The 72,089-nt window shown below is 36.3% G+C and overlaps 2 long non-coding RNA genes across 5 annotated transcripts in view; both read left to right on the plus strand.

Moving 5' to 3' along the window:
- The first annotated feature begins 13,606 nt into the window (after positions 1–13,606).
- Positions 13,607–38,026, plus strand: LOC131401147 (uncharacterized). 3 transcript variants are annotated; one of them, XR_009217577.1, is made up of 5 exons: positions 13,607–13,764; positions 14,837–14,896; positions 22,281–22,448; positions 36,319–36,411; positions 37,230–38,026. It is a non-coding gene; the product is annotated as an uncharacterized LOC131401147 (long non-coding RNA). The 3 variants fall into 3 exon arrangements; XR_009217576.1 differs by lacking the exon at positions 14,837–14,896 and having other exon boundaries at positions 13,609–13,764; positions 37,230–38,024; XR_009217575.1 differs by lacking the exons at positions 14,837–14,896; positions 22,281–22,448 and having other exon boundaries at positions 13,615–13,764; positions 37,230–38,021.
- Positions 38,027–54,167: 16,141 nt separating this feature from the next.
- The window catches only part of LOC131401148 (uncharacterized), a 24,073-nt gene continuing 6,151 nt past the window's right edge, over positions 54,168–72,089 (plus strand). Inside the window, exons 1-2 of one of the 2 annotated variants that reach the window (XR_009217578.1) lie at positions 54,168–54,319; positions 64,195–64,230. This is a non-coding gene — a long non-coding RNA (uncharacterized LOC131401148). Of the gene's footprint in view, positions 54,320–56,729; positions 56,833–64,194; positions 64,231–72,089 lie in introns of those variants that run through there. The other variant, XR_009217579.1, reaches the window with a different exon arrangement.

Here is a 72,089-nt window from a genome sequence, read left to right on the forward strand (position 1 = left end):
AAGAAAAGTACCTGACACGTCCATATTCCATGTTTTTGCCTAATCTCAACCTCCCAAATCCTTGGCTGAGGGAGGTGAGAGGTAGCTGCTGCTCTGATCAAGCACTGAACAACTTCCTCTCTGCAAAGTCCTTGGGGCTACATTTACTAATGGAATATTTTCCACCACAAATACTCTGATCAGCTGTGCACCATTTTGGAAGTTCTTGGGGCAAATCCCAAGTAGAAATCTCTATTCAAAAACTGCAAAGATCCATTTAACTCATTTTCTCTTGTTTTGCTTCTTGGAAAAACATCTGAATAGAGATTCATTTCTGAGTGTGCCAGCAATCACCTCTGAATTCTAGGATGCCAGCCATTGAACTGGTCCACACACATACACACAAACACACACACACACACACACACACACACATGAACACACATACTTCTGAACTGCAGTGGCTCAAACGTGCAGCGCTTGCTGTGGGACTAAAACCTTAGAGCTTCTCCCTCAACACTTCTCTCTCCTTGCTCCCTACCTCCCCTTCTACTCCTAACACTCGCTTCAGCACTAGTTCCTATCATTCTACTCTGCTACTTGGACCCTGCTACTCCCCACACTCACCTATTCCTGATGTTCACTCATGCCTCTTTTCCTCCCTATCTTTTCTCATCCTTTACTTTCCCCATTGCACAGTCCCAAATCTCTAGCCCTATGTGGGAGCTGACCTGAATAGCAATTTTTCTCTTTATCGGAAAAAGTTCAGTCTAAGAAGAAAGATAAACACATTCCAAACTCAGTCTCCTTTCCTTCCATCTTCCCACTTCCTCATTTCTTCTCCAGGTCTCATTTAGAAGTGGCATTGTTTGCTAAAATCAGGGTTGTGCCATTAGAGACTAAGGAAAAATCAAAGGTCTTTTGATGAAAATTATGACCCACCTACTCAAGCCAAGTGAAAAAATAGCTGGAGAAATAGAAGTCAAGGCTGGTAGAACAAACATTCAGACATGCATCTCAACCTTTTTTGGTTAATGAGTAATGAGTAAATTAGGAGGTAAGCCTGGAGGGAAGTGTGAAGTAAATTGGGATTCAATAGGAATTGTAATCACATTATGTGCCTGTGGACAATATACTGAAACTCTCTTGGAGCTTATTTTGTCTTTTGTAAAATGAGGTGCACCATTTTTACACTTTGTATGACAGGCATAAAGGATAAGCAATGCAAAGGAAGTTTCAAACAGAAAATATCTCCTGCTCCCCATCTAGAATACCTCGCCTTACTGCTCAGTTCTCAGCCTTAATATTGAGGTATCTGGGCCTCTATCTGTGGCTTTCAACTGACTATCACACTTTTTGTAGTTTCAGAACCAGTTGTTCTTCCAGGGGCCAGTCCATTAAATCCCTAGGGAATCAAACCATGGGAAGAGTTATATAGGGCAGAGTCCCTCACCCAGGTTGCCACTGGGAAGTCCCTTTCCCTCCTCATACTGGGCACTTGGGACCTTGACAAGGGAATGAATTTTGTTGGAGCCAGTGTGACAAACATACAAGTAAACCAATGAGGAGACTAGTAAAATTAGCTCTTATGTGTAAAGACAAAAAGGGAGTATCCTGAACCTGGAAATAGAACTGTTCTCCATCCCAGGAAAGCCAACAGGAATATAAGGTACCTAAGAAACAGAACAGAGATCAAAATTCACTGCGTTGTAGTAGAAAACATGGGTCAAGGAATCAGGAGACATTTCCAGTCCTACGACTTGCTGTGTGACTTTGGGCAAATCACTTCCATATTATGGAACTCAGTTTGCCAGATGAAAATTGAGAGAGCTGGACACATAATCTCTAAGAGCCTTCAGAACTGAAATAGCTGTCTAAGTGGGAAAATGGCCCACAATCCATTTATCAATAGCCAGGAAATGGGTCAGGTTTTAGATGTCAGATGAGGAAGTTGGGATGGGGGCGGACAGGGTGCCCGAGAGGGATGCATCTCCCTGGAAAGGAGAGATACAAGGATTCAGCTTCACTTGCTTTCTAATTTTTCTGAAGGCTTACTTCTCCTTTCCTAACCAGTGACACCAACATCTTGTCTTTCGTCTGGTCTTATGGGTGGACACCTGGCTATCCCCTGGGGATGCAAGGTCTAGGCTGATACTTCTCAAAATGGCCTCTAAATAATTGAGCTACCCATGGATCTGTCACAGAAAATTCAGTGGATCTTGCTGCTGTAATCAGACCAGAGCAAATATCCAAAGGAGAAAGCCTGCATAAGAGAGAGTATTGGTTGAGCTTGGCTGCAGTGAGCCTACTACTCACCGCACTTGGGGCTTCCAGCACAGCACCTCTCTTGGCTCTTGGCAATGCTAGCACATCTTCTGCCAGCTTGCCATGGTACCATCCTAGAAAATCTGAGAAAAATAATTCTTGGAGCCATTTAATTACTTCCTGGAAAAATGATTGGCATAACTCCTAGAGTGCCAGGAAAGCAATGCTATGTGCAACTTAGTTTAAAATTCTTGTCTCGTAACCACATACACTATACTTTAAATACACACATATATACACATTACATACATATTTACACACAGCAGATAGAGACACACACAGAGGGGAAAACTGTGTATGTGTGTGTATATATACATACACATGTATATACTGTGGCTTTTCTAGACAGCCCATTCTGACTGAAAAAGTATACGTTTGCCTAGCCTTATCCTTACTCTCTCAAGAGATTTTTCTCCTCTAACTTCAAATCATTGGATGAATTTTCCGGGAGAAGGAGGCCTATGGAGATCTGGGGAGACTGCTCCTCTCTTAGAAGGTTCAGGCTTGAATGCCTCACCTCTTTTGATGCTTTGCCCTCATCTGAAGGAAAGAGACAAAGGCTGAAGAGAAAGAATGGTAATAAATTGGAGAAATTCCAGGATGGGGAGTGGGGAGAGGTGGAGAAGGAACTAAAGGGAGTTCTTATTTCTCCACAAGGCATCTGTTCCCTATTTTTTGAGGAGGGCAGTGGTGAGAAGAGCCTCTGGAGCTACACTCACCAGTATTGGCTTCATATTCTCCATTGAAATGGTGAGTGAGGAAGCTGATCACCAGAGCTCTACAAGGTAAAGACAACACCTTATGCTACCCTACCATCCTCTTGACTTCTCTCTGCAGGAGCCCTTGGAGTGGGGACAGTTTCTTGGGTTTAAGGATTGACTTGTTTGATCCTGGGTAGAAATTTGTTCTTTCATAAGACAGGCAAGTCTTGCAGAATGGTGATTTTCCTAAAAATTTCTTAGCCAAGCCCCAGGAGAGAGCAAAAGGAGAGCAAGGCAAGTGACAGAAGCAGTAGGAAAAGCCACACATCTCCCCTCTGTGGGGAGAGGGTGCCTAGGGATGGAGAGCACCGCTGAGTTGCAGCCTTCTTTCCCCTAGGCAGCTGAGCCACCTGCTGAGTGAATTTGGAGAGGAGGGGCTGCTACTCCATGTCCCAGAACTACTGCCCCTTGGACCAGGCTCAACTACATAAGTCCCCTCTTTCAGTCCCAAACCCCCACCTCTCTGTGTTTCCTGCACAAATAGACCTATCCACAGGCTCTGGGAACTCACCACTCCCTTCAACCCGACTGGAGGCATCCTTCTCAGTGAAATTCCTCTCCCTCCCCTCTCATAGCCTCCTCACATCAGCCAGACCTCTCAGTTGTCCACTGTGTGGTGAGGAGAGGTGACCCCAGATTCCACAGCCCTCTGTCCCCCTACCCCAAACACACATACTCACAAGGCAATCCCTACCTGGCTTCCCGTCAACACTACCATCTTGATGCTCCTGCTGGGCGGGCTATCCAGGCACCAGGTGAATGTTGATAGAAAACTAGGACATGGCTGAGGTGGATATGGGCCACATGTCTGCAGAGCAAAAGGGGCCAAAGGCCAAAGATCTCTCAGAGATCTTTGCAGCTGTCACCACCACTAATTTCCTCAAGTGTCACTTCTTTGCTTTCACCTCCTGTATCCAATCCCTCTCCCTTGCTTGCAGTGGCAAGGGATCAAGGAGGTATTGATTGGTCTCCTCCTGCAAGGGTAGCCCTCTTCTCTGACTGATGGCAAAGTAGAGAGGAAAAAACTTTTTATCCAGTGAAAGCTGACTCCTCTGACTCTGAGCCAATCCAAAGTTAAGTTGAGCTGTTCCCAGGATGAAGGCCAGGAAGGAATGCTGGGCATCGGTAACAAAAAATGAACTATCAGTACTCCATCTTCCTCATCCCAAACTTAAATACAGAATGTCCCAGCTGAAGAGCATTTAGGGATCAGAATTCAAGTCCTTTATTTTATTTATTTATTTATTTATTTATTTATTTATTTATTTATTTATTCATTCTTTCTTTCTCTTCTTCTTTTTTTATTGTGGTAACATTGGTTTATAACATTATATAAATTTCAGGTGTACATCATTATATTTAGATTTCTGTGTGGATTACATCATGTTCACCACCCAAAGACTAATTACAACCCATCGCCATAAACATGTGCCTAATCACCCCTTTCGCCCTCCTCCATCCCCATTCCCCTCTGGTAAGCACCAATCCAATCTCTCTATGTGTTTGTTTGTTGTTGTTTTTATCTTCTATTTATGAGTGAGATCATACAGTATTTGACTTTCTCCCTGACTTATTTCACTTAGCATAATACCCTCAAGGTCCATCCATGTTGTCCCAAATGGCCAGATTTCATCCTTTTTTATGGCTGAGTAGTATTCCATTGTGTGTATATATATACCACATCTTCTTTATCCATTGGTCCTTTGATGGGCACCTAGATTGCTTCCAAGTCTTGGCTATTGTGAATAATGCTACAGTGAACATAGGGGTGCATATATCTTGAAGCATTCATGTTTTCATGTTCTTTGGATAAACACCCAGCAGTGGAATAGCTTGATCGTATGGTAGTTTTATTCTTAATTTTTTGAGAAGTCTCCATACTGTTTTCCATAGTGGCTACTACACTCCCACCAGCAGTGTAGAAGAGTCTCTTTCTCTCCACATCCTCTCCAACACTTGTTATTTCTTGTCTTCTTAATTATAGCCATTCTGATGGGCGTGACATGATAGTTTTGATTTGCATTTCCTTAATAATTAGTGATGCTGAGTATCTTTTCATGTGCCTGTTGTCTGTATATCTTCTTTGCAAAAATGTCTGTTCACATCTTTTGCCCATTTTTTAATTGGATTGTTAGTGTTTTTGTTGTTGAGATGTATGTGTTCTTTATATATTTTGGGTATTAACCCCTTATCAGATATATGGCTTTCAAATATCTCCTCCCAATTGTTAGGTTGTCTTTTCGTTTTGTTGATGGTTTCTTTTGCTGTGCAGAAGCTTTTTAGTTTGATTTAGGCCCATTTGTTTATTTTTTCTATTATTTCCCTTGCCCAGTCGGACATCGTTCTTGAAAATATGCTGCTAAGACCAATGTAAAAGACCATGCTGCCTATGTTTCCTTCTAAATTTTTTATGGTTTCAGGTCTTACATTCAAGTTTTTAATCCATTTTGAGTTAATTTTTGTGTATGATATAAGATAATGGTCTACTTTCATTCTTTTGCGTGTGGCTGTCCAGTTTTCCCAACACCATTTATTGAAGAGACTTTCCTTTCTCCGTTGTATGTTCTTAGCTCCCTTGTCGAAAATTAGCTGTCCATAGGTGTGTGAGTTTATTTCTGGGCTTTCAATACTGTCCCATTGATCTGTGTGCCTGTTTTTGTGCCAGTGCCATGCTGTTTTGATTACTATAGCTTTCTAGTAAATTTTGAAATCAGGGAGTGTGATACCTCCAGCTTTGTTCTTCAAGTCCTTTACTTTATAGTTAAGGAAACTGAGGCTCAAAGACATACTATCATTTGCTGGGCAGGATATTCAGGATAGGGTACTTGGGAATAGGCATGTGGGAAGTCAGGGTCAGAGCTGGAGCTAAAACCCAGGTTTCCAGTTTCCCTATCCAGTATGGTCCTCACTGCCCCTGCCAGGCTCCACTTTCTTTAAGTGGAAAATTTGTAGAGAATTGGAAAGAGATTAGGCTGGGTGGGTGCCAGTCAGCCAAGAAAGAGATGAAAGAGCAACCAAGTGCCTTTTTAGGGTAATCTTTTGGGTAAGTGGACAGGTCTTTTGAGGTTTAGTGTTCAGGTTCACTGTTGCGTCAATTTTTAAATAAAAATTTCATCATATGGAGCATGCATTTTCTAGTTGCCCACAATCTCTACAACTCCCTACTGTTTTTTGTCTGGTGACTTAACTCATATATGTTACTTCTCTGGCCCCGAGGAGATATTTGATTGGACAACTAGGGTTATTTGAGGGCAGGGACTAGGCCAAATTCAGATCTCTTTATCTCCAAATGGGAAATAGTAAGAAGAAGTCATTGGGAATTCCCATCCACATACCTCAAGGTATCTTTTTGTGACTGCCTTTCACAACTTTTAAAGACTACCCTTGATCTTCAGTAAAAATTGATTTCATTTGGATATAAATATGTGTATGTGTGGAGAGAGGCTGCCAGGAAAGAGAATGGAGGAGACGGGGAGCAATTTGCTCATTAAGAATCAAATCACCAGATGAGAGCATAAATTATTATGGAGAAAATGCATATCAAATAGAAATTAAGAAAATTATAGATGTCCTAATTTTACATTTAAAGTGGAGATATGAAAAATTCAATGAGGTGCTCTCACAATTTTCATTTTTAACCAGAGAAAAGTTATTTTCTACAAATCTAACTTACAAAAAGCAGCCAATGACTTGGTTCATAAATATTCTGATGACTTAAATACTGTAGAAACTTCATCTGAAATAGTTTTAAGTAGCATGCAAAATTAAAACAACACAAACTGTCAACAACTGACTCAAAAAGAAATAGAAAATCTGAATAGACCTTTAAAAGTGAAGAGATAGAATTAGTAATCAAAGAAAAGTCAATAAGGAGAAGCCCAGGCCCAGATGGCTTCACTAGTCAATTCTACCAAATGTTTAAAGAAGAAGTAACAGTCCTTCATAAACTCTTCCAAAAAATAGAAGAGGAGGGAACAATTTCCAACTCATTCTCTGAGACCAGAATTACCCTGATACCAAAACCAGACAAAGACATTATGAGAAATGAAAACTACAGACCAATAGCTCTTATGAATATAGACACAAAAATCTTCAACAAAATACTATGAAACTGAACGTGGAAACATATGAAAAGGATTAAACATCATGACCAAGTGGGATTTATTGCAGGAGTGCTAGGTTGGTTCAACATATGAAAATCAATCACCCTATTAATAGAATAGAGCACAAAAACCACATGATCATCTTAACAGATGTAGAAAAAACCTTTAACAAAATCCAAACCCTTTCATGAAAAAAAGAAAACACTCAACAAAGGAGAAATAGAAGGGACCTTACTCAAACTGAAAAACAGCATCTTTGGTAGGCTGACTAATGGCCCCTGTCCTAATCTTGAGAACCTGCGAACATGTTACCTTACATGGTAGAAGAGACTTCACAGATATTATTAAGATCTTGAGAAGGGGGAGATTATGCTGGATTATTTGGTTGAGCCCAATGTAATCACAAGGTTCCTTATAAGAAGGAGGCAGGGGATCAGAGTTAAAGAGAGAAGATGAGAGGTGGGAAGCAGAGGTGAGAGATTAGAGATGATGCTACATGGATTTGAAGATGGAGGAAGGGGCTCATAAGCCAAGGGATGTTTGCAGCCTCTAGAAGCAAGAAAATGCAAGGAAACAGATTCTCTTCTAGAGCCTCCAGAAGGAGCACAGGCCCACTGAAACCCGGATTTTAACTAAGTGAAACTGTTTTCAGATTTCTGACCTCAGAAGCGTTAAGAGAATAAATTTGTGTTATTTTTAGTCACTAACTTTGCAGTAATTTGTTATAGTGGCAATAGGAAGCTAATAAAGCACCTATGAAAATGCTTTCTTCCTGAGATTAGGATCAAGCCAAGGATGCTTGCTCCTACCACTTCTATTCAGCCTCGTAGTGGAGGTTCTGTCCAGGGCAATTAGGCAAGAAAAAGAAATAGAAGTCGCTCAGATTAAGAGAGAAGTAAAACTATATCTACTTTCAAATGACATAATCCCGTATACAGAAAATCCTAAGGAATCCGTAAAAAACTACTAGAACCATAATTATTAAACAATTTTAATAAGGTTGCACAATACAAAACCAATACACAAAAACCAGTTGTATTTTTATACACTTGCAATGAAAAATCTGAAAATGAAACTAAGAAAATACTTCCATTTAAAATAGCATCAAAAACACTTAGGAATAAATTTAACAAAAAAGCACAAAATTTGTACATAGAAAAGTACAAAATGTCATTGAAAAACATTTAAGAAGAACTAAGTAAATGAGAAAACATCCATTCTGTGTTCATGGATTGAAAGACTTAATATTGTTAAGATGTCAACACTCCCTCAAATTTTCTACACATTCAACACAATTCCTATCAAAATCCCAGCTTCATTATTTCAAAAATTGTCAAGTTGATCCTAAAATTCATACAGAACTATCAAGGGACTGGAATAGCTAAAACAATCCAGAAGAAAGGAGTAAAGTTGTAGCACTCACACTTCTTGATTCCAAGACTTACTTCAAAGTTACAATAATTAAGACTCGTGGTACTGGCAAAATATTAGACATATAAATCAATGGGATAGAATTGAGAGTTCAGAAATAAACTCTAGGGCCGGCCCCGTGGCTTAGTGGTTAAGTGCGCACGCTCTGCTGCTGGCGGCCTGGGTTCGGATCCCGGGCGCGCACCGACGCACTGCTTCTCGGGCCATGCTGAGGCCGCGTCCCACATACAGCAACTAGAAGGATGTGCAGCGATGACGTACAACTATCTACTGGGGCTTTGGGGGAAAAAATAAATAAATAAAATTAAAAAAATAAAAATAAAATAAAAAAAGAAAGAAACTCTACATTTATGGTCAACTAATTTTTGAAAAAGAAAGATTAGTCTTTTAAACATATGGTGCTAAGACAACCGAATATTCACATACAAAAGAAAAAAGTTAGATCCCTATTTCCCACAATATACAAAAATTAACTCAAACTAGATCAAAGATCTAAGTGTAGGTGCTAAAATTATAAAACTCTTAGAAGAAAACTTAGGTGAAATCTTCATGCCCTTAGGTTAGGTGATGGTTTCTTAGATATGACATCAAAAGCCCAAGGAACAAAAGAAAAAACAGATAAATTATACTTAATCAAAATCAAAAGATTTTGTGCTTTAAAAGACACATGAAGAAATTGAAAAAAACCATAGAATAGGAGAAAATATTTTTAAACCATATATCTGATAATGGACATGTATCCAGAATATATACAAAACTCTTACAACTCAACAGTAAAAGACCAATAACCAATTGAAAAATGGGCAAAGGATTTGAATAGACGTTTCTCCAAAGAAGATATACAAAACACCAATAAGCACATAAAAAGATGCTCTACATTATTAGCCATCAGAGAAATGCAAATCAAAAGCGCACTGAGATGCTACTTCACCTGCTAGGCTGGCTATAATTAAAATGACAAATGTTGGTGAGGATGTGGAGAAACTGGAGCCCTGATACATTGCTGGTGGGAATGTAAAATGGTGCAGGGCCTTGGAAAACAGTTTGGCAATTCTTCAAAGGGTTCAACATAGAGTTACCATATTACCCAGCAATTCCACTCCTAAGTATATTCCCAAAAGAACTGAAAATATATGTCCACACAAAAACTTGTACGTGAATGTTCATAGCAGCATTATTCATAACAGCCAAAAAGTGGAAACAACTCAAACACGAATATTGGATAAACAATGTATTGTATATACATACAATGGGATATTATTTAATCATAAAAAGGAATGCAGTACTGATACATGCTATAACATGCATGAACCTTGAAAATATTATGCTAAGTAAAAGAAGCCAGTCACAAAAGGCCACCTATTGTATGATTTAATTTATATGAAATATTCAAAAGACGTAGATCCATACAGAAAAAATAAATCAGTATTTGCCAGGGACTTGTCTGGGGGAAGAGGGAATGAGTGATAATGGGTATGGGGTTTCTTCGTGGAGTGATGAAAATGTTCTGAAATTAGATAGTGATGAGATTACATAAATCTGTGAGTATACTAACAACCACTGAATCATACTCTTTGAAATGGTGAATATTATGGTTTGTGGATTATATTACAATAAAAAAAGAGAGGACAGGTCAACTTTACACATAGTGTAAGCAGTTTGATTACATATGTCTTATGATATAGCTTTCATTCTAATATATTGCCATCATTGATTAGCAGTACATTCATAGATCTCTTTTTGTTGTTGTTGTTGTTCTTCCCATTCTCTACAACACTTAGTACAGTGCCTTGCAAAATGTATGAGTTTATAAATCTTTTTAGGTGTTGAAATGTATGTATTAAATACTTTTTCATTTCCTTGAGTCCCTTAATAAAAAATATTACCCAACCTTTATGTTTTATTTTTCCCCACTAGTTTGTAAATTCCCTGAGGCTAAGAATCATGGTGGATTCATCCCCATATTCCCTTCCTACACCGAAACCTCACTTTTAGTCCCACCTTGTACCTAGTACAGTGCCTGATACAAAGATACTGCTTATAATTCTTTTAGAACTCCTCTTATTTTCCCCTCCCCAACTTGAATCTAATCTCCTTCAGGACCAATACTGGGTTTCATTCATATTTGTACTCTCTGCCACCCCCTTGTGTAGCCCTATTCTTTACATGTAAGTTCTTGATGAATGAATAACTTCTATATCTGATCTCCCTTTTGCCACATGAAATTGTACTTTCTCCCCTCATGTTTCAAATGAATATGTTCTAGTTTAACTCTGCATGCATCTATTATTTTGACTGTCATTTATAGGTCCGTTACTCATTTGTCTTAGATTATGAATGCAAAAGTAACAGAAACTCTTGTCCCAGAGGTCATTTCCCGTGCAATTATCTTTGTAAATTCTGCAACTGAGAGCCCTTTGTAAGTAAGAACCTGCTAAATATGGCCAGATGATGGTGAAATCCCAACTCTTCTTTTGCCTATTTGGATTTTATACCCTTGCAAAAGATAGTTTTCTTACGTTTGGAATAAGTACTTATGCAAGAGGAAAACTGGGCTCTCATAGAAAATGGAACAGGTACTGACTGGACCAGTAGTCCAGGAAGCCAAGAGGATCAGCCTTGAAGAGTAAATATTGTAGTCTGACCACCAGACTCTGTTTCTGGTGTTTTCTGGAAGCACTTGGGGGGTTGGGGTTAGAATTAAGGCGGGTACACTAGGGGAAATGTGAGTGGGTGAAGGCAAGGGTATAAAGTTTCAACCTTTGTGGTGAATTAACAGAGCTTTTCTTCCCCTAGGTCTCTCGGTCCAGCACCTTTAAATTTGAAACACCACTAAATAAAACCAGTGCATCAGGGCTTATTTTTTTTTTTTTCCTAAAATTGACTAGCAGCTTCACAACCTATTGTTCGACTAACAATTCCTGCTGATTATTTACATGTATTTCTTTAAAATCCAAATAGTCATTTGTTCCTGACAGAAAAAGTCCTGAGAATCATCAGAGCAAAACTGCAATAGGTTTCACTCATTTTTCTCCACCTTTCTACTTACCATTAAATCACTGCAGAGAGATTTTGTGTACCTAGCTCAAAATAAATACATTTTGTAGTACAACTGGCACCAACTAGGCGCCTGGAGAAACTCAAAGGTGGGTTTGGAAGCAATTAACTATTTTTCCAAGTTGTTTCTTTCCCTTGAGATGTAACCACCAACCATCCTTAAATTGACTAAGCCTCACCACAAGAGCTATGCCCAGGACGTTTGCCTTATTTTTAATACAAAGATCTCTCCAGGAGGAGCTTAGGCCTCATTATGTGGAAGCATGGTCTCCAACTGAGCCTGTGCAAGCAAATACTCGCCTCTCCCTCTTGAATATTCATTACCCAACTGAAATAAAAGTTCCTGCTTCCCTTTGTTTGGGGATACCATGACTTTGGAAATGATTCCTTATGGCCTCCTATTTGCTGCAAATACACTTTGTGAGACAACTTCCACTGGTGTAGAGTCTTATTTAACTGACCAGGAAGCAAGCCCACTTGGTTCGGTAACACAACCAAGAGAATTGCCACTTGATGGGAAAAAATGATTGAAGTCACAGATCCCCTGCAATACTCAGAATTGATCCTTCATTTACTCTAGGTTGTCTGCCTGACTCCTTCCTCTCTTAGGATGAGTTCTTTCTTTCGAGTTCAGCAGTTCCTTTTGCAATTGACTTCTGGTGTCTGCCCTACCACTAAGAAGTGCTCAAACACGTCTAAACCTCAGGAAATGACACACTTTAAGCTTAAACTAAGACCTCTTCACCTCACTACACTCATTGCTGACAACACAGATTGGCTCCATGCAGTGTTTCACACAGGAATTGCCATACATCAAGGCCCAGATGTTTACACAATTCTCTACCATTACCCTCTATTTAAGTGTGACTATCAAAATAAAGAAAGAAAAAGTAATGATGCAAATGAATACAATAAGAGGTGTTCTATGCTGAGTTTTGTAGAAAGCTAGAGATAACATTAGACCGTAGAGAGAAACTATACCTTTGGAAAGGGATTAGGACCTCTAATTTGTCTTCTACTTACTGTGCAGCATGAACCTTCTCCCACTAACCGTCCACACCATTCACAAATAGTGCTGCACAAACAAGTTTCGGCCTCGTTTTTCATTTTGTTTTTGTTTCTTTTTAATGTTTTGGGGGCTGGCATCCAGCTAGCGTATTTTCCCTCATGGACAGGAACCAAAAAAGATATTCGTTTTGATAAATATAGAAGCTTCTTATGAGTCAGGACTTGAGCTGAGTCTAAAAGAAGAGGAAGGACTTGTAGGCTGAAGAATAGCATCCCAACTCCTTTATGAAGATGCTTTCTGTTACCAGATTAAACAAGGAAGCAGCCTGTTTTGAAATCCAGTTTTGTCATTGATTCACTGTATGAATTTAGGTCCAAACCCTTCCTATCTCTGTCTTCAGTTTTCCCATCTTTTCAATTAGTTGGTTTAAGTAGACCGTCCTCTATAGGGGCGGGGCGGGGGTGGGGGGGCTCACCGGAGTGAAAATAATTTCTTGTCCACTCTAACACTTACTAGCTGTTGCAGCTTTTGGGAAATTGGTTCATCTCTCTGGGTCTTAGTTTCCTCATTGATAAAATAGGGAAAATCAGTCCTCAGCTTACCTTATAATTTTGTGATAAATTGGTAAAATAACATAAAGACAGGTTTGTCTATTATAAAATGCTGTACATTTGTGAGGAGAACGAGAGACATCTACAAATGTGGACAGAAGAAAGGTGTCGGGGCAGAAGTAAAAGAAATATTGGATAGAAAAAGAGAAAAGAAATGAAGGGAAAGAAAAGGAGGAAGAACGAGGGAATTTCAACAGAGAGAACGGCTGTGAGAGGAAATGCAACCGGTCAGGAAAACTGGGGGAGGGGCCGCAGGGCGGCTGGGTCACGTTGCCGGCGGAGCCATTTGAGTAGTGCACGGCGGCTGGGCGCGGGGCCTATTTGGCTGTGACGCCCACCAGGCTTTTATCGCCCAGGGCTCATCTAAGAGCTAAGATGGCGGCGTTTGCACAGGAGGCAAGTGCTAGCGGCATACGAAGTGTGGAAAGGCTGCCAAAGGACGAAACTACTAAAGAAAGTCCAGAAACTCGCCAATTTTTTGTGTTGTGGTGAGTGCAGCACCTCACATCGGCTAGAAAAGTGGCCGTTAGCAAGGCTACGCACTTCGGGATCGCGTGGCCAGCCTGAGTGGGGGGAGGAGCCGGCCTGTATTTCATTTTTCTGTCTCGCCTCTCTTCAAAATATCGGAAAATAGTTTCTCTCTCCTTAGTCACCTTACCACCACTGATGAGGCTAGGTGGTTGCGGAAACTGGCTCCTAGGAGGGATTCTGGGTCGTTTTCCTTTTTACATGGGTTTTTATTGACACCGTGCTGCCCAAAAAGGAAAGATTCTGTCTCCCCAGAGCGCTTTCAGGACCAGCCTTACCTGTTAGGCCTACTCTTCCTTATTTACTTCCTGCTGCCTTTCGCGTGCAAACTTTGTAGTTTTGATAAACTAATCAGTTTGTAACATTCATTATGGGCTAGATTAAAATTTTTTTTTCTATGCCCTTTATGATAACCTTTCTATACCCCAAATGAGGACTTGTGGGCATATAATAATTAATATTTGTTCCGGAAGCATCTCAGAGGTAGAGGTGTGTGTTTGTGTATGTATGTATACAGGTAATCATTGGGAAAATTGCTACATTATTTTGTGAATTCTCAGCTTGATTACTCAATGAGTAAAAAAAGAGCTAGATTTCCCATGTTAAATCTCTTGGTGAAAAATTTATGTTAAGCGTAACGTGTTTACTATATGGAGAAGACAGTAAAAAATTACATCTAATCTATTGTTAAATGCTTATATGGTTAAAAGAAATTTCAGTTAAGAAGTGGCCATATCTCACTCATAAGTTGCTGGAGAGTATGAATTGCTGCAACCTTTTGAAAAAGTAATCTGGCATGATTTAGGGAAATAAAAAATACAGATATCACTTGACTAAATACTGGAAACTAGTAGTATGACTTTTTAGAATCCATCCTACAGAAATAAAAGTACCAGTATATAACGGCACATGTACAAAGATGCCTTTCCAGCTTTGTTTTTGTGATAAGTAACTGGAAACAACCTCTATATCCATGAATAGGAGAATGTTTGAATAAATTGTGGGACATTTATATTATGAAATATTTTGCAGCTGTGGAAACATTTACCTCGTTTGATCTAGAGAATGCTATAATGGATTGTTATGAGAAAAGTAAGTTGCAGAGTACTCTATCTAGTATGATCCTATGTTTTTGGTGGTGGGGGGGTGAGGAAAGCATGTAAGATTAACTGTCTTTTCTTTGTCTTTTTTGGGGGGCTTTCTATATATGTTATGAAATGCTTAAGACGTATACAGGCGTATAACGAATAATACAATGAACCTCTGTTCTCACCAACGAATCAAAAAATAAATAAATAAAACATTACCATTATAGTTGAAGTTCTTGTGTATGCGTCCCTGATTGCATCTCTCTCTTTCCTCATCCCCAGAGGTAACTATTTATTTTAAACAGTGGTTATTTTTCCCAGACATTTCTTAAACTTTTGTGACATATGAACTTCTTCTGACATATGTTATTTTTTATAAATCTTGAAGAGTAATTTAAAAAAGAAAAGTCAATAAAAAATGAATTTTTAAGTGCCTGTTATCTGGATTACAGTAGTGGCGGCCAATTGAAATTTCTTCTAAATTGAGGGCAAAATCTAATTTTTAAAAAAACCAAAGCCAGGAAATAAGTGTTGGCAAGAAAGTAGAGAAATTGGAACCCTCATATGTTGCTGTTGGGCTATAAAATGGTACAGCCGCTGTGGAAAATATTTTGGCGATTTCTCCATAAGTTAAACATAGAATTACGATACTTCCTTGTCAATACTTGTTATTTCCTGGTTTTGGTTTTTTAAAAAATTACAACCATCCTAGTGTGTTTGAAGTGGTATGTCACTGTGGTTTGGATGTGCATTTCCCTAATGACTAATGATTTGGGGCGTCTTTTCATGTACTTGTTGGCCATTTGTATATTTTCTTTGCAGAAATATCTATTCAAGTCCTTTGCCCATTTTTTAATTGTGGTGTTTGTCTTTTTGTTGTTGAGTTGTAAGAATTCTTTATATATTCTGTATAGTAGACTGTTACATGTGATTTGCAGAATTTTTTCCCATTCTGTAGGTGTTTTTTACACTTTCTTGATAATGTCCTTTGGTGTACAAATTTTTTAAACTTGAAGTCCAAGTTATCTATTTTTTATTTTGTTGTTTGTGCTTTTGGTGTCAAATCTAAGAATTCTTTGCCAAATCCAAGGTCATGATTTTTTTCTATGTATTCTTCTAAGTGTTCTATGGTTTAAACTCTTATATTTATGTTATTGATCCATTTTGAGTTAATTTTTGTATGTGATGTGAAGTCCAACTTCATTCTTTTACATGTGCATAGCCAGTTGTTCCAGTGCCGTATGTTGAAGAGACTGTTCATTCCCCCATTGAGTGGTCTTGGCACCATTGTCGAGATCAGTTGGCTATAGATGTATGAGTTTATTTATGGTCTTTCAAGTTTATTCCATTTGTCTCTTTGTCTTATCCTTATGTCAGTACCACATTGTTTTGATTACTGTAGATTGTAGTAAGTTTTAAAATTGGGAAGTGTCAGTGCTCCAACTTTGTTCTTCTCTTTCAAGATTGTTTTGGCTATTTAGGGCCCCTTGCAATTCCATATGAATTTTAGGATCAGCCTGTCCATTTCTTTTAAAGTCATATAGAAAAAAATAAGAGGAGTTACAAACCAAAAATACAGTAACACTGGCTTTTATATTTATCTGCGTAGTTACCTTTACCCATGTTCTTCATATACTTTTGAGTTACTATTATCCTTCCATTTTAGCCTGAAGAACTCCCTGTGGCAGTTCTTGTAGGGCAGGTCTATTAGCAATGAACTCCCTCAGCTTTTGTTTATCTGGGAATGTCTTAATCTCTCCTTTCGATTCTCTTGACAGATTTATTGAAATATAATTCACATACCATACAAGTCACTCATTTAAAGTGTACATATCAATCGTTTTTAGTATGTGTGCAGCCATCATCACAATCAATTTTAGAACATTTTCCTCACCCCAAGAAGTCCATGTGCTTTAGCCATAACCACATACCCCCTGGAACTCCACTTCCCCAGCACTGAGCAACCACTAATCTACTTTTTGTCTCTGTAGATTTCCTAATTTTGAACATTTCATATGAATGTAATCATATAATATGTGGTCTTTTGTGATTGGCTTCTTTCACTTAGCATAATGCTTCAAGGTTTATCCATGTTGTAGCATGTATCAGTACTTCATTCCATTTATGGCTGAATATCGTTCCATAGTACCACATTTTGTTTATCTGTTCATCCATTGATGGACATTTGGATTGTTACCACCTTTTGGCTATTATGAATAATTCTGCTAAAACACTTATGTGCAAGTTTTTGTGTAGACTTGTTTTCATTTCTGTAGGTATATACTTAAGAGTGTTATTGCTGGGTCATATGTAACTCTATGTTTAATTGTTTGAGAAACTGCCAGACTCTTTTCCAAAGTGGCTGCACCATTTTACACTAACACCAGCAATGTATGAGGGCTCTAACTTGTCTACATTCTCACCAACTCTTGTCGTTATCTAAATTGGCTAATTTATCCAATTATAGCCATCCTAGTGGGTGTGAAGTGGTATTTCATTGTAGTCTCCTTTCCCACAAGGTTAGTCCCCTGATGTTGCTCCTTAGAGAGGTGCAATTTGAATATGCCCACAATCACTGTGGGGTCATAGTGGTTTTGTTAAGGCTGTCTTTCTCTGACCACACCCAGCAGCCAAACTCCACTTACTGTGAACTGATTGTTTAATTGTTTTCCACAATGCCCTGAGGCATAAACTACTCTGAAAACTAATGCAATCAAATTGTGGGTCTTTTGAAAGAATGGTTTCTGAGATTAGTGTTTGATATTTGTTCTGACCCCGGGAGGGCTCCTGCCAGTTGCTTTATTCTCCAGTTCTCTCCTGCAAACTAACTGACCTACAGTTTAGCCTGTGTTTTGAATCTTCTCCTAATTGCCTGTCCCTCCAACCTCACTGTTTTTTCAGGACTCCTCTAGGCTTGACTTTCTCCATGCTCTTGCAAATGAAGTCAGCTATCTGTTTTAATGTCTGCTTCTTCCCTCAAGCAAAAGCTCTGAGCCTGGTCTCTGGAGGTGGGGTTAGGGACAATGGCAAATTTCTTTCTGACAGTTCTGCTCTATTAGCTGAGTGCTTGGTGGAGGGGAGGGTGCAGGGAGAGGTCTTCTCAGTTTGACTCTCTCTCCTCACAACCCAAGGCAAGGGTGATCAGAGCCCCAGTCATCTCCATGCACCACACCCAATTAAAGCCCACATTCCACCAGTGAGGGCTAGGCAGCAGAAGGGAATCCTTACCTATCAACCACACTCAGCCCTAGCAACAGGCAGCTGAGGGTTGGATGAGAAACTGTTACTTTGTTTCTCCTGGGAAGAAAGCCCTCTGAATGGGACCTTGGGGGAGAGGGAGCCCTGTGTTCTTGGTTGCAGGAATCTTGAGTGGAGTCTCCCCCTCCTTGAGTTAAGATGAGAGAGGGAGGGAGTGTGAGTGGTCTTGGTTGAAATGCCACAGACCTTTCTTAGCAAATTTTTGAAGGTGTTCTTGTATCGATATTTCATCATTTGCTATTTGTCCTTACAATCATTTCTAGAGGCTTTAAATGGTTGTGGGTTTTGTTTTTTTTTTAAATAGTTTTCATCAGTTTCAGTGGGGAGCAGGTCACTCAAACTCCTCATACTGTAATGCCGTAAGTTGATCTCTTTCTTTATTTTTGAAAGATAGTTTTGTCAGATACAGATTTGTTAGTTGACAGCATTTTTCTTTCAGCACTTTAAATATGTCATTCCACTGCCTTCTGGCCTCTATGGTTTCTGATGATGAGTTACTTCTCTTTTCTTGCTTTAAGATTTTCTTTTTTTTCTTGGGTTTCAGCAGTTTGATTGTACTCCATTTCAGTGTGGATCTGAGTTTATTCTCTTTGGGATTCATTGAATTTTTAAGATATGTAGATTGACCATTGTTTCTTCAAATATTCTTTATGCCCCTTTCTCTCCCTCCTTTTCTTCTGGACCTGTCATTTTGCATGAATTGGTACACTTGATGCTGTCTGTAGGTCTCCTAGACTCTTTTCATTTTTCTTCATTTTTTTCTCTTTCCACTCCTCAGACTGGATAATCTTAATTTACCTATCTTCATGGTCATTTATTCTTTCTTCTGCCTATTGAAATCTTAAGTTGAACTCCTCTAAAATTCAGTGATTTCTTTATTTCATTTATTATACTTTTCAGCTTTGGTTCCTTTTTGTAATTTCTATCTCTTCATTGATTTTTCTGTTTATTGATACACTGTTCCCCTGGTTTCCTTTAGTTTCGCCTATGGTTTCTGTTAGCTCTTGGCGTATTTATGAATGTTGATTTTTCTAATAAGTCTATTGGCTGGGTTTCCTCAGGGACACTTTCTGTTAATTTCCTTTTCTTTCTGTGCATAGACCATACTTGCTTGTTTCTTTACATCCCTAATAATTTTTTGTTGAAGAGTAGGCATTTTGCATTTCGTAATATGGTGGCTCTGGAAATCAGAGTATTCTTCCCTTCCCCAGGGTTTGCTGCTGTTGCTTATTGTGGGCTGCAGTCATCCATTTGTTTAATGGCTTTTCTAAACTATTTTTTTGCAGACTGTATTCCTGGTTAAATATGGTCACGAAAGTCTCCATTCCATTATCTCAGTTGTCAACCAGTGACCTGATAAGATTTCTTTAAATGACAAAATTTGCAGCCCTTTTCTTTATTAAGCACTGTCCTGGTTGTAGTAAGTTTCTGATTAGATTCTAGAGTTCTGAAAAAGTTGATTCTTATAGTTTTTGCCAGCTTAATCGTTTCAGTGGAAGGATGGATCCTAGGAGCTCCCCACTCCACCATTTTTGGTGTTGCCCTCTCATCCCATACATTTTGATACATTGTGATTTTATTATAATTCAGTTCATAGTACTTCCTAATTTTGCTTGTGATTTCTTCTTTGACTCATGGGTAATACAGAAGTGTAGTGTTTAATTTTCAAATATTTGTGGAGTTCCAAATTTTTCTTTTTCTTTTGATTTCTTTTTTAATTCCACTGTATTGGAGAACATACTCTGTCTGATTTGAGTCCTGTTAAATTTGAGTTGTTTTTTTGGCCTAGCACAAAGCTCTTCAAACTGTGGCTTGTGGGTCAAATCTGGCGTGTTATCTGACTTTGTATGACCAACAAACTAAAAATAGTTTTTACATTTTTAAGTGGTTTAAAAACATTCACAAGCAGAATAGTATTTCTCGACTCATGAAAATCATGTGAAGTGTAAATTTCAGGGTCCATAAATAGTGTTACTGCCACACAACCATCCTTATCTGTATGTGTATTGTCTGTGGGTAATTCATGCTACAGCAGCTGAATTGAGCAGTTATGACAGTGACTATGTGGCCTGCAAAGCCTACAATATTTACTAACTGCCTCTTAGTGAAAAAGTTTGCTTACCCCTAGTTTAAACAAACATCTGTTGTATCTATATCTCTAAATTATGCTACCACCACTCCCTCATTAACAGTCATTGAAAAAAGATTTTATGCTATAGCTTTTCTCTTAAACATGGGATAAAATTATTCTTTTTGCATCTTACCATTTCACCAAGTTGAAAGGCAGAAATAAAAGGCCACTGAACAAAAATATTGCTTACTGATTTGAGAAAAACTATAATGATCTTATGCCAGTAATTTTTTTTTTTTTTTTGTGAGGAAGATCAGCCCTGAGCTAACATCTGCCAATCCTCCTCTTTTTGCTGAGGAAGACTGGCCGTGGGCTAACATCCATGTCCATCTTCCTCCACTTTGTATGGGACACTGCCACAGCATGGCTTGCCAAGCGGTGCGTCGGTGCCCGCCCAGGATCCGAACCGGCGAACCCTGGGCCGCCGCCACGGAGTGCGCACACTTAAGCGCTTGCGACACCGGGCTGGCCCCTTATGCCAGTAATTTTTTGTATTGAATCTTTATGCACATCTCTTTCTTCTATTCTAATTTTCTTCCAAACTTAAATTTATCAAAAATAATAAATATTAAACCATTTTTATTATTCAAAATAATCTCTTTACTAATGTACATATAAGCGTTCTGCATAGTTACAGTTACTATAATTAATCTGTTACTTAAAAATACGATTTTATATTTCATTTTTCCTCTTTAATGTTATTTCATACAAACAATTTATTTTATATCCGTCAAGATGGCCACAGAGCTGTGGTTTCAAATAGGTTTTCAGTATTGAATTTCTTTTTTTTCCTTTTTACCTTTTGACCCTCTTCACCCATTTCTCCAACCCCCCCCTCCCCCCGCCTCTGGCAATCACCAATCTGTTCTCTATGAGCTTGGTTTTTTTGTTTTTTTGTTTGTTTTAGATTCCACATATAAGAGAGATCGTATGGTATTTGTCTATCTCTTTCTGACTTATTTCACTTAGCATAATGCCCTCAAGATCCATCCATGCTGTTGCAAATGGCAAAGTTTCATTCTTTTTTTTATGGCTGAATAATACTCCATTTTGTGTGTGTGTGTGTGTATGTGTGTGTGTGTGTGTGTATGCCACAATTTCTTTACGCATTCATCCATCAATGGATACTTAGGTTGTTTCCATAGCTTGGCTATTGTAAATAATGCTGCAATGAACATGAGGGTGCATGTATCTTTTCCATTTTCTTTGGTTAAAATACCTATAAGTGAAATTGCTGGATCATATGGTAGTTCTATCTTAATTTGTTGAGTAACATCCATACTGTTTTCCATAGTGGCCGCACCAATTTACATTCCCACCAACAGCGCACTAGCGTTTTCTTTTCTCCACATCCTCGCCAACACTTGTTTTTTCTTGTCTTTTTGATAACAGACATTCTAACAGGTGTGAGGTGATATCTCATTGTGGTTTTGATTTGCATTTCCTTGATTAATAATGTTGAGCTTTTCATGTACCTGTTGGCCATATGCATGTCTTTTTTGGAAAATATCTATTCAGATCTTCTGCCTATTTTTTAGTTGGATTGCACAACTATCCCATGCCAATAATTTTTGATTACCAATATGTTGGAAAAGAGTGGGATGGTAACAAAAGTTTTACTTTGAATAGTGAATAAAGAAGATTTGAAAAAAAAATGTCAGGCCTGCAAAGATCTGGAAAATATGAGGAGAAAAAATCCATCAATTGAAGCTGACTGTGAAATGACAAAGATGATAGAATTAATGGTTTAAGGACTTTAAAACAGTTATTATGAGTGTAGAGCAAAGACTGAAAATGTTAAGTTGAAGTATGAAAGATACAAAAAAGATTTCAACTTCTGAGAATGAAAAGTATAATTGATTTTTAAATTTTAAGCTACTTAGGGAGTTTCTTATCATCTTTCTGGTATTAATTTCCAGTTTAATTATATTATGATTTGAGAAAATACTTTTTATACTTCCAATTTTTTTAATGTATGTTATGCTTTGCTTTATTTCAGTGTTCAATATGTACTTAAAAAGAATGTGAATTCTGCTGTTATTGTGTGGAGTGTTGTATAACCACTGAAAAGATTTCCTTGGTTGATGATCTCATTCCATCTTCTATACTTTTGCTGATTTTCTGCCTGTTAATTCTGTCTAATACTGACAGAGAAGTGTTGAAGTCTGTAAGTATACTTGTTGATTTGTCTATTTCTTATTTGATTTTGTCACTTTTTGTTTCATGTATTGTGAAGCTCTGTTAGGTGCATATGCTGTGCATTTAGCATTGCTGTGGCTTCTTGTTGAATTGACCATTTTATCATTATGTAATTCCCCTTATTATCCCTGGTAATTTTCGTTGCTTTGAAATCTATTTTTGTCTTTAATAAATATAGCCAGTCCTGTTGTTTGGTTGGTGTTTGCATGGTGTATATCTTCTCATTCCTTTACTTTTATTCTGCCTGTATCAATATAGTTGAAGTCTGTTTCTTTTAGACAGAATATTGTGTCATGGTTTAGGGTTTTTTTTTATCATTCTGACAATTTCTGTGTTGAATTTTGGTGCTTAGGTCATTTACGTTCAGTGTAAATATTGATATGTTTGGGGTTAGGTTTGCTACTTTATTCTTTGTTTTCTATTTGTTCCTTTTTTGTTCCTCTTCCCCCCCTTTCTGCCTTCTCTTGGGTTATTTGAATACTTTTTAGTTTTACATTTTAATTTTATTGTTATTTTTGACTATATCTTTTTATATAGTCTTTTTTAGTGTTTGCTTTAGGGAGTTACACAATACATGCTTAAGTTTTCACTGTCTGTATTTTACCTGGTAATTTGGAATACAGAAACATTAACATCTTATAGGTCTCTTAACTTTCTCTCTTTTATAATTGTTATATATTGTATTGGCATACATTGAAAAGTCTGTCAGAAAATGTTTGTCTTTTGTTTTCATCCCTCAAACAATTTTAAAGAATTCAAGAGAGATAAATAATCTATTGTATTATCCAGATAAATATTTCTATTGCTCATTTCTGATGATTCAGGTTTCCTTCTGGTATTTCCTTTCTATATGAAGAATTTCTGGTAGCAGTTCTTTTAGAGAAGATTTCACGGGCTACATACTCTCAGTTTGCATCATCTGAAAATGTCTTTATTTTACTTTCATTCCTTCAAGTAATTTTTCTGGGGAGATTATTTCAGGTTGACAGTTCCTTTCTTTCAGCCATTTAAATTTATGTGCCACTTCCTTCTGGTTTCCATGGTTTCTGATGGGAAATTGGTTATTTGAATTATTATTCCTTTATGTGGTAATATTTTATTTGTCTCTGTATAATATTTTCTTTGGCCTCAGTTTTTGGCAATTTTATTACGTATCTGGCTGTGGATTTGTGTTTATCTTCTTTTGAAGTATTTTTAGTTTTTTGAATCTGTAGGTCTGTGTTTATTGCCAAACTTGAGAAGTTTTCAGGCATTAATTTTTTCAAATATTTTCAGTCCCATACTCTTTCTCCTATCCTTCTGTTATTGTCTTGAAGTTCCCTGAGCCTTTGTACATTTATGTTCAATATTTTCTCTATTAGTATTGGATAGTTTCTATTTATCTTTTTAAGTTCCTTTGCCATCTCCATTGTGCTGTTGTGTCTGTCCATTTATTTTTTAATTTTAGTTATTGTATTTTTAACTGTAAAATTTCCATTTCTTCTTTATATCATATTTATTAACAAGATTTTCTGTTTCAATGTTTTTTGCAAGAATATTTGTGATTGAACATTTTTATAACAGTTGTTTTAACATCTTTATCAGGTAATTTCAAGAACTGTCGTCTTGTTGACATTTTTTATGACTTAATTCATGTTGTGCAATCTTGGCAATAATGCTATGGAAGTAATGCTGTGCTATTCTCTGTGCATCATATGTACATGATGTGAGTATGTCTTAATATGTGTGATGTTAACTTTGATCCCTTGGTTCAAGTATATTAGTTTTCCATGGTAAAGGTACTGTTTTTCCCTTTCAGTTTTATGTGTATCTTGTGGGAATATACTTGAGATTATGCAAATGTCATGTTTCTCATCATACTTTCACCCACTGACTTTATCCATCCATAATTCTTAGCTGCCACAGTGATTACGTTAGTGTCTGTCTCATGGTTCTTTTGACTTTCCATTATTCCTTCTATGTTTATTAATTGGAATTCTGCATGGAAGAGCTGTCTCTTCTCCCCATTTTGTTTATTTAATCAAATATTTATGTTGGTATGGACTCATCAATATTTATTTCATTCTTTTGGTTATAATTCAGTACTATCATTATTTTGTTGCTATGGCTCTCAGGTTTGGCCATTGGACTTTCCTTCAGGTTGGCTCCTGTATCCTTTTACTGTGCCTCCATGCTTTTTGAGCATTGCTCTACTTTCTAGCACCACAGTATTTTCTAGGCACGTCTTGTTTTTTCCCCACCCCAACTCTGGAATCAACCATTTCTCTAAGGAATCCTGGTTCCTGTTGTTAGAGAATGGTTTTTAGAAAACAATATTTGTGTGTTCATTGTTACTCTTTCCAGGCCTTCTCAGTCAACAGAGTTAGGAAGTATATGTTTATATTCATATACATAGATGTTCCTGTTTCTATATGTATCCTTCTGTATGTATGTGTTTATGTGCGATTGTGTGTGTTTCATGTAAAACCATGAATTCATATTAATATATCTGATTCCAATTAAAAGCACAGGGTTAATTCTCTTCCAGTCTTCCTGTCTTTCTTAATTGTAGTTCCTTTTTTTGAAAGCGAGAAACTTGACTCTCATTATCCTTAATATATATACTTCTTTGCTCAATTTTAGAATGTTAGAATTTTTTTTTGTTTTTATATTTATGTCTGAAACAAAGAATTTCAGAATTACTAAGACATACCCCTCTGAGAAGCATATTTCCTAACTTGAGTACAGTATTTGTGTACAGTTCTGTTTGTCTTTAGTCTTACAGTATATAGTCAAAAATACTGTTTCTAATGTTACTTCAGTCAATTCCTTTCTTATCCACTCAGTTCAATTTGTTTATGTTATCCATTTGTTTTACAGTTAGTTTTGTTATTCTTTGTATTCTGTTTTGGGGTTTACCCCATATTCTGGTTAGGTTGAAATATATATTTATTTTTTGGTTATGTGAAACATTGCCATGGTTCCAAGTGTTAGGCCTATACAAAAAAGGTTTCCAAAGTGTCAGTCCCTTCCTCATCTCTAATACCTTTTCCCCATTCTTTGATTCTTATTGCTGCAGTCCCAACCACCTCGAGGCAGTAACCAGTCTTAGTAGTTTCTGCTTTATCCTCCTTGCAATTCCTTTGCAGAAATGAACTGATACATGTATATTTTTGTAGACTCCATTTTTTTCTTACGTGAAAGGTTGTGTACTATAGCTATTCTTTTGGAATTTGATTTTTTTTTTCATTTACAGTATATCCTGGAAGTTACTCCGTATCAGGTCATAGAGATCTTCCTCGTTCTTTTTTTACTGCTGCATTGTACTTCATTGTTTGGATGGACTATAGTTTATTTAACTAATCTCCTGTGTATGGGCGTTTAGATTCTTTCCAGTGTTTTCTAATTGCAAACAAGGCTGCAGTGAATAACTTTGTGTAGACATATTTTTGTATTGTTGAAGATATATTTACAGGCTAGACTTCTATAAGAGTTATTAATTGCTTTTACTGCTTTGTAAAATAATGCCAAATATCACTCCAAAACTACTGTACAATTTACGTTCACTCCAGCCATGTATGAGTGCCTGTGTTCTCACAGCTTCATCAACTGAATGTTTTCCTTATATATATGCACATATGTGTATGTTAAACAAATGTAGGATCTTACCAAATGTGCCATTTGTGTTTTTTGCATTTAACAACAAACCACGGTCATAAGTGCCTGCATGTGCGTGTGTGTATATATATATATACACACACACACATGCATACATAATGCATAGATGCACGTATATGCATATATTTGCAGTGACTTCTTATTTTTCCCTTATACATATTTACCATATTTAACCAAGCTTCTCTTAATGAAACTTTTTTCAGTCTTTTCACTGTTGTGTTCAGTGATGTGACTAACTTTATAGTACGTGTATTTTTGCATCATTGTTGGAGTCATATCTGAGATTAAATCTTTTTTTAATTGAAGTATAATTGAGATACAACCTTATATTAATATAAGTTTCAAGTGTACAACATAATGATTTGACATTTGTATTCATTGCAAAACAATGACCACATTGTCTGTTTACCACCTGTCTCCATACAAAATTACAACATTTGTTTTTCCTGTGATGAGAACTTTTAAGATTTACTTTCTTAGCAACTTTCAAATTTGCAGTACAGTATTATTGACTATAGTCCTCATGCTGTACATTACATCCCCATGATTTATTTTGTAAGTGGAAGTTTGTACCTCTTGATCCCCTTCACCCATTGTGCGCACCCCCAACCCTCTTCCTCTCTGGCAACCACCAATCTGTTCTCTGTGTCTTTGAGTTTTGTTTTGTTTGTTCATTTGTTTGGTTTTTTAGATTCCAGGTATAAGTGAAATGATGCAGTATTTGCCTTTCTCTGACTTATTTCATTTAGCATAATATTCTCAAGGTTCATCAATGTTGCAAATGTTAAGAGTTCATTATTTTTTATGGCTGAATAGTATTCCTGTGTGTGTGTGTGTGTGTGTGTGTGTGTGTGTGTGTATCACATTTTCTTTATCCATTAATCCATTGATGGACACTTAGGTTGTTTCTATACCTTGGCTACTGTAAATGATGCTGCAATGAGCATAGGAGTGCATATGTTTTTCAAATTAGTGTTTTTGTTTTCTTCAGGTAAATACACAGAAGTGGGATTGCTGGATTATATGGTAGTTCTATTCTTAATTTTTTTGAGGAACTTCCATACTGTTTTCCATAGTGACTACACCAATTTAAATTCCCACCAACAGTGCACAAGGGTTCCCTTTTCTCCACATCCTCGCCAATACTTGGTACTTCTTGTCTTTTTGACAGTAGCCATTCTGACAGGCGTGAGGTGCTAGCTCATTGGGGTTTTGATTTGCATTTCCCTGATGATTAGTGATGTTGAACATCTTTTCAGGTGCCTGTCGGCCATCTGTATTTCTTTGGAAAAATGTCTATTCAGATCCTTTGCCCATTTTTAATCGGATTGTTTGCTTTTTTGTTATTGAATTATATGAGTTCTTCATGTATTTTGGATATTAACCCTTTATCGAATATATGATTTGCAAATATCTTCTCCCATTCAGTAGGTTGCCTTTTAATTTTGTTGATGGTTTCCTTGTTTGTGCAGAAGCTTTTTAGTTTGATGTAGTCCCATTTGTTTGTGTTTGCTTTTGTCGCCATTGTTTATAGAGTCAGATCCAAAAAGATATCACTAAGACCAATGTCCAGGAGTTTACTACCTATGTTTTCTTCTAGGATTTTTGTGGTTTCTAGTCTTATATTCAAGTCTTTGATCGATTTTGAGTTAATTTTTGTGTAGGGGTAAGATATTGGTCCAATTTCCTTCTTTTACATGTGGCTGTCCAGTTTTCCCAGCATCTTTTATTGAAGAGACTGTCCTTTCCGCATTGTATATGCTTGCCTCCTTTGTTGTTAATTGACCATATATGCATGGGTTTATATCTGGGCTCTCTATTCTGTTCCATTGACGTATGTGTCTGTTTTTATGCCAATACCATACTGTTTTGATTACTATAGCTTTGTAATCAGGGAGCATGATGCCTCCAGCTTTGTTCTTCCTCAAGATTGCTTTGGCTATTCAGGATCTTTTGTGATTCTGTGCAAGTTTTGGGACTGTTTGTTCTATTTCTGTGAAAATGCCATTGGAATTTTGATAGAGATTGCATTGAATCTGTAAATTAGTTTGGGTAATATAGATTTGTTAATATTCTTCCAATCCATGAGCACAGAATATCTTTCCATTTATTTGTGTCATCTTCAGTTTCTTTCATCAATGTCTTATAGTTTTCAGTGCACGGGTCTTTCACCTCCTTGGTTAAGTTTATTCCAGGGTATTTTATTCTTTTTGATGCAATTGTAAAGGGGATTGTTTTCCGAATTTCTCTTTCTGATAGTTCATTGTTAGTGTATAAAAATGCAACAGATTTTTGGGTATTGGTTTTGTACCCTGCAACTTTACTGAATTTATTTTTTAGTTCTAACAGTTTTTTGGTGGAGTCTTTACAGCTTTTTATGTATAAAATTATGTCATCTGCAAATCGTGACAATTTTACTTCTTCCTTTCCAATTTGGATGCCTGAGGTCAAATCTTGATCAGTAGAAATAGGGTCTGTGTCTTCTTTTTAAAAAATTTACTTTTTTATTTTGAAATAATTGTAGATTCACATAGTCATAAGAAATAATAGAGAGAGAGCTCAATGTATTGTTTACCCAGTTCTCCCCGGTGGTAACATCTTGCAAAACTGTAGGAAATATAAGAAAGAAATTGACATTGATACAATCCACTGATCTTATTCAGTTTTCCCAATTTTCATATTTTTGAAATATTGCAAATGTGGTAAGGAATGGCATCCCAGTGATTTTTAAATTTGTATTTTTTAGAAATTTTGAGTGAGTTTGAACATTTTCTCATTTAAATATCATCTTTGTAGCTTTTTTTTTTAGAAGTAGCTACTTGTTTTCCCATTTATCTGTTGGACTTTTGGTAATTTTTCCTGCAGTTTTAAAGAATTCTTTATGTGTCTAAAGGGATATGGCCCTATGCGGAAATAAATTACAAATATTTTCTCCAAGTTTGTTAGTTGTCTTTCTTCCTTTTTTTCAATTTAGATACAATATACAAATAATTTAAAACTGACAGCACTATAGTTTCTGTGTTTATTCGTTCACTGGTTGAATGACTTTTTGGTTTTCTCCAGTTTTTGGCAGTGAATAAAACCTCTATGAATATTTGCATACCAGTTTGGTGTACAGATATATTTTTATTTTTTCTTGGGTAAATGCCTAGAAATAGGATTACTGGGTCATATTGTAGCTTTCCAAAAAAGCTTTACCACTTTGCTTTGCCACCTGAAATGTATGAGAGTTTTCAGATGTTCTGGATCCTCACTAGCACTTGATTTTTTTAAAGCCATTCTAATAGGTGTTTAGTAGTATCTTGTCATTTTAATTTGCATTTCCCCAGTGACTATGATGTTGAGTATCTTTTCGTGTGTTATTTAACATCTATATTCTCTTTGGTGAAATGTCTGATCAAATAATTTTAATTTGGTTGTTTGTCTTAATATTGAGGTAGAATGTTTCTTTGTATTTTCCAGATACAGGTCCTTTGTCAGATATATGTGTTGTGAATATTTTATCCCATTCTCTGGTTTTCCTTTTGGTTTTCTTAAGGATGTCATTCAAAGATCAGGAATTTTTGTATTGAAATTGTATGAAAAAAAATTCATAAATTTTTTCTTTTATGGTATGTGCTTTTTGTATTTTATGTAAGGAATATTTACCTGTGCCAAGGTAGGAAAAATATTCTGTGTTTTCCTCCACGAGTTTTATAATTTTACTTCTTACATTTAAGTCTTTAATCCATTTCAAGTTAATTTTTATATTGGGCATTAAGTAAGGGTCAATGCTTATTATTTTTGCATATGGGTATTCAATTGTTCCAGCATTATTGCTTGAAAAGACTTCCCTTTTCTTATTGAATTGACTTGACACCTTTGTCAGAAATAATTTGCCTGTATATTTGTTGCTCTAGTTCTGTTCCATTTTGTTCCATTGATTTATGTTTTTTTTCCTTTTACTAATACCATACTCTTGATTGCTGTAGCTTTTTAGTAAGTCTTGAAGTCAAGTAGTTTATGTCCTTCACCTTTATTTTCTTTCTGAAAAATTGCTTTAACTATTCCAGGTTATTTCCATTTTCATAGAAGTTTTAGTAGCTATTTCAATTTCAATTTCAGAAGCGATGTCAATTGCATTTTCTTTCATAAAATTCTCATAGATCCTCTAGTTTCTGAGTATTTTAAAGTTGGATAATGACTTTCTTTTGTGTTTATACTTAACAACTTGGTTGGGCATAATTTTAGTTCACACTTACTTTCCCTCAGAACTTTGTTATACTTGCTCTGTTTTTCTGTGGCATTTCAGTATTGCTGTGGATAATTCTGGGGATAGCCTGTCCCTCTCCTCCCCACTAGTTAGTTACTTCTCATTTTTCTTAAACTAAAAACATTTTTAAGTAATAGATTTTATTTTATAGAACAGTTTTAGATTTACAGAAAAATTGAGCAGGTAGTACAGAGAGTTCTCATAATACTACCCCTCCCCTAGTCACACACACAGTTTGCCCATCTTACATTAGTGTGGTACATTTGTTACAATTAATGAACCAATATTCATATATTATTGTTAGCTGTAGTCTTTATAGCTAAAGACTACACATTAAGGTTTACCTTAAAGTTCACTTTTTGTGTTGTACAGTTCTCTGGGTTTTGACAAATGCATGATGTCATGTATCCAATATTACAATATCATATAGAATAGTTTCCCCTGTGCTCCCTTTATTCATGCTTCCCTCTCCTCTGCCCCCCCAGCCACCCAAGCTCCTAGCAACCACTGATCCTTTTACTCTCTCTAGTTTTGCCTTTTTTATGTCGTGTAGTCAGAATTATATAGTACGTAGCCTTTTCAGACTGGCTTTTTTCACTTAGCAATATGTATTTATGCTTCCTCCATGTCTTTTCATAACTTGATAGCTCATTTCTTTTTAGTGCTGAGTAATATTCCATTGTCTGGACATATCACAGTTTATTTACCATTCACCTACTGAAGAGCATCTTTGTTGATTCCAATTTTTGGCAGTCAATATATTATTATTAACTAAAGTCCACAGCTTTATGAATAAAGCTATCATAAACATCCGTATGTAGGTTGTGGTGTGGATCTAAGTTTTCAGGTCCTTTGGGTAGATACCAAGAAACATGATTGCTGGATTGTAGGGTCAAGAGTATGTTTAGTTTTGTAATAAACTGCCCAACTATATTCCAAAGTGGCTGTGGTATTTTTTATTTTCACTAGCAATGAATGAGAGTTCCTGTTGCTCTGTGTCCTTGCTAGCATTTGGTATTGACATTATTTTTGCCACTCTAATAGGTGTGTAGTGGTATTTCATTTTTTTTTATTGAGGTTATAATAGGTTATATATAGCATTGCAAAATTTCAGTTGTACGTTATTGTCAGTCACAATATAAATGTGACCCTTCACCCCTTGTGCCCACCCCCAAACCCCCTTCCCCCGGGTAACCACAAAACTGTTGTCTCTGTCCGTGTCTTAGTTTATCTTGCATATATGAGTGAAATCATATGTTGTTTGTCTTTCTCTGTCTGGCTTATTTTGCTTAACATGATACCCTCAAGGTCCATCCATGTTGTTGTGAATGGGACGATTTTGTCTATCTTAATGGCTGAGTAGTAGTCCATTGTGTATATAAACCACAACTTGTTTATCCATTCATCAGTTGATGAGCACTTGGATTGCTTCCACTTCTTGGCTATGGGGAATAATGCTGTAAATGAACATAGGGTTGTATAAGTCTCTTTGAGTTTTTGATTTCAAGTTCTTTGGATAAATACCCAGTAATGGGATAGTTGGGTCATATGGTATTTCTATTTTTAATTTTTTGAGAAATCTCCATACTGTTTTCCATAGTGTCTGCACCAGTTTGCATTCCCACCAGCAGTGTATGAGGGTTTCCTTTTCTCCCCAACCTCTCCAACATTTGTTATTTTTTGTCTTGGTGATTATAGCCGTTCTAACAGGTGTCAAGTGACATCTTAGTGTAGTTTTGATCACTTAGCAATATGCATTTAAGTTTCTTCCGTGTTTTTTGCTGGCTTGATAGCTCATTTCCTTTTGTTGCTGCATAAAATATCATACTATTTTATGGTATTTTCTATACTATTTGGAAGATTTACCAAGATAGATTAAACCTTAGCCATAAAAAAACCTCAATAAATTTAAAACAACTGAAATTATACAGAATATGTTCTGATTATAATTGACTCAAACTAAAAATTAATAATAGAAAAACAACAAGGAAGTCTCTAACCACTCGGACATTAAGCAACACTCTTAGATAATCCCTGGGTCAAAGATAAAGTCTCAAGGGTGAAAATTATGTATACGTGTGTGTGTGTGTGTGTGTGTGTGTGTGTGTATGTATATCTGAAAGAAAATGTAAGCACAGCTATCAAAATATGTAAGACAGTATTAAAACGTTGTATGGAGGGGAATTTATACCACTAAATAACTTTCGTTAGAAAAGAGGAAAGATCTCAATTCCATAATCTACTTCCTGCCTCAAGAAACTAGAAAAAGAAGAGCATAATTAACTCAAAACTAGCAAAAAGGAAGAAAATAATAAGGAAAGAAATTAATGATTTTTAGAATAGGAAAACAATGGAGAAAACCAGTGAAACAAAAAATAAGGTTGGTGAACTTCTAGCAAGAATAACAAAGAGAGAGAAGACAAGTCATTGTCTTGACATGAGTACAGCCATGTTTGGCTGCTCCGTTGACCTACAGCCACCAGCACAAAAAGAAATATAAAAGCTGCTTTCTCTGTGGTGGGAACTGGCCCTTCTCCCATGGAGATAGTTGGAATGTGTTAAAATTCCAAGGCTCTTTGGGCACCACAGCCTGGGATATACTGGCCATCTATGCTGGGCTGGGACGATAACCAGGGTAAACAATGCACGTACACAACTGCTGGGTTGGGGCGACAGCCAGGAGGCTCAGTGCACGTATGCCACTGATAACCATTTGTGCATGGGAACACTGAATGCTTGCTCTGTAAATTCTGTAACTGCTTATATAAACTGCTGGAAACTGAGGCCTGGTGAGAGTTCCACCTGTGGAAGGGATGCCTTGCCCAGGACGTGTGATTCCTGCCCAGCCATGTCAATTGAAGGGATTCTCCCGGCAGTGGGGCATGAATGTTGTGAGTAACCGATCTGATGTGTTCTCTTTTCGGTCAACCTGGTGTTTCTCTTTCTGGTTGATTTGTGTCATTTCCCTTCAGTTGATCTGGTGTTTCCCTTTCCGATCAATCTGATGTTTTTCCCTCTCATTATATGACCTATTTGAATCTGCTGCTATCTCAACCAATCTGGTGTTTCCCTTTCTGATCGAGCTGGTGTTTTTCCCTCTTATTATTTGACCTATTTGGATCTGTTTGTGGACTATCTATCGCCTTTTATCCTCTATATAATAAAATATACCTTCGGTCCATTTGTTTGGGGTGAAAAGTTTCTTTTACATCTCTGATCGAATCCTCGAACGTCTCATAACATAATTGGCGCTGTGAGCAGGATTCGATTAAGGAGATGGCTTTCCTGTTCAAACCAAGGGTAACTGAAGCCAAGGTGGAAGAAATTCCAGGATGGGAGGACCCTCCTTCTTGCACTCTGGCTGGGGAGTGGGCTCATAGGTCAGGATTATGTGAATCTTGGGATGTTCGTCTGCGAGATATGAATCATTGGATGTGACCAAAGCTTTGCAGATGGTGGGGAAAAAAAAAAGAGAGAGACGATGTTTCTTTTCTGGCACGGGGAGATTGATGTTTATTGACTGCTTATCGTTGGGCTATAGAAGATAAGGATAAAATACAAGGGAGAAGGTGCTTTTGAAAAAAGAAGTTTCAGATTTACAGTCCCAGCTGATGTCACCCAAAATAGAAACTCTTTCCTTGCCATGAGCCTGGAATTCTAGCTTTATTTGGCCCCTCTTATGTGACAAATAGCCTAAATATGTATCCAATAAGAATTTGGCGAGCCAGCTGGGAGGCTCTTTGCCCGTGGCTCAATGGCCCTGGGCCCGGTGGGATGTCCTGGGAAACAGTCCAGCAGCTGCTTAGGTGATTTGCCCTAGGGACTGCTCCCAGTGCTTTCCATCTAACCCAGCACTGCTGACCCTGGGCACATTTTCTTAGGGAAACAGGCTCTAGAATTATTTGTTTGTTTGTCTGTTTATTTTTGCTTACACCGAGAACTCCCTTCCCCTCCATCTGGGATCCTATCTCTTTAAGAGGCAGGGTTATCCCTATTGGAGTGGGAATAATTGTAGGACTTTTACCTAGAATCTGTTAGATGCATCTATCTGTTCTGTTTGGGATCCCATTTGACTGTCTGTTCTGTATGTTTGTAATTTTGAAGGGGGGGAATTCCATGTGTCCCCAAGAAAAGCCCTCTGGGCCACCTCTTGGCTAAATGGGCTGACTTCAGCTAGGAGCCCATGTCCAAGAAGATATTTTTTTCTTATAACACCACATGGCCACAATATTCCATAGACTCCAGAGAAAATGACCAAAATGGGGCAATTTCAGTTTACCAAAACTGATGTATTTGCTTATGCAATTGGAAAAAGCCAACTAAAAAGTTAAACAACCAATGGAAAGCCTATTTTAATCTTTTGAGGTTTCTAAATAAAATCAGGAATACTATACTGCCTCTTTGAAAGAGTTACTAGACATGCCACCAGCTGAAGCTGAATCTGCTGCTCCTCTCTCCTCTCTTGCTGAGCTTCCCCACTTCAACTCCCCCGGAATTCCTGATCTAAAATTACACAAGTAAAAATAAGTAAACTTTTTAAGTAATTTAAAATTGTAATGGCTATTCTGGAGAATCTCTGTTTCAGATGAGTCCACCTTAAGGGTCACCCTTAAAAGAGAGGATTCAAAACCTCTCACGATGAAATGCAATCTTTAATTAATACACAGAGACTTCTAAAAGACAAAGTTATTTCAAAAACAGCTTCCAAAATCTTTTTGGTAACTTGAAGCTTTAGAGTTTTACTAAATTAAGTTGATAAAAATTTATTGAGTCTCTGGGTCATTTCCACATAAGATAAAACATTAAAAGTTGGTTACTAGCATAGATTTGTCTGCCTTTGGTTTCTTATCTCAGAAAAACTGAAAGATACTTGGGTTTATTGATAAACATGTTCTATACTACACATGTTGAGGAATTTTCTATGAGAAAGTACATATTTCTGAAAAGTCTATATACAAAAAAAACAAAATGTAAGTTGTCCATAAAAAAGGTATACAAAATAGAGATATTTTTGTTTATTTTATTAAAAAGATAAATTTGTCCTAAAGTACTAAGAAAAAAAAAAAAGGCATGGGACAAATTCTAAATACAAAAAGTAAGTGACAGAAGGTTTATGAAAGTAAAACCCTGAGGAGTTTTATACATGATCAAATTGATCAAATTGGCTAAAGTAGGCTGATGAAAAATTAGGATTTGGCTTTCTCTCTTATAAACGTAATTGTCTTAAACTTTTGGTCTGCTCTTTATATAAAAATTAAAAGGTGTTCCTTTGAGTAAGTCTATATAAAAGACAAAACACCTATGTTTTGTTAAGATAAGTTCCTATGTTCAAAAGGACTGAAGTCTCTCTCTTAAGGTTTTTGTTTTTGTTTTTTGACTGTTTTAACTCTCTGTTTGCCTTTGACTGTTTCTGTTGTCAACTTGATTAAATAAATAACTAGGCATTATTTCCCATTTGACCAAATATTTTAAAATCTTTTGATATTTTTGATAAACTTCTGCCAAAATTAAAGTTTTTACAAAAAGACATGATTATGGTGCCAAAATACAATTGTTACTATATTTCATGTTGATGCTCACAGTTCTTTAATTTCTACAAAACAAAAGTTATAATAACTCTTATGCTGATCAGCTGATACAAAGTCATGCAATGCACAACCCAGGCTTAACATGATGGGTCCATAAAAAGAGTGGACACTTGGGAAAACAAACTTCATACAGGTGGGCACAACAAAGGGGAATCCTTGTCACCCGTGATGATATTGCCACTGCAATACAACAATGTCATCATGCCAACAGTTAAATCATATTCAAAAGGGATTATTTCCCGCCCATACCTTGCAAATAGATTTTATTAGACCATTGCCAAATTCTTGTGGATATGTTTATGCCTACACTGCTGTTGATACATATTCTGGTTATTTATTAGCTATGCCGGCTAAAGCAGCCACCCAACAGAGTGCCATAAAATGCTGTGAAACACCAAGGCAGATTCAGAGTGACAGCAGTTCCCACTTTACAGGTAAGTTGATTCAAACTTACACAAAAAAAAATCATATAAAGTATATTAATCATATACCTTATTATCCCCAAGCTGCAGACCTCATAAAATAAATAAAAGGATTAGTTAAACAAAAATTGAGAAAACTCAGTCATGGCTCATTAAAAGGGTGGCACAACCATCTAAGTACTGCTCATCTATCAAGGTTATTACCAGCAAACATTACAGAAATGGCAGCCACCACCCATGAGCTTATAACCTTAACCTGTTGGCCCTTGACTCAATCTGCTAAACCATCTTTCGTGCCACGGCTGAAGTGGCTGGATTGAATTTATCTACTGTTTATTCTATTCAATTGCCCCCTAAGAAGCAATCTATAATCCCTACTGGGATAGGGGTACAATTTACCAAAAACACTTTTGGTTTGTTAAAAGGACACTCTGGACTGGCAACAAAAGGTATTGATGTACTAGGAGGAGTTGTTAATCCAGATTACCAAGAAAAAATAAAATTTATATTATATAATGGTAGTGACACAGTGCTAACTAACTATAAAGTCTAAAAAATAAATGGGACAATTATTGGTACTTCCCCTCCTGACTCCAAATGTGTCACAAGGGCAGCCTCCAACTAAAGTAACTGAAAGAGGAATACAAAAATTTGGGTCTACAGATGGATGGAAACCTGGAGCAAAAATGTGGGTGACACACCCACCCAATGCAGCTCCCCGTGCCGCAGAAGTAATGGCCCAAGGGCCCACTGCAACACTCATAGTTATGTATCCAGAAAATAAACAATTATATCATGTTCCTAAAAATTCTGTTTCTTTACGTAAATAGATATTCCTGCTGTGCTCACTATGCTATGCTGCGACTCCATGTCTGCTGCAGACCTACACACCAACTAATGTCTCTGTAGGACAACCTTTGAACCTGCACTGTTAGACCAACTGCTCGACACCAGTGGGACCTGTAACCTAGACTATGAATGGCCGAGAAGTTTGGTCTCAGAAACATCAAGCAACTTCTCAATATAAGCCTATATCTGATCAATTACACAAAACTAACTATAATTTCTCTATTACCCTGCCTTCTGCTACCCTGCGTGATGGGGGCTGGTCTGGACTTCTACAAGCTAACTTGTTAGGCCTAGGTGTTACCTTATCTAATGTTATCTTTGATGCTGTACATGATTTGCAAGATCAAGTTAATAATATTTCATATTCTAAGGGATTATTTGATTGGTTACCTTGGGGTTTGGGTCCTTTATTGCGAAATAGTTTTGTAATTATTGTAGTCATTGGATTTGGGGTTCTTGGATGTGTCTTGTATACTTGTGTACCAAGTTCATTGTCTATACATATGGTGTCTTATGGTTAATGGAGACGGCCACGGCCGAAAATGTCTTGACATGAGTACAACCATGTTTGGCTGCTCCATTGACCTACAGCCACCAGCACAAAAAGAAATATAAAAGCTGCTTTCTCTGTGGTGGGAACTGGCCCTTCTCCCATGGAGATAGTTGGAATGTGTTAAAATTCCAAGGCTCTTTGGGCACCACAGCCTGGGACATACTGGCCATCTATGCTGGGCTGGGACGATAGCCAGGGTAAACAATGCACGTACACAACTGCTGGGTTGGGGCGACAGCCAGGAGGCTCAGTGCACTTATGCCACTGATAACCATTTGTGCATGGGAACACTGAATGCTTGCCCTGTAAACTCTGTAACTGCTTATATAAACTGCTGGAAACTGAGGCCTGGTGAGAATTCCACCTGTGGAAGGGATGCCTTGCCCAGGACGTGTGATTCCTGCCCAGCCATGTCAATTGAAGGGATTCTCCCGGCAGTGGGGCATGAATGTTTTGAGTAACCGATCTGATGTGTTCTCTTTTCGGTCAACCTGGTGTTTCTCTTTCTGGTTGATTTGTGTCATTTCCCTTCAGTTGATCTGGTGTTTCCCTTTCCGATCAATCTGATGTTTTTCCCTCTCATTATATGACCTATTTGAATCTGCTGCTATCTCAACCGATCTGGTGTTTCCCTTTCCGATCGAGCTGGTGTTTTTCCCTCTTATTATTTGACCTATTTGGATCTGTTTGTGGACTATCTATCGCCTTTACTATCCTCTATATAATAAAATATACCTTCGGTCCATTTGTTTGGGGTGAAAAGTTTCTTTTACATCTCTGATCAAATCCTCGAACCTCTCATAACAGTCATTAATATATGATAGATCCTCCAGCCATTTAAAAGAAAATAAGGGCATAATATGAACAACTTTTATAGTCATAAATTCATCAACTTAGAAGTAAAAGATCAGTTCTTCAAAATCGGAAAAATACCAAATCTAAACCAAGATGAAATGGACAACTTGAGTGGTCCCATAGCTATTAAAGAAATTGAAAGTGTAATTTGGAACATTCTAAAATAGAAATCTCGAGATCCAAATGATTTCACTGTTATATGCTACAAACTACTTAAAGAATAAATAAAACCAACTTTACATAATCTCATTCAAACATAGAACTCCTTTTGACACTAGTATTACCCTGGTATGAAAACCATTCAAAATTAGTAGAAAACCCCCACAAAACTACAGACCAATATCTTTCATCGTCTTAGACCAAAACACTTTTAACAGAATAGCAAATTGAATCCAGTAGTGTATGAGAAGAATTATACACCCTAAGCAAGTGGAATTTTCCCAGATATGCAAGGCTGGTTCAACAATTGAAAATCAATCAATATAATGCACCTTTAGCCTTATCAACAGGCTAAAGAAAAAAATCATATAATTATAGTAATTGATGCCAAAAAGGCATATGACGAAGTCAAATACCCATTCATGATAATAATTCTCAGAAAATGAGGAACATAGGGTAACTCCCTTGACTTGATAAAGAGCATCTACAGAAAGCCAACATCTAACATCATATATAATGGTGCAAGAGTGAATACTTTCTCCCAGGGTCAGGAAAATGGAAAAGATGTCCACTCTCACCCGTCTTATTCAACATAGTACCATAAATTTGAGCCACTCAAATTAGTAAGGTAAGAAAATGAAATAAAAGGTATCCTAATTAGAAAGAAAGAAAGAAATTTGTCTTTATTTGCAGATAACTTGTTTGTCTATGTAGAAAATCTCAAGGAATCTACAAAAACCCCAAAAAACTCCTAGAATTAGTGATTTCAGCATATCACAGGCTATAGGATCAGTATACAAAAATCAATCCCATTTCTGTATGCTATCAATAAATGTGTGGTAACTGAAATTTATAGATATAATTTACAACTACTCCAAAGAAGTATAATACTTAGATATAAACTTAGCTAAACATGTACAGGCTCTGTATTCTGGAAATTATTGAATGCTGATGAAAGAAACTAAGGAAAACCTAAATAATTGAAGATATTTACCATGGTCATGAGTTGGAAAACTCAACATAGTAAAGATGTCAGTTGTCCCCAAAGTGATATAGGTTTAATGGAATTCCTGGTTAAATCCTAGTATGTTTTTATAAATATAGACAGAAATTATTCTAAAAACTTATATGGAAAGACAGGCCCTAGAATAGCTAAAACAATCTTGGAAAAGAATAAATTGGTAGAATCATTCTATCTGTAATTAATGCCTACTGTATACCTGCAGTAACCAAGACAGTGTTATATTTGTGGAGAGATAGACACATAGATCAATGTAACAAAATTGAGAACTGAGAAATAGGCAAAAACAATTATGCCCAACTGATTTTTGACAAAAGCTGAAAAACAGTTCAGTAGGGAAAGAGAGCCTTTTCAACAATGGTGCTTGAGCAATTGGACATTCTTAGGCAAAAAACCGAACCTGTCCCGAGTCTTACACCTTATATAAAAATAAACTGAAAACAAATTACAGACTTAAGTGTAAAATGTAAAACTTAAAACTATAAAACTTCTAGAAGAAAACATAGAAAATCTTCTGAATCTTGGGCTAGGCAAGGAGTTCATATACTTGACCTGAACAGCATGACCCATATAAAGAAAAATTGATGAATTAAACTTCATGGAAATTAATAACTCTTATTCTGGCAAAGACGCTGTTAAGAGGATGTAAAGAGAGGCTACGGAGTGGCAGACTTTATTTGTAAGCCACATATCTTGCAAGATACTAGTATTTGGAATACATAAAAACCTGGAAACCAAATAGTAAAATCCAAGCAACCAGTCCATTTAGAACGTGGGCAAAAGAAATGAAGGGATAATACACAGAATAAGATATGCAGATGGAAAATTAGAAAAGGAGAAGATGTTCAACATCATTAGTCATTTTTGAAAGGCAAATTAAAACCACAAGGAAATATAACTACCTATTAGAATGGTAAAATGAAAAATAGTAACAATTATTACTACTTGTAACAATCTTAACAAATACTTGTAAAGGTGCAGAGAATCTGGATTATTCATATATGCTGATTGGAATGTAAAATGGTATAGCCATTCTGGAAAAGTTTGGCAATTTCTTATTAAACCAAACATGCAAGAACCATGTGACCCAGCAGTTACACTCTTGAGTGTAAAAAATACATCCCAGAGAAATGAAAACTTATGTTCGCAAAAAAGCCTGTACATGAATGTTCATAGTATCTTTATGCACAGTAGTAACAATGTAGAAATGCCCAGATGTCTTTTAATGGTTGCATGGCTAAACAAATTGTGGGACATTCATTACATGTTGTTACTTTGTTAAATTAACATTTGTTAAGTAGAGCCCCTGGGGGGTGTTGAATGGTGAGCCTAGGTTCAGCAAGAGACCACAAGGGAGATTGAAATAGAGGAGTGTATGAAGGGAAGTAAACAGCACATCTTGAGGGGCCACATGGGGAGGTCAAAGCAGGGTGCAGGCAGAGAGTGGGGCAGGACTTGGGACACATGCGTTTATTAGGATCTATAGGTGGAGTGCTTTAGGGTTACTCCAAGGCAGGATTGGTCAATTCAAACCAAAAAGAGCGGGGTTTTGGTAAGCTTCTTCTGGGTCTAAGGGGTGCACAAAGGAAAGGCCCTGGGAGGCAAGGGATACTGTTTATCACAAGGGCTGTTGGGGAATTTATATCAGGACTTAAATTTACTTGTGACTCTGTGGGGCTGTTCTCTAGGGCATGTGCTTGCATGAGGGGCTAATGTTAGTTTAAGGCCCCCTCAGGCCCCTTGGCCAAACAAAATGGATACTGAGACAGCAATACCATGGAGTAGGTTAGCTAATGCCACTGAAAAATAAAAAAGAACAAAGTTGATACACAAAACTATCTGGATGAATCCCCGGAGAATTATGTGGAGTGAAAAAATGCTATCTCAAAGGTTACATACTGTACAATATCACTTATATAATATTCTAAAAATGACAAAATTAATGAAATGGAGAATAGAGTAGTGATTGTTAAGTTTCAGGTGTGGAGTTGGCTGCAGGAGGGTGTTGGGTGTGGTCATAAAAGATCACATGAAGTATCTTTATCTTTGTGTTAAGGGAAATGTTCTGCATTTTGACTATCAATATCAGTGTCCTGGTGGTTATGTTGTAGTATAGTTTTGCAAGCTGTTACTGTTGGAGGGATGTGGATGAATAGTAAGAGTTATCTTTGTATTATTGCTTACAACTGTATGTGAATCTACAATTATCTTAAAATTAAAAGTTTAGTTAAAAACCACTCTGGTCATGAATTGTTGATTTGTCAAACTTTTTGTGTGGATTTCAAGTTATCTGGATAAGACTGCATTTTAAATGCAAGTACAATATTATTTTAAGTCTGGAACTAATCTGTTTAGCCAGTTAACTTGTTTTGAACACAACTGAGAAGTAGAATAAAAAGGATTTTGAACTAAATCCTTTGTACCACTAAAAGAGGTACAGCAATGTCTGTGCATTAGAACTCACATTGAATTCATTTCAATGTATCCCTCACTTGGAGCCTTTAGTACATAATTCTAATAAATCTGGTTTCCAAGTCCATGGCAGATTTAGAAAGTAGAAGAGGGGTGATAGCATAATATATTGATCGTTATTACAAGTGGCAGCTCATAGCATGACTGCAGGTGAGGAGACATATATAAAATAGAGTAGTCTGGGGCAATTTAATGTAGAGGACATCCAGAAAAGGTTAAGTTAAGTTATATCTTCTGTTTTGTTAGGCAGAAATGTACGTTTAATGTAAGTTTAAAAAAAAAGTTTGCTTATGATCTAAACCCTCAGCTAATTGACAAAACTCAGCTATTCAGAAGATACAGCTTTTATAATTCCTGGGAGAGGTGGGAAACTCGTATTGATTTGGAAATGAGGTGGGTTTTTTTTTTTTTTTTTTGATCCCTTGTTTTCCACAAGACATTTAACAAGGTTAAATAATAGTGAAGTTGTCATTGCTTAGACTGGTATAGACATCAGTAAGTACTGTTGAGAAAGGGCAAGAAGCCATAATAGGGTGGGAGCAGATCTAGGGGAACATATTATCTTAGGTGGTGGCCAACAGTATAAAACAGTTTTCAGTGTGGGCTTTTCAAGGGATCTGCAAAGTGGAAAATATTTTCATAATAGTTGTTACTTTCACTTTGTGTTGACATCTGCACTGATGGTGTCAAAGCAGCAGAAAATAAATCTGCTGTGGCCTGGTATAAATCAAGATAGTGGCATCAAACTGTACCAGTAGTCATTGTATTCTTCACCATGTACCTGTAGTAAAAACAAAACAAAACAAAACAAAACAAAAGGCCAGTTTCTCTTTAAAAATGTCTTTGAGCAGTAAGTGTTACTAATTTTATTAAATATGGGCCTTTGTGTACGTCTTAACATTGCGTGATGAAAAGGGAAGTATGCATAAAGATGCAAGCTGAATTTTGATGATTATTACTATAATAATTGCCATGAGGAAAATCACCTGTAACATTGTCAGCAAACTGTGCTACTCACCTTTTTCACTTACAGCCTTTTACTTAGAAGAATAACTGATAGACAAACTATGGTTTTTCATATTTGGGTATTAGGCACATATTTTTTCTAAATAAACGAAGTGAGTTTATCCCTTCAAGGAAAACAACTGATAGTATTTGTTGCCCATCTTAAATTAGAGCTTTCAAACAAAATTTAGAATTTTTCTAAACTTGTATCCACCTGTGTGAGCTTTATAGCTTCCCAATACTTAGAAGATTTTTCTGATGACATGAGAGATTTTAATGTGTGATTTTCAAAATATTGTTTAATGAATATGCCAACATTTTGAAGATCTGCATTACCAATCTGTTAAACCAATATTTTCCACATGACCTCTGTAGGATGTTCCAAAGTCATGCATGGGTCAAATATCCATTGAAAAGGCAAGACAGACCAGTGGATTTTACTGTAACAGAGTATGAAAAGTTTGTTGATATGTTTTCAGATTCCTACATATCAACTAATATTTGAGAAACTACCAATTGTTGAGTTTTGGTGTAGTATCAATGAAGAATATTCATAATTATCTGAAAGGATATTAATATATTTTTTCCTTTTTAAACTATAGATCTGTTAGGCAGGATTTTCTTCGTCTATTTGAACCCAAGCAAAACATTTCATAGTAGCTTGAATACAGAAGCAGATAGGAGGCTCCAGCTGTCTTTTATTACGCCAGACATTAAGGAGATTTGCAAAAATATATAAATATATATAAAGCAATATAACTCATCCCTAATATTATTTGGTTTTGAAAATACATTTTCTGCAAAAATTTATGTATGTTAACATGTAGTATATGTAATATTTTTAAATGAAAGATGGAATTTTTAAATTAATTACATTAACCAATCAAGTTAATTACTAAATTAACAAATTAATTCTTGATTAATAAGTATTTTAAATATTTAAAAAGCTTTTTAATTTACTTTCTGATGTAGTGAATAAATTAACTAAAACTCTTTGGGCCCTCAGTAGTTTTAAGAGTAAACTATTATGAAAGCTTGAAAACCACTGGTCTGAAGTGTATATTTGGGGGTAGGGGACAAGGCAGATGTGTGCTGGATCTGGGCTGGCATTCAGAGGGTTGGGATCCAAATTGGTAGGTAGAGCATTTCAGCAGGAAACTTCTAGGTAGTTTAGCATGGTGATCTCCTGTTGGTTGGGTCAGATTGGAGCAGGACCCGAACCAAAGGAGTGAGGTACAAGGGCAAGACTCCTGTTCTAACAGGAATGAAGCCTAGTCATATAGACTGACAATAGTAGGTTAGAGGAAAGCTCCAGTTTGGTGGAAGCATAGGTAGTCAGGGCCCACCTTTGTCATAGTAATCAGGTTTTTGTAGTGAAATAGTTTGTCTTACCCATTGGTAGGGGTGGAACTCCAGATTTACTCCTTCTGTAGTCAGTGCCCAGCCTCAGAGACTCCATCTGATCAAGTTGCAATTTTATACTAGATGGCTGCCTAGCTGTTTACTTATAGTAATGTTGGACTTAGAGAATATGCTGTTCATTCATATTTAGAAGTCTCCCCATCCCCATCTTGGTGCTTCTTTTAAATGATTCTTACCTTTATATAAAATGCAGTTCATAAGTTAACTGAATAATAGTTTAGTGTACCAGTGAACTAGTGGCACATAGTACACAAGTAGATGTACTTTTTAAAATTTAAATTTAAAAATAAAAGTTTTATACGCATATAATAGAGTTGTATAGTTTTATGAGGTTGTTTAAAAAAAAACACACAATTGTCTGATTTCCCTCACCCCTTGATTTTACATTTTCAAAGACAACCAAATTACTTTGAATTTTTAATTGATTCTTCTGTTACTTAGCTCCATAAATCTAAATAATATGCTAGTATAGCTTTTTTATTTTTAAGTTTTAGCCATTAGCTATTGACTGCCTGCCTTGAATGATGAAGATTTAACTCTCCTTCATACATATACCCTTCTAACCCCCACCCTGAATTCAGCTATATTATATACATACTCACTGCTGGTCCTTCCCATTATCTTAATATATTTATATCATGATTTTGATTTTCTCACTATGTAGTGTCTAGTTTTTAAAATTTTATTTAGGTATATTGAAGTGTAATTTAAATAATGTAAAATTCACCCTCTTTAATTTACAGTTCTGTAAGTTTTCACCAAGGGATTCCATAGTGTAAGTACCACTACAGTCAAAATATAAAATTGTTCTATAACTTAAAAAATTTCTCTCATGCTCCTTTGTAGTCAGCCCTTTACCTCCATCCTCTAATGATTATAGTACTGTTTGTTGAAAAGCCTGTACTTACTTCCTTGAATTGTCTTTACATCAGTGCCAAAAATTAATTGACCACATTATATGTGGGTCTATTTCTAGATACCCTATTCTGTTCCATTGGTCTGTGTCTATCATTTTGCTAATTCTGCATAATAAATCTTGCAGTAAGCCTTGAAAACAGGTAGTGTGAGTGCTCCAACTTTATTCTTTTTTTTCCAAAACTGTCGTGGCTATTTTAGTTTCTTGGTTTTTCCATAACTGCCCTAAAAATCCCTTGTGCTCTGCTGATTCATAATTCTCTCCCCCTTAGCCCCTGGCAACCACTGATCTTTTTACTGTCTCCATGGTTTTATCTTTTCTAAAATGTCAGATAGCTGGAATCATACAGTATGTCGCCTTTTCAGATTGGCTTCTTTCACTTAGTAATACGCATTTAAGCTTCCTGCCTGCCTTTTAATGGCTTGATAGCTCATTTCTTTTTAGTGCAAAATAATATTCCATTGTCTCGGTGTACCCAGTTTACTTATTCGCTTACAGAGGAACATCTTGGTTACTTCCAAGTTTTGGCAATTGGTGAATAAAGCTGCTGTAAACATCTGTGTGCAGGTTTTTGTGTGGATATAAGTTTTCAACTCCATTGGGTAAATACCAAGAAGTGGGATAGTGGGATCATATTGTAAGAGTATGTTTAGTTTTGTAAGAAACTGCCAAACTGTCTTGCAGAGTGGCTGTACCATTTTGCATTTCCATTAGCAATGAATGAGAGTACCTGTTGCTCCACACCATTGCTAGCATTTGGTGTTGTCAGTGTTCTGGATATTGATTATTCTAATAAGTGTATAGGTGTATAAAATATAGTTGTATATTTTTAATTTGCATTTCCCCCATGACATATGATATGGAGCATCTTTTTATATGCTTATTTGCCATCTGTATATCTTTGGTGGGCTGTGTCTGTTCAGGTGTTTTGCCCATTAATCAGGTTGTTTGTTTCCTTGTTTTTGAGTTTTAAGTGTGTTTGTATATTTTGGATAACAGTCTTTTATTGGATGTGTCTTTTACAAATAGTTTCCTCCAGTCTGTATCTTTTTTGACCGCATTTTTGTAGAGCAGAAGTTTTTAATTTTAATGAAGTCCAAGTTACCAATTGTATTTTCATGGATCTTGCCTTTGATGTTGTATCTAGAAAGTCATCACCATACCCTATGTTATCTTCTAGGAATTACATAGTTTTTTGTATTTTATGTTTAGGTCTGTGATCCATTTAGAGTTATTTTTTGTGAAGGGTTTAAGATCTGTGTCTAGATTCATTTTATTTTATGTGGAGGTCCAGTTGTTCCATCACTATTTGTTGATAAGACTCTCTTTTCTTCTATTATATTGCCTTTGCTCCTTTGTCAAAGGTCAGTTGACTGTATTTATTATGTGCGTCTATTTCTGGGCTTAGGCTCTCTTTTCTGTTCCATTTATCTGTCTATTCCTTCACCAGCAGCACAGTGTCTTAATTACTGTAGCTTTATAGTAATTCTTAAGTTGGATAGTGTCGGTCCTACGACATTGTTCTTCTTCGATATTCTGTTGGCTTTTCTGGAACTTTTGCTTCTCCATATAAAATTTACAATCAGTTTTTTGATATCCAGAAAATAATTTGCTGAGTTTTTTAAAAATTATTGTTTATTTAAAAATAGCTTTGTTGAGGTATAATTGACATTTGATAAATTGCATGTATTTAAAGTGCACAATTTGATCAGCTTTGATATAGACATACACCTATGAAACCGTCACAACAATCAAGAACATATCCATCACCTCCAAAAGTTTCACTGTTCCCCTTTGTCATCCCACCCTCTTGCCCCTCCTCTCCCAGTCTCCCCACTCTAGTCATCTCCAGACAATCACTGATCTGCTTTCTGTCAGTACAGATTATTTTGCATTTCCTAGAATTTTATATAAATGCAGTAATTTAGAATGTATTCTTTTTTGTCTGACTTCTTTCACTGAGCATAATTATTATTATTATTATTTTTAATTTTTTGTTTATTGCAGTAACATTGGTTTATAACATTGTATAAATTTCAGGTGTACATCATTATACTTCTATTTCTGCATAGATTACATCATGTTCACCATCAAAATACTAATTACAACCCATCACCACACACATGTGCCAAATTATCCCTTTCGCCCTCCTCCCTCCCCACTGCCCCTCTGGTAACCACCAATCCAATCTCTGTCTCTATGTGTTTGTTTATTGTTGTTGTTATCTACTACTTAATGAAGGAAATCATACGGTATTTGACCTTCTCCGTCTGACTTATTTCACTTTGCATAATACCCTATGTGTCCATCCATGTTGTCACAAATGGCTGGATTTCATCATTTCTTATGGCTGAGTAGTATTCCATTGTGTATATATACCACATCTTCTTTATCCATTCGTCCCTTGATGGGCACTTAGGTTGCTTCCAAGTCTTGGCTATTGTGAATAACGCTGCAATGAACACAGGGGTGCATGTATCTTTATGCATTGGTGTTTTCCAGTTCTTTGGAAAAATACCCAGCAGTGGATCATATGGTAGTTCTATCCTTGATTTTTTGAGGAATTTCCGTACTGTTTTCCATAGTGGCTGCAACAGCTTGCACTCGCACCAGCAGTGTATGAGAGTTCCCTTCTCTCCACATCCTCTCCAACACATGTTTTTTCCTGTCTTGTTAATTATAGCCATTCTGACGGGCGTGAGGTGTTATCTGATTGTAGTTTTGATTTGCATTTCCCTGATAGTTAATGATGTTGAACATCTTTTCATGTGTCTGTTGGCCATCTGTATATCTTCTTTGGAGAAATGTCTGTTCAGGTCTTTTGCCCATTTTTTAATTGGGTTGTTAGGTTTTTTGTTGTTGAGATGCATGAGTTCTTTGTATATTTTGGAGATTAAGCCCTTATCAGATGTATGGTTTGCAAATATCTTCTCCCAATTGTTAGGTTGTCTTTTCATTTTGTGGATGGTTTCCTTTGCTGTGCAGAAGGTTTTTAGTTTGATGTAGTCCCATTTGTTTATTTTTTCTATTGTTTCTCTTGCCTGGTCAGACATGGTGCTTGAAAATATGTTGCTAAGACCAGTGTCGAAGAGCGTACTGCCTATGTTTTCTTCTAGAAGTTTCATAGTTTCAGGTCTTACATTCAAGTCTTTAATCCATTTGGAGTTAATTTTTGTGTATGGTGTAAGGTAAGGGTCTACTTTCATTTTTTTGCATGTGGCTGTCCAGTTTTCCCAGCACCATTTGTTGAAGAGACTTTCTTTTCTTCATTGTATATTCTTGGCTCCTTTGGCAAAGATTAGCTGTCCATAGATGTGTGGGTTTATTTCTGGGCTTTCAATTCTATTCCATTGATCTGTGTGTCTGTTTTTGTGCCAGTACCATACTGTTTTGGTTACTCTAGCTTTGTAGTATATTTTGAAATCAGGGAGTGTGATACCTCCAGCTTTGTTCTTTTTTCTCAGGATTCCTTTACTTATTCGGGGTCTTTTGTTGTTCCAAATAAATTTTAGGATTCTTTGTTCTGTTTCTGTGAAAAATGTTGTGGGAACTTTGATAGGGATTGCAGTGAATCTATAGATTGCTTTAGGAAGTATGGACATCTTAACTATGTTAATTCTTCCAATCCAAGAGCACGGAATATCTTTCCATTTCTTTGTGTCTTCTTCAATTTCTTTCAGCAATGGTTTATAGTTTTCCATGTACAGCTCTTTCACCTCTTTGGTTAAGTTTATTCCTAGGTATTTTATTCTTTTTGTTGCAATTGTAAATGGGATGGTATTCTTAATTTCTCTTTCTGCTACTTTGTTGTTAGTGTATACAAAGGCAACTGATTTTTGTATGTTGATTTTGTATCCTGCAACTTTACCATATTCGTTTATTACTTCTAAAAGTTTTGTGGTGGATTCTTAAGGGTTTTCTATATATACAATCATGTCATCTGCAAATAGTGACAGTTTCACTTCTTCCTTTCCAATTTGGATCCCTTTTATTTCTTTCTCTTGCCTGATTGCTCTGGCTAGGACTTCCAGTACTATGGTAAATAGGAGTGGTGACAGTGGGCATCCTTGTCTGGTTCCTGTTCTTAGAGGGATACCTTTCAGTTTTTTACCATTGAGGATGATATTAGCTGTGGGTTTCTTATATATGGTCTTTATTATGTTGAGGTACTTTCCTTCTATACCCATTTTATTCAGAGTTTTTATCATAAATGTATGCTGTATCTTGTCAATTGTTTCTCTGCATCTATTGAGATGATCATGTGATTTTTATTCTTCATTTTATTAATGTGGTGTATCACGTTGATTGATTTGGGAATGTTAAACCATCCCTGCATCCCTGGAATAAATCCCACTTGATCATGGTGTATAATCTTTTTAACGTATTGTTGTATGTGATTTGCTAGTATTTTGTTGAGGATTTTTGCATCGATGTTCATCAGTGATACTGGCCTGTAGTTTTCTTTTTTTTTGTTGTCCTTGTCTGGTTTTGGTATCAGGGTAATGTCGGCTTCATAGAATGAGTTAGGGATCTTCCCCCCCTCCTCAATTTTTTGGAAGAGTTTGAGAAGGATAGGTATTAAGTCTTGTTTGAATGTTTGGTAGAATTCACCAGGGAAGCCATCTGGTCCAGGATTTTTATTTTTGGGGAAGTTTTAGATTACTGTTTCAATCTCCTTACTGGTGTTTGCTCTTCAAATTCTCTAGTTCTTCTTGATCCAGTTTTGGAAGGTTGTATGATTCTAAGAATTTATCCATTTCTTCCAGATTGTCGAAGTGGTTGGCATATAGCTTTTCATAGTATTGTCTTATAATCTTTTGTATTTCTGAGGTGTCTGTTGTAATTTCTCCTCTTTCATTTCTGATTTTACTTATTTGTGCCTTCTCTCTTTTTTTCTTGGTGAGTCTAGCTAAAGGTTTGTCAATTTTGTTTATCTTTTCAAAGAACCAGCTCTTGGTTTTATTAATTTTTTCTCTTGTTTTTTTAGTCTCTATTTCATTTATTTCTGCTCTGATTTTTATTATTTCACTTCTTCTTCTGATTTTGGGATTTGTTTGTTCTTCTTTTTCCAGTTACTTTAGGTGCATTGTTAGATTGTTTCTTTGAGATTTTCGTTGTTTGTTGAGATAGGCCTGTATTGCTATAAACTTCCCTCCTAGAACCGCTTTTGCTGTATCCCATAAATTCTGGCATGTCGTATTTTCATTTTCATTTGTCTCCAGGTATTTTTTGATTTCTTCTTTGATTTCTTTGTTGACCCAATCGTTGTTCAGTAGCATTTTGTTTACTCTCCACGTATTTGTGGCTTTTCTGATTTTCTTCCTATAGTTGATTTCTAGTTTCATACCGTTGTGGTCAGAAAAGATGCTTGGTATTATTTCAGTCTTCTTAAATTTATGGAGACTCGTTTTGTGGCCTAATATGTGATCAATCCTGGAGAATGTTCCATGTGCATTTGAAAAGAACGTGTATTCTTCGCTTTTTGGATGGAATGCTCTGTGTATATCTACTTGGTCCATCTTTTCTAGTGTATCATTTAAGGCCAATGTTTCCTTATTGATCTTCTGTTTGGATGATCTATCTGTTGGTGTTAGTGGAGTGTTAAATTCCCCTACTATTATTGTGTTACTATCTATTTCTCTTTTTATTTCTGTTAATAATTGCTTTATATATTTAGGTGCACCTACATTGCGTGTGTAGATTTTTTTTTTTAATTTTTTTTTTATATTTTTTTTATTATTTTTTTCCCCCAAAGCCCCAGTAGATAGTTGTATGTCATAGTTGCACAGCCTTCTAGTTGCCGTATGTGGGACGCGGCCTCAGCATGGCCGGAGAAGCAGTGCGTCGGTGCATGCCCGGGATCCAAACCTGGCCGCCAGCAGCGGAGTGCATGCACCCAACCACTAAGCCATGAGGCCGGCCCGCATGCGTAGATGTTTACAAGTGTTATATCCTGTTGTTGGATTGTTCTCTTGATCATTATGTAATGACCTTCTTTGTCCCTTTTATATCTTTGGTTTTAAAGTCTATTTTGTCTGATATGAGTACTGCTACCCCAGCTTTCTTTTCATTGCCATTTGCATGGAGTATCTTTTTCCATCCCTTCACTTTCAGTTTGTGAGTGTCTTTAGGTCTGAAGTGTGTCTCTTGTATGCAGCATATATATGGGTCTTGTTGTTTTATCCAGTCAGCCACCCTCTGCCTTTTAATTGGAGCATTTAGTCCATTGACCTTTAAAGTAGTTATTGACAAGTATGTACTTACTGCCATTTTTTAACTTTTTTTTTCTCAGTGTTTTAGTAGTCCTTCTCTGTTCCTTCCTTTTTCTATACAGAATTGATGGTCTTTTTAGTTTGACCTCTGTCTGAAAGCTCTACTCTTTAACTCCCCTCCTCCCTCCTTTTATGTTTTTGATATCATGTCTAACCTCTTTTTTGTGCATTTGTATCCATTACCCTCTTATCATGGAAATAGATAATTTTTCCTATTTGTGGTCTTCTCTTTTCCCCTGAAATCAGTCCCTTTAACATTTCTTGTAGCACTGGTTTCTTGGTGACACACTCCTTTAATTTTTGCCTGTCTGGGAAATTTTTGATCTCTCCTTCCATTTTTAATGATAACCTTGCTGGGTAGAGTATTCTTGGCTGTAAGTTTTTTCCTTTTATTTTTATTTATTTATTTATTTATTTTTTTAAAGATTTTATTTATTTATTTTTCCCCCCAAAGCCCCAGTAGATAGTTGTATGTCATAGCTGCACATCCCTCTAGTTGCTGTATGTGGGACTCGGCCTCAGGATGGACGGAGAAGTGGTGCCTCGGTGCGCGCCCGGGATCTGAACCCTGGCCACCAGCATCGGAGCGCGCACACTTAACCACCAAGCCACGGGGCCAGCCCAAGTTTTTTCCTTTTAGCACTTTAAATATATCATGCCATTCTCTTCTAGCCTGTAACGTTTCTGCTGAGACGTCAGCTGATAGCCTTATGGGGTTTCCTTTGTATGTAACTTGACTTTCTCTGGCAGCTTTTAGGATTCTCTCTTTATCTTTAATTCTAGACATTTTGATTATGATTTGTCTTGTTGTGGGCCTCTTTGGGTTTATCCTGTTTGGGGCTTTCTGTGCTTCCTGTACCTGGATGTCTGTTTCCCTCCTTAGGTTAGGGAAGTTTTTATCTATTATTTCTTGAAATAGATTCTCTGCCCCTTTGTTGCGCTCTTCTCTTTCCAGGACACCTATAACACGGATGTCAGTGCGCTTGATGTTGTCCCAGAGGTCCCTTAGACTGTCCTCACTCTTTTTAATTCTTTTCTCTTTTATCTGTTCAGCTTGGGTAATTTCTTCTAGTCTTTTGTCCAGCTCACAGATCCATTCTTCTGTATCCTCTCCTCTGCTTTTGAGTCCCTCTAGTGAATTTTTCATTGCCAGCATTGTATTCTTCATTTCTGATTGGTTCTTTTTTATATCTTCCATTTCTTTGTTGACATTCTCACTGAGTTCATCTACTCCCCACATCAGTGAGCATCCTTAACACTCTTTGTTTGTACTCTCTGTCAGGTAGTTTGCTCATTTCTGTTTCACTTAGTTCCTTTTCTGGGGTTTTGTCCTGTTCCCTTACTTGGAATGTATTCCTTTGCCTCCTCATTTTGCCTCTTTCCCTGTGCTTGTGACTATGTATTAGGTAGGTCAGCTACGTCTCCTGTTCTTGGATAGGTGACCTTATGTAAGTGATGGCTTAGGAGGCCTGCTGTGTGCTTCCCTCAGTTCTCAATGTTCCAGGGGTGACCCCTATGTGGGCTATGTGTGTCCTTCTGTTGTGGCCTGTTTGTTCTCCCTGTAGGCGCCCAGGGAGGCCGAGTTATGCTCCTGGCCAGCTGTTGTAATGCTCAGCTGCTTGTAGTTGTTGTGGGCCCTTCAGTCTCTTTATCAGGTGTGGGGAGCCCCAGAACAGTTGGCTGCAAGTTCTAACAACACATTTGTGTTGCAGTATTTCTTTTAAGTGAGTAGGCCCCCAGCTTGGCAGCTTGTTAGGCTCAGGGCCTTACAATTGCTATAAGCCTCCAGCCTTTAGGTCTCTTGTCAGCTCTCTGAGGATTGCAGCTGGGTGGGGCTGGCCTCAGGCACAGGAGCACCCAATTGTTTCAGGCTTTGGAAGGTGCGGCAAACCCCCTATGTGGGTCTTTGAGAAGCACAAGTCTTCTGCAGCTGACAAGCCCTGCTGCCCACAGGTCCACACACACAGTCAACACAGTCCTGCCCCATGTGCATGCCCCGACCTCCCAAAGCGGACCCAGTCTCTCCACGTTGGGAGCCCCACACACTCCACCACCGCCCCACACTCTCTACCAGCTCCTTGTGCACGCCCTGCCCCACTGAACTCGGCTCAGTTGTCAGGCTGCAGAGAATCTAGTCACCAATCTATGCAGGCCCACAAGTTGCCTGAGGGCTTGTTGGGTGGGGTCAGTCTCTAGGGTGGGCTGCCTGCCCTGGCTGAGCTGGATTAAATCGGTGCTCTAGTGGGTGGGGCAGGCCTGGGCTAGCAGGCCCCAGGGAGAACTCCAATGGCGTCTGTGTCAGCTCGCCCACACCAGGCCACAACAATAGCCGCCGCCACTGTCCCAGTCCCTGGAAAGGTCTCACCTCTCACCCTGATGTACTCAGGGCTTATTAGGTGAGTCTCTTTTCACCAAAGCACTGTGCACCTTTCTTTCTGGTGATTTTAGGTTGCTTTCTGAAAGGGGTGAGTTTGCGCATGGGCCCTTTAAGAGCCGGTTTTAATTTCTTTGTGAACCAGCTTTTCTGGGGGTACTCCCCAATGTTTTAGTAGCAGGCAAAGTCAGATATTATGCCACTCGTCTCGATTGTGCTGGGTCCCCAAAATGCCCACAGCGGGGGCACTCCCTGGCTCAGGGCCCCACTCCTCCAGGGAGGGCTGCGTACCTTTGGGCCGCTCCCGGGCGGCTGTGAGGCGCTGAGGCTTGTGAAGGCGGCATTTTTCCTCTCCGCAAGGGAGTTTCTGCCTCTTCTACCTCAGTTAGGATTGTCTGTTGTTGCAGGAGTTCCTCTTATCCAGTTTTCAGTTCTGTCTCAGGGGTAATTCTTCCACGAGTAGTTGTAAATTGGCTGTGTCCGCGGGAGGAGGTGAGTTCAGAGTCTGCCTACGCTGCCATCTTGACTTCTTTTCCGCTGAGTTTTTCATTGAGATTGTGTTGAGTCTGTTCATCAAGTTGGGAAAAATTGATGTCTTGATAATATTTAATCTTCCCATTCATGAACAGGGAATATGTCTCCATTTATTTAATTGTTCTTTGCTTTTTGTCATTCGAGTTTTGTGGTTTTCCTCATATAGATCTTGTACATATTTTGTTGAATTTATACCTAAGTATTTCATTTTGGGCGGTGTGAATGTAAATAGTATCGTGTTTTTAACTTTAAATTCCACTTGTTTATTGCTGGTATATAGGAACCTCGTTGACTTTTGTATATTAATCTTGTGTCCTGCAGCCTGGTATGATTGCTTATTATTTCTAGTTTTTTGGGGTTTTTTTGGTCACTTCTTTAGGATTTTCTACATAGACGATCATGTCACTTGCAGACAGCTTTATTTCTTCCTTCCCAATCTGTATTCCTTTTATTTCCTTTTCTTGTCTTTTTGCATTAGCTAAGAGGTCCACTACAGTGTTGAAGAGGAGTGGTGAGGGGCAACATCCTTGCCTTCTTGATCTTTGTGGGAATTCTTTTAGTTTCTCACTATTAACTATGATGTTAGCTGTAGGTTTTTTGTAGATGCTCCTCATCAAGTTGAGAAAGTTTCCCTATATTCCTAGTTTGCTGAGAGTTTTTATCATGAATGGATGTTGGGTTTTGTCAGATGCTTTTTCATGTGTCTATTGATATGATGGTGTGATTTTTCTTCTTTAGCTATTGATGCAATGTTTTACATTCATTGATTTTTCTAATGTAGAACTAGCCTTGCATACTTGGGATAAACTCCACTTTGTCATGGTGTATAATTCTTTTCTTAGGTTATTGGATTCAGTTTGCTAATTTGTTGAGGATTTGTACATCTAATGAGAGATATTGATGTGTAGTTTTCTTTTCTTGTAATGTGTTTGATTTTGTTATTAGGGTAATGTTGGCCTCATAGAATGAGGAAGTATTCCCTCTGCTTCTGTCTTCTCAAAGAGACTGTAGAGAATTGGTATAATATCTTCTTAAGTATGTGGTAGAACTCACCAGTGAACCCCGTCTGGGCCTGGTGCTTTCTGTTTTGGAAGGTTAATTGTTGATTCTATTTCTTTAATAGATATAGGCCTAATGAGATTGTTTTTTCTTGTGTGAATTTTGGCAGATTGTTTCTTTCAAGGAATTGGTCCATTTCATCTGGATTATCAAAATTGTCAGCGTAGTTACTCATAGTATTCCTTTACTATCTTTTTTTTTTTGTGTGAGGAAGATCAGCCCTGTGCTAACATCTGCCAATCCTCCTCCTTTTTTGCTGAGGAAGACTGGCCCTGGGCTAACATCCGTGCCCATCTTTCCTCCACTTTATATGGGACGCCGCCACAGCATGGCTTGCCAAGTGGTGCGTCGGTGCACGCCCAAGATCCGAACCGGCGAGCCCCGGGCCACTGCAGTGGAGTGCGCGCACTTAACTGCTTGCACCACCGGGCCGGGCCAGTATTGATTTCTTAATTTGATTTTTGGATTGTTCATTGCTAGTATATAGAAAAATAATTTATTATTATATATGGATTTTCTGTCCTGTAGTCAACTCTCAGCTGACAGAGGAAGGAAATATACACATGCATACTAATCCATATGTGTACACATATCTACAAATATTTTTATATTTACCCCTCTGTATTTATGTTAAGCTAAAGATGAATTCATATTGATGTTTCCAAATCTAATCCATTATCACATAATTCTATTCATCTCGCTTTGTTTATAATCTTGTACTTCTGCAGGGAGCAACCTGGCTCGTCACATTTGCTGTCCATTTACTTAATTGTTCAATTCCATTATATGTCAGAAGTTTCCAAAAGACCTTTACCCGTGTGGGAAACAACCTTATCCACTGGTGTATAGTGTTTATGTATAGCTCCTTTTGCCTTTAGTCTTACAGAATCCATTTGTTAATGGTGAGAGTCTGGACACTTTCCTCCTAGGATCTGAGGCAAGGTAAGGATGTTCTTTCTCACCACTCCTACTCAAAATCATACTGGAAGTCTTAATGCAATAATACAAGAAAAAGAAATAAAAATGTTGATTAGAAAGGAAGAAATAAAACTATTTTTCTTTGCATATTATAAGATTATCTATGTAGGGAATTTCATAGCCTCTCCAAAGACCTAGAAGTAATAAGCAAGGATAAGAAGGTGCAAGATACATGGTGAATATACAAAAGTCAATTGTTTTCTTGTGTGCCAGCAATGAACAATTGGAATTTGTAATAAATAATATGATTTCCAATTGCACCAAAAAAAAATGAAATACTTAGGTATACATCTCACAAACATGTACAGAATCTGTTGATGGAAATTTAGAAAACACTTAGGAAAGAGATCAAAGAAGATCTAAATAAATAGAGATTTTGTGTTCATAGACTAGGAGACTCAATATTGTTAAAATGTCAGTTTTTCCCACCTTGATCTATAGATTCAATGTAAATTCCATCAAAATTCCACCAAGATATTTTGTAGATATTGACAAGCTGATTCTGAACTTTATATGGCAAGGCAAATTATCTATAACAAGTAACATAGTAGTGCAGAAGAAGCACAAAATTGGAGGACTCACACTGCCTGGTTTCAAGACTTAGTATAAAACTACAGTTCTGAAGACAGTGTGCTACTGGTAAAAGGATAGACAAAGACACTAATAGAACAGATTAGAGAGCTCAGAAATAGACCCATACAAGTATAGTGAACTGTTCTTTGACAAAGACAGAAAGGCTGTTTAATGATGAAAGGATAGTCTTTTCAACAAGTGGTGCTGGAACAATTGTATGTCACAGGTAAAGTGAACCTACTTAAAGAACTTAAACCTTTCACAAAAATTAACTCAAAATGGATCATAGACCTAAATATAAAATGGAAAACTGTAAGACTTCTAAAAGTAAATACAGGAGAATATGTGACCTTGGGTTTGGTGATGAGTTTTAGATACAATATCAAAAGTATAATCCATGAAAGAAAAATTGATAAGTAGGACTTTATTAAAATTAAAAATGTTTGCTCTGAAAAACACTGTCAAGAGAATGAAAAGACGAAGCACACATTAGGAGAAAATTTTGTCCATATCTGATAAAGGACTTTATCTAATATATAAAGATCTTTTAAAACTCAACAATAAGAAAACAACCCAATTGAAAATTGGGCAAAAGATCTGAACATACACCTCACCAGCGAAGATACAAGATGGCAAATGAGCAAATGAAAAGATGCTCACTTGCAATTAGAGAAATTCAATTAAAAAGAAAAAACAAATGGTATATCCCTATGCCTATATTAGAATCATTAAAATTATTGAAAACCTGAAAATACTGGGCTGGCCCAGTGTCATAGTGGTTAAGTTCGCGCACTCCACTTTGGTGGCCCAGGGTTTGCGGGTTCAGATCCCAGGCGCCGACGTATGTACCGCTTATCAAACCATGCTGTGGCAAGGCATCCCACATATAAAGGAGAGGAAGATGGTCATGGATATTAGCCCAGGGCCAATGTTCCTCAGCAAAAAGAGGAGGATTGGCAACGGATGTTATCTCAGGGCTAATCTTCCCCACCAAAAAAACCCCAAAAAACAAACAAAAAGCCCTGAAAATACCAATTGCTGGCTAGGATGTATAGCAATAGGAACTCTCATTTTTAGTGTATTTTTTAGTTTGTTTTAAAATACTTGCTCAAGAGGTTATAATATGCATATTAACATTAAACCATCTACTTCAGATTAATACTGGCTCATGTCCAGTATTCTATGGAATCTTCCTATATTGCTTTCTTCATTTTCTCTCCTTTGTGCTATTGTCATACAAATTAGGCCTTTTTATGTGTTACAGCCCAGTAGTACTGTTTTCTAATTGTTTTATACTTAGGTCTTTTATGCAGTTCTCTTTTAAATCATTTAAGAAGAAAAGAGTAAAAAAATATGTATATTCTGTCATTTATATTTACCTAGGTAATTAGCTTTTCTGGCCCTGTTTATTTCTTTATGTAGATTTGAGTTAAAGTCATTTCTTTTCATCCTGAAGGAATTTTTTTTTTCTTTTAAGGCAGGTCTACTAGCAATGAATTCTCTTAGTTCTTTTTTGTGAGTCTTAATTTTTCCTCATTGAAAGATAGTTTTTCTGAATATGAGATTCTTGGTTGTCATTTTTTTTTTTCTTTTAGCACTTTTACCATGCACTGCCTCTGGTCTCCATTGTTTCTCATGAGAAATTACCTGTAAAGGTTCTTGGGGGTCACTTATATGTGAGGTGTTGTTTTTCTCTTGCTGCTTTCATCATTTTCTCTTTGCTGAAAACAACAGAACATTAATGAAATAAGTCAAAGATCTAGATGAGTAGAGATAAATACTGTGTTCATGAATTAAAAGATTCAGTAAGACTTTCAAATCTCCCCAATTTCATCTACAGGTTCAGTGTCATCCCAATCAAAATCTCAGCAACCCCTTTTTGTAGATAGTGTTCTAAAATTTATATAAAAATGCAAAGGAACCAGAAAAACCAAACAATTTGAAAAAGTAAAAATAAAAGTTTGAAATCTCACACTACCTGATTTCTAGGCTTATGATAAAGATGGAGTAATCAATACTATGAGATATTTGGGAAAGGAGAAACAAAGATCAGTGGAACAGAGTACGGAGTCCAGAAATAGAACCACACAAACCTAGATGATTATTTTCAACACAGATGCAAAAACCACTCAATGTAGAAAAGATAATCTCTTTAACAAGAGGTGCTGAAACAATTGGAGTGACACATACAAAAAAATGTGAAGAGGTACCTCACTTGTTATAAAAATAAATTAAAGTGAATCATAGAGAAACTATATGACATCTAGAAGGAAACAGGCGAAAACATCTGCATTTTTAGAAGTAGCACTGAAGGCAGAATATTAATGCCAGTTGATAAATTTGTTTCCTAAATGAATATGGGCAGTTTTTTTTTTTTTAACAAACTTTGTTTTTTAGTGCAGTTCTAGGTTCATAGCAAAATTGAGAGGAAAGTACACAGATTTCCCATATACCCCCTCCCCCCACAATCCATTGCTTCCCCTATTATCAACAACCTCCACCAGAGTGGTACATTTGTTACAACTGATGAACCTACATTGACATTGACACATCATCATCCAGAGTCCATAGTTTACATTAGGGTTCACTCTTGCTGTTGTGCATTCTGTGGGTTTCAACAAATGTATAATGACGTGTCCATCATTAAAGTATCATGCAGAGTCTCTGCCCTAAAAATCCTCTGTACTCCACCTATTTATCCTCACCCCCAAACTCTGGCAACCACTGATCTTTTTACTATCTCCATAGTTCTGTTGTGAATGTTTTTTTTTCCCTCTATGTTGTTTGCATCTTAGTTTGGATAGTTTCTGTTGACCTATGTTCGAGTTCCTTGGTTCTTTATTTATGTTGAGTCTACTTATGAGTCCATTAAAGGCGTTCTTCATTTCTGTTAATGTGTTTTCAATTTCTAACATTTTCATTTGATTCTTTCTTATAGTTTTCTCCTCTCTTCTGGTATTACCTATATGTGATCTTGCCTGTTGTCTACATTTTTAACATATTATCTTAGTTATTTTAAATTCTGCTATTTTCCACATCTTATATCTGAATCTGGTTTTGAAGATTGCATTTTTTCAGTCTTCTTTTGTCCCTTTGTTTTTGTATACATTATAATTTTTGTTGGAAGTCAGACATTATATAAGATACTAGATACTGAAGTAAATATTTTTATTCTTTGAGAAAAGCACACCTTTCCTTTGTCTAGGCTATTAATGTAGAATTTTGTGTCAAACTAGTCAGTATTGGGTTGGTTTTGAAGCTTGTTACTATTGTTTCCCTCAGTGTACCTGAGACTTTGGACCATGTAATGATACTTTGTTTTTGTGTCCCTACTTGGCTTTGGGTTTTCCCCTTTGTACTGCCCCCCCAGAGAGGGTCTGTCTCCTTCAGCTTTCTCTTGTGTATTATGCTAATTTTACTTCCTGCTTGTTAGCGTGTGGTTGTGGGTAGGAAGTGGAGGACATTCTCTAATGTTTCTGATTAAGACTGTCTTAAGCAGGCACTGTGAATCTGGGTCTTGGGTATCGTCTTCACAAATCTTCTTGCACCTTCAAATGCAATGCTATTCTTAGCATGTATTCCAGTTCCTCCTGCAGGGCTAAAGCTTTGTTTTTTCTCCCCTTACCTAGATGTAGTTGGTTTCAACAAGTAGGTATCCCCACATTGTGCACTTAGGCTTTTATTCCTTAGGGGAGATAGGCCTGGTATTAATTTTGGTCTGCCCTCTATTTCTCTAACTGAAGCATAAGGCTACAGGTTCTAATGATTTTCTTTTTAGATTAAGAACTTTTTTGTTAAGCGAGAGAGGAGAGACGCATCTGGGCAGAATTTCAGCTATAGTTGCTGCTCTCCTCCCCCAGATAGCACCAAGAGAATCTTTCTCTGTTATCTTCCCTCTGGCCACCTGTTGGTAAAGGCTGCAGGTGAGTGCAACCTGACCTCTGTTTTTGAAACCCTGAGGGGGCTTCTCATTCTCATGTTAACCCCCACTTGGCCTTCAACAGTTTATTATAATTTTTAGTTTAATCTTCCTACCTGATTTTATATGACTTTTTGTGCTATTTCTTCCAGTAATCAAATGCTCAAATTCTTTTTCCTTGCAGACATCTTCCTTTCTTTAAATTTCTATATAATTTTTTGCCCCATGACTTCAGTCTAGTCTAGGGTCAATTAATTTGCAGTTGTCAAGCCTTTTTCTTCTCTTAAGGAATGTAGTGATACTGTTTTTACATGTTTGAGCTTTGTTGTCTTTGTTATGTTTGTTTCTCTATTTTTCATTTTTTTCTTTTGCATTATTGGAACATTTTTTAGTATTCCGTTTTAATGTTATTTTAAACTTTTTGGTTACATCTCTTAAATTTGTTTTGTTGTTATTGTTGCTGTAGAGATTACAATATACATACCTAATAGTCATCTAACAGTTTATATAGATTTAATTAATGTTTTACCACTTCAAGTAAAACAGAAGCCTTACATTCATATAGCTCTCTTTATAGTCCCCCGTGGATTTTTTTTTTCGAGAGTTCAGATTTTATTTTAGGACTTTTGTCATTTTCTAGAATGTATACACCATTGAACCCCTAATGTATTTTTTCCCCTAAATATTGAAGACACCCAAATATTTTTCTGTGTTGTTCGTGACACACAGTTCTGACTTAATCGCAAAGATTGATAGTATATTGTCATTCTTCTGTCTTTATTTATGCGAGTTAAAAGGCAAATAACCTATTGCTCTGCCTGGTTTCTGGTCAGCCACATACCAGAGTTCCATTTTTAAGTCATGGCAGAAGTGGCTTTATTTAGCCACTTTATGCAAATCCTGATTTAGTTTTTACCAGTATCATGTCAGAGAAGTCATCTCGGATCCATCCCCCATTGATTTTTTAATAGTTGCCATGTGTTTTACATTTATATGTTTTGAAAGCCCACCAGCCTGTGTTATGATTTCTGCTTTCAAGAATCATACATATTTTAAAGAACTTAAGAGGAGAAAAATAGTCTTTTATTTTTACCAGTTCCGTTCTTCATTCATTTTTGAAGATCTTGTCTTCCCCTGGATATAGTTTACCTTCAGACTAAAGAACTCTTATCATTTCATCTCAACTCTCCTTAAGATGAATTGTCTTTATTTTCCTTCATCTAAGGATGTGTTCATTTCACCTTGATTCCTGAAGGACATTTTCACTGGATAAAGAGAAAGTGTTTGTTGATGGTTTTTCTTCTGTCAGCACTTTAAAGATGTTTTTCTACTATCTCTGTTCTGCATGGTTTCTGATGAGAAATTGCTTGAATCATTGTTTCCCCATATGAAATGTGTTGTTTTTTGTAGCTTTCAAATTTTTTTCTTTATTTTTGGCTTTTCGCAGTTTGTGATATTTATGGGTGTGTTTTTCTTTTGGTTTATCTTGTTTGGGTTTGCTGAGGTGGTTGAATTTGTGGATTTATCTTTCATCAGATTTGGGAAGTTTTCAGCTGATATTCCTACAAACATTTTTTTCTGCACATTTTTTTTCTCATTCTGGCACTCTGATGACTTGTATGCTAGACATTTTGATATTACCTCATAAGGTCCTGAGTCTCTGTTTTGTATGAACCTCTTTTTGGTTGTTTTGTTGCTCAGATTGGGTAATTTCTATTGATCTGTCTTCAAATTCAATGATTCTTTTTTCCTGTCTCCATTCTACTATTGAGATCTCAAGTAAGTTTTTTTAATTATAGATGTTGTATTTTTTTTAGTTAAAAATTTTCAATTTGGTTCTTCTTAAGCATTATTGAGGTATAATATACCATAAAAATTATCTGTTGTATATCTACAATTCATTTATTTTTAGGAAATTTGTATAGTTTGCAGCCATCACCACTGTTAACCTACAAAAACAGAAACCAGTTTAAGAGGCAAAGTGTTTATTTGGGATCAAAGAATCGCATTTCAGGGAGCACAGATTCAGGTAGAAACCTAAATAATGTCCTGATTACAGGAGAAGGGCTCAGGGTTTTTTAATGGGAAAAAGAGAGGAAGATGAGGTAAGTTGTACTAAAGAAGAGTTCATTGGTGCTAGATGAGGTAAGGCTAGGTTTGTACTTCACAGATTGGCTTGAGATTCGATCGTCAGGCAAAAGGCTAAACTTGTACATCATTGATTGGTTAGCGATTCAGTCATCAGCAAAGTCCATTTTCATCAGTCCTTACAAACAGGATATTCTTGTCCTTAGTGAATTCTTGGAATGTTGGCAGTTTGATCTAGTTTGGAAGATAAGGAAAACAAGATGTGCAAGGCAATTCCTCTGAAATGGCTGCTCCGGTTTTATTTTAATATGGCTCCATTCATGTCATCTTTCATACCACAATCCAGTTTTAGGACATTTCATTAATTCCAAAAATTCCCTCATGCCCATTTATAGTCAGTCCTGTTCCCATCCCCCGTCCCAGGCTACTGCTGGTCTCTGTCTAACAATTAGCCCTTTTTGGTTATTTCATATAAATGAAATCATATAATATTTATTATATTGAGTTTGGCCTCCTTCACTTATTAAAATATTTTTGAGGTTTATCCTTGTAGCATGTATCAGTATTTTATTCCTTTTTTAGAGCTGAATATTAAATTTTATAGATATACCACATTTTTGTTTCTCTATTCAGCACTTGACATAAAGTTGAATTGTTTCCCTTTATTTTCTTTTGTCTATTATTAATAAATGTTGTTACAAACATTGATGTGCATGTTCTTATATGTTTTCATTTCTCTTGTGTAGATTCTTTGGAGTGGAATAGCTGGGTCATGGGATGGGGTAAGTATTTGTTGAGATTTTAAAGAAAGTGCCAAACTGTTTTTCAAAGTGACTGTACTATTTTACATTCCCACCTGCAGCATGTGAGAGTTCATATTTCTCTACATATTTATCGTCACTTGTTATTGCCTGTCTTTTTGATGGTAGCCATTTTAGTTTGTGTGAAGTGGTATTTCATTATGGTTTTATTTTGCATTTCTTTAAACTCTAACGAGATTGAGCATCTTTTCATTTGCTTATTGCTCATTCGTATATATTTGGTGGAATATTATTTAAATCTTTTCTCCATTTCTATTTTTTCTTACTGCATTGTAAGAGTTTTATATATATATATATATATATATATATATATATGAGACACAAATACTTTGTCAGAAATATGATTTACGCATATTTTCTCCCACTATGTGGCTTGTCTTTTCATTTTCTATAGTGTCTATCTGAAGCGCTAAAATTTTTAATTTTGATGAAGTCCAATCTATCAGTTACTTTCTGTATCTAATTTTTCATCAGTGTGTTACACTGTTTTGATTACTGTAGCTTTGAAGTAAGTTTTAAAATCTGGTAATAAAAGACCTACTACTTGGTTGTTTTTCAAAACTGTTTTGGGTATTCTGCATCCCTTGCATTTAGGATCAGCTTGCCATTTTCTGCAAAAAAAGCCTACTGGGATTTTGATATGGATTGCACTGACTATAGATCAGTTTGGAGAGAGTTGTCTTCATAATAATATTGCATTTTCTAGTTCATGAACATAGATTTCCATATATTTCTATTTATACATCTACTTCAGTTCTCTCAGGGAATGTTTTGTAGTTTTTAATGTATAAATCTTTCTTTTGTTTTGTTAAATTTATTCTTAAATGTTTTATTCTTTTGATGCTATTCAGAATGAAGTTCTCTTAATTTCATTTTTGGATAGTTTATTGCTGGTATGAAAATACAGTTGATTTGGGGGCTTTAAATCTCGTATCCTATTACTTCCTAAACTTCTTTGTTAGATGTAGTAGTTTTATTACGGAATTTTTTCTACATATAGGATCATTTCACCTACAAATAAGGACAATTTTAATTTCTTTTCTAATCTCATTTAGAAAAGTTTTTTTTTTTCCTTATTTACTGCCTAGAACTCTCAGTACAATGTTGAATAAAAGTCGTGGGAATGGGCATCCTTGTCTTATTCCCTTCAGTAGAAAGCATTCAGTCTTTCACCATTAAGCATGATAGTACCTATAGGTTTTTGTTTTGTAGATTTCCTTTATTAGGTTAAATCAGTTTCTTTTCATTCTTAGTTTTTTGAGAGTTTTAGTCTTGAATGGGCTTTGAATTTAGTCAAGTGCTATTTTTGTGTTAGTTAAGATGATTCTGTGGTTTTTCTTTTTGAATTCAATATATTGAACTACAATGATTGTGTTTTAAATTTTGAAACAGGCCTGCATTTTTGGGATAAACTCTATTTTATCAGGATATATTACCCTATTTATATATTGTTAAATTAGATTTACTAAAGTTTTGTGAAGAATTGTTAGATTTATGGGGCCAGCTCAGTGGCGTAGTGTGTAAGTTTGCGTGCTCTGCTTTGGTGGCCCAGGGTTTGCGGGTTTGGATCCCGGGCACGGACTTACACACTGCTCATCAAGCCATGCTGTGGTGGCATCCCACATACAAAATAGAGGAAGATTGGCACAGATGTTAGCTCAGGGACGATCTTCCTCAAGCAAAAAGAGGAAGATTGGCAACAGATGTTAGCTCAGGGCCAGTCTTCCTTACCAAAAAAAAAAAAATTGTTACATTTACTTTCATAGGGGAGATTAGTTTGTAGTTTTCTTGTGATGTCTTTGTGAGGTTTTAGTATCAGAGTGATTGTGGCCTAATGCATTAAAAAGAGTTAGAAAATAATACCTCTTCAGTTTTCTGGAATAACGTTTGTAGAATCCATATTATTTCATCCTTGTATGTTTGGTAGAATTCCAGTGAATCCATCTTGGCCTATTGTTTTCTTTTTTGGAAGATTTTTAACCTTTAATCCAATGTCTTTAATTGATATTAGAGGTGTTCAGGTTTTATATATATATATATATTTTTTTTTTTTTTTCGGTGAGCTTTGAAAGTTTATATCTTTTAAGGAATTTATACATTTCATCTTAGTCATTGAGTTTATTGTCATAAAGTTGTTCATAAAACTCTTATTATTTTTTTATGTCCATAAAATTTCTCATGATGTCTCCTTTGTCATTTGTGATAATACTGTCTCGCTTTCTCGCTCTCTTTCCTGATCAGCCTGACTAGAGGTTTATCAGTTTTATTAATCTTCTCACAGATCCACATTTTGATTTTGTTGAGTTTCTTTATTATTTTATGTTATCAATTTATTGATTTTTGGTCTGATTTTAATTTTATTTTTTCTGCTTACTTTTAGTTTTATTTGCTCTTTTTCTAGTTTCTGAAGGTCAGGTCACTGAGTCAAGACTTTTCTTTTTCATATAGGCATTTTATGCTGTTTTCTCCTATGTGAAAATCATTTAGCTGACATCCCAGAAATACTGATATATTGTTTTCATTTTCATTTTATTCAAAATAGTTTCTAATTTCCATGTTGCTTTCTTCTTTTATCCATAAGTGTGCTGTTTAGTTTGCATATATTTGGGGAATATTCCAGAGATCTTTTTCTGATTATTATCTACTTTAATTCTCTTGTAGTCAAAGAATATACTTTGTATGATTTACATTCTTTTAAATTTACTTAAGATTGTTTTATGGCCTTGATTATGATATATCTTAATACATGTTCAGTGAATGCTTAAAAAAAATGTTTTCTGTTGTTGTTGGCTGAAGTGTTGTATAAACATCAGCCAGGTCAGATTATTTGATTGAGTTGTTCAAGTCTTCTGTATCCTTACTGATTTTCCGTCCACTTTTTCTGTCAATTATGGAGAGAAAGGTATTGAAATCTTTCAATGTAATTGCTAATTAGTCTATTTCTCCTTGAAGTTCTATCAATTTTTGCTTAAGTTATTTTGAAACTGCATAAACTTTTGACATTGTCTTTCTTAAGCTTTGTCGTTATGAAATGACCTTCATCCATGGCAATATTCTTTTTCAGAAATCTTTGCCCAAAAGGCCCTTGGTCTCTAGCAAATTAAGCCATGACAAAAAAAAAAAAGGGAAAAATTGAAAATATGATCCAAATGATTGTTGATAATACACTTGTTCAGGCTTTAAGAGTTGCATGAAGTAGGAATTGATGAAAATGTGAGGACTTGAAAATTTTTAATATCTCTGAAAATTCACTTTTTCACTTGTGAAAATAGCAGCCTCCAACTAAAACAGAAACTTTTGAATCCTTTTAAAAGATAGGTTTTAAGTATATAAAGTTTAAAAATGAAAACTTGTATGTTAAAATATAGCAAAAACAGAATTTGGAAGAAAACTAATTTGCATTGCACACCAAAAATAAAGGGTTTACTACCTGTGCTGTTACAGGGAGTTAGTAAGAAAAATAGTAGACAAATGGGTGAGAGATATGAATAGATAATTCCAGGAAAATGTGTACCCAAATCAATAATAAATATAGAAAAGATACTGAAGGAAATGCAAATTACACTATTAGTGCAATATCCTTTCTCATCTAATAGAGTGGGATAAAATTAAATAGACAGCTGTTGGCAGTGATGGGTGAAGGGTACATTTATATGTTGTTTGTGGAAACTGAATTGTCAGTCTCTTTTTTGGATAGATAGGGCCTTGACCTCATGCAGAAAGCCCTGCCCTAAGCTCCTCTTTTTTCTAGAGACCATGTTTCTTGCTAAGGCTTCACAGCAGTGGCTTTGAGTTCTGTCTTTGTTTTGGTACCTGAGGAATTTCTTCTCTTCTTTTTGATTTTTCTCATGTATTTTTATTAGTGTGTTCTATTTTATCCAACATTTCTACATTGAGTTGGGTCAGGGGAGGTTTTCCATAGCACTCAAGTTCACCATAGTGACTGGAATTCACCCGAAGATTTGTCACCAAATCACTCAAAAAAAAACAAGTTGCCTTTGAAGTATTAAGGAGACAGGCAGAAATGATTAAATATAAAATAACTCATGGAATTAGCATCCATGAGCCCTTCTTTTTTTTTTTTTTTTGTGAGGAAGATCGGCCCTGAGCTAGCACCTGCCAATCCTCCTCTTTTTGCTGAGGAAGATTGACCCTGGGCTAACATCCATGCCCATCTCCCTCCACTTTATATGGGACGCTGCCACAGCGTGGCTTGACAAGCGGTGCATTGGTGCGCGCCCGGGATCCGAACCGGTGAACCCTGGGCTGCTGCAGTGGAGCGTGTGCACTTAACCGCTTGCGCCACCGGGCCGCCCCATGAGCCCTTCTTGAAAAAGGTATTTGACAGTGAAATGTAGTCAACCCAAGAAGTAAATAAAAATAAAGAACCCAGGATAGAGAAACTGTGATAAAAGGGCTAGAGCTAAGCACTGAATCTATGTCAGTGTTGAACTAGAGGAAAACTGAGGGAGTTAAGGTTACACAACAAAATGTGTTATAAGTGCTGACAAAGTAGAAATACATGAGCTGCAGAAATTTGTAGTTTTGTGAGGAGATGTAGGAGTAATTATCCTCCTTCTTCTAATGTCTTTCTTCATTGTAAGGTGTTAATACTTACTCTAAAGTTAACATGTGGTAAAAATATATATAATGTTTGCACATTAATTATTTTTCATCAGAAAAACATTTTAGGCTATCCTTTTGGAAATTATATTTCTTGTGAAATAACTTCTGGACTTCAGTAATTTCTTCACTGTTCTTTTTCTTCTGTTTCAATCAAGTAAAATAAAATTGAATCACTTAAAATAAAAGCTCATATAATCCTGTTTTAAAACATTGAGATATAATTCACATACATTAAAATGCATCACAGGTGTTCCATTTGACAAAATAGAATACATTTCCATCACTCCTGAAAGTTTCCTTGTGCTCTTTTCCAATCACTTCCCCTCTCCCTAGCAGCTACTTTGTGATATAATCCTAGGTTAATGAAATTCTTTGTAATTATGCTTTTAATCAGTCTACGTTTTTCTTTCTAAATTATATGCAGAGAGATATCCAAAAGGTGTTCATTAAATGTCAAGACTGTTTTTTAATGGTAGTGTTTTTAGTAATTTATTGCTTTTTTATTTGTCCTTTTCTGAATTGCATGATTTTAAAAAATTATCATTAGGGCCGGCCCTGTGGCTGAGTGGTTAAAGTTCTGCATGCTCTGCTTCGGTGGCCCAGGTTCGTGGGTTTGCATCCTGGGTGTGGACCTACTCCACTCATCAGCCATCCCACATACAAAATGGAGGAAGATTGGCATGGATGTTGGCTTGGGGCTGATCTTCCTCAAGCAAAAAAAAAAAAACAGGAAGATTGGCAACAGATGTTAGCTCAGGGTGAATCTTCTTCACCAAAGAAAAAAAAATAGCATTCTTCTTTTTTTTTCTTTTTGTAAAATATCATTATTTCTTTACAAAAGAATTTTTAAAAAGGAAAGTCTTCAAAGCAAGACTACCTTCCATCTTAGGAAAGGTATGAACTGGAAAAAGATCAAGCTTAGAAATAAAAGGGGTAGGAGGTTAAGAAACACCTCCTACCCCTTTTGGTGCTTGTCATTTTGACATGATGGTCTCCATCCGAGAAATGGAATCGGGAAAACTACAAAAAAATGAGGTGCTTTGCTATTTTCATGGAATTAGTACTTTTTTGTTTTGTTTGGTTATATGTAAAACATTGTAAGTTTCTGGAACTATCAAATTATAACATTTAAGTATTTTTCAAAGCTGAATACAAATCATTCTATTTTTTATATTAATATATAGTGTTTTCTGTGTGTATATGTTGAGTGAATTTTCCCCTTAAAAAGTCTTTATTTACATCTTAGAATTGTCTGGTTTTATTCATTTATTTATTCTACATTTTTACTGAGTGCTGCCTCATTATAAGTCCTAATATGGGTAGGCACTGAAATTGTAATTTGAGTAATGAGTTTGCAATATGATGTGAGGGGGGAGTAGAGGATCAAAAAATAGAGAGGGCAAATAGAAAACAAATAAATAGGAGACCTACGCAATCATATCAATAATTACATTAAATGTTGACAGACTAAACATCAATTAAAAGGCAGAGGTTATCAGAATGGATAAGAAAAGCAAGATACAATTTTATGATGTCAATAGGAGATTTACTTAAAATAAAGACTCAGGCTGGAGAGGTGCTATTAGTATCAGATAAATAAGACTACAAATCAGACTATTATAAGAAGTAAAGAGGGATGTTTCATAATGCTGAGAGTCAGTTCCTCAGGAAGCCATAGATCATAAATGTATATGACTGATAACAGAGGTTAAACATACATAAAGCAAAAGATGATAAAATTAAGAGGAAAAAGAAATAATTCCACTATTATAGTTGGAGATTTTCCTCACCCTACTGTCAGCAATTGATAGGATATCTAGACAAAAAAATCCATAAAGACGTAGATGATCTGATGAATACTATCAACCACCTTGATATAATTGATAATTATTGAACACTGCATCCCTAAATTGCCAAATCACATTATTATCAATTATACATCATATGTTCACCTGCATAGTCCACATGGTGGGCCATGAAATATGTTGTGATAAATTTAAGATGATTGAAATCAATGTATATTCTCTGACCACAACAAAATAAAATAAAATCAATCAAAATAAGATACCTAGAAATACCCCAAAAATGTGGAAATTAGCTAATCTATGAGTCTAAGGGAAATCACCAGGGGAATTGGAAAATATTGAGATGTGAATGATATTGATAATACAACATGTCAAAATTGATGCGATGTAGCTAAACCAGTGCTTAGAGGGGAAATTATAATGCTTTTATTATTAATGGTTTTATTTATTAAATGCTTTTATTATTAAGGAAGAAAAGTCTAAATATCAGTAAGCTAAGCTCCACTTTGGGAAGTTAGAAAAGGAAGAACAAAGTGAACCTATAATAATTAGAAATAAGGAAATAATCAAGAGCAGAAATCAGTGATATAGAAAACAAGCAGATAATAGAGAAACTTAACAAAGCCAAAATATCATTCTTTGGAAAGATCTACAACAATGATAAACTCCTAGCTTCAATGATGAACAAAATGACAATGTGATGTGTTATAATAGTAAAGGAATATACTCATTGCTGTGGAAACAGAACACAGAGAAGGGCTCATTCTGAATGGAATTTTCAAAGGTGATTTCAAAGAGTTGGTCATATTTGTGTTTGGCTTTCAAGAATTAGTCTAAATTATTTTTCGTATATATTGGGGAAAAGGGTATCCTAACTAAAGGGAAAGTAAGAGCAAAGGCATGTTTTTTTGCAAGTTTATGGCATATTTAGAATGATATATTGTTTGTATATGTAACCATAAGAGTTATGCGAGGTGGAGAGCAATAAAGTAGTTTGGAGTTAGAATGTACAGAACCTAGAATGCCTTCTTTAGTAATTTGTACTTCATACTGTGGAAAATAAAAAGCCATCTAAAGTTTTTAAATACAATTTTTTCCTATTTTTTGATCATGGTTGATTTTTAATTTTTTCTTTATGCTTTTCTGTATTTTTCTATTTCTGTACTTCTAATAAATACAGATTAAAAAAAATTTTTATTGAGGTCATAATAGTTTATAACATCATGAAATTTCAGTTGTATATTATTATTTGTCAGTCACCATATAGATGCGCTCCTTCACCTGTTGTGCCCACCCCCCACCCCCTTGCCCCTGGTACCACTGAACTGTTCTCTTTGTCCGTGTGTTAGTTTAATCTTCCACAAATGAGTGAAATCATACGGTGTTTGT

This window comes from Diceros bicornis, chromosome X (assembly GCF_020826845.1).
Source record: "Diceros bicornis minor isolate mBicDic1 chromosome X, mDicBic1.mat.cur, whole genome shotgun sequence".
NCBI classification, from domain to species: Eukaryota; Metazoa; Chordata; class Mammalia; order Perissodactyla; family Rhinocerotidae; genus Diceros; species Diceros bicornis.